Below are 72,089 nucleotides of genomic sequence, written 5' to 3'. Positions count from 1 at the left end.
TATAGACAGCCTTACCATCTAGAGGTTCACTCCAATCAACAAGCAATTTGGGTTTGTTTTGTAAGCCTCTGAAAGGCCAAAGACCACCCTGTATTAAAGGCAGTTCATTACTCTCATCCATAGCAAGTGGATGGGAGTGTAATGAGTCAAATTCCAGCCTGAGAGACTGTTTGACAATAAATCCACTGGAGGCATGACTGATTTTGTTGGATTTGGAGGTAGAAGGAACAAAGGGAAGGAGTCGAGCCATTGGAATGATTTTTCAGAGGTTCTTAACACCATCAACCCAGAGAAACAACCCTACTGATTTAGCAGAAGATACTCTGCAGCAGAAGAAACCCCAACTCCCCTTTTCTTTGCATCTCATGTGTAGGACCTCATGTACACTTGTTTCTATGTGACTTGGCAGTGCAGCAACAGCTTTTAGGGAAGACACTAATAGAAGATTCATCAGCAACCATATTGACATCTCAAGAGGTGTATGCTCACAGGAAATATTTTTCCTATTCTCTTTCAGCCTGATATTTAAACCCACAAGGTATAGATACACCTTGGATAATGTCATTTTCCCTGTACTCTCTTAGATTTATGTGTTGTTAAGACAATTTCAGCACTGGGCAGATGTTTACCAAAATTCAGATAATGATGTTATAATTATGAGTCAGACAAACAGAAACAGAAAGCACTGGTTGTTTTTGTTATCTTATTTCTATTTAGTGTTTGAAATACATTTTAAATAAGCATTTGGTTTTTTTAGCAGAGGACAAAAGGTGTGAGAAAAATAATGCTTCTTACAAAAGCATTCTCTATAGATCATTTCCCACTAAATCATCTTTCCATTCACAGACCTTGTTCATTTTTCCATGTTGCTTTTGAAAAAGTGATTAAATAGCTTTAACAACAGAATTACAAGTGACCTGAGGAAGTGAGAAGCTGTTAGACAAATACAATGTTTTTTTTTCAGAGGAAAGTTGGTTACAATCAATTGGCTACAAAGGTGATGTGAACATTCAAGTTCTGCAATTTCAAAATGTGTTGATATAACAGAGGTTTAGGGAAGTTAAGTACATTGCTCAGGATAGATCCTAGTCCAGGAGAATTCTTACTACATACACCAGGCAATGATTTCCTCCAATGTTTGCAATAGTGTTCATTTCTTTGCTCTAGTATTCCCATTCTGCATGCAAGTTCTCTTGATTTTATCATTACTGCAATTAATTGTCCTAAATTTAAAACAGTACTGGAAACACAATTTAACTTAAACAAATCAGACTTAATTTGCAAGAGATTCACTGCAGCATAACCCTCTGCTGAAACATTTACAAGCTGCCTGTAGAGAACTAAAAGCCAAGAGGGATCTCAGAAAGAAGCCCACAGGAAAAAAAAACCAGATTTACCAAACTACATGTGCTACACCATGATTGTGCTTTTCTGTCTCCAGGGTCTTCAGTCTTACCAAGATTTATAGTATTTGATTTCAATTCTATTCAAAAGAAAAAAAAAAGTGGATTAATCTGCTATAAAGTGGTAGGCGTGCAAAATCTAGTTGCTACTAGCAGCCTGAGGCAAAACCCTGTCTAAGTCTAAAAAAACTTTATCCTTTGTATCAGTGAGCTTTATCACTAAGATTTGTTTGCTCCTAGGGTTTTACCTCCAGTGCCCTAACACCTGCATGCTCCACCTGTGTCTCTGAGATGACATGATTGTCCCCATGACTTAACTGCGTGACTTACTGTGGCAAAACCTAATCCAAAGCAGAGATACAGATTTATAAAAAACTCATTCAGTGGGCGTGGTCCCCACAGTGTAACTTTCAGAAGTAGAAATCTGAGCTGCTACCAGATGAAATGAAACACCTCACTCTTTCTAGAAATATCAGAAAAAAACTTTTTCCTGACTCCTCTTTGCCAAATCATACAAGTGAAAAGTATGTCAAAGGCTAACACATTATTATCTTCACAGGACAAGGTGCTGTTTTGTCTCCAGGAGCTTGATCCATTAAAGTAAAATCCTTGGAAAATGTATATTCTTATTTCTAGATGGCTCTAGAGAATTTGTAGCAAAAGAAGTCTGTGATAATGGTCTCCTGCTGGAGAGGGAAGCTACCCATCAACTGAGAACGTTTCAGGAATTCACTGGGTTCACTAAATAGACACAACACTGCCAGGCACAATATCGTATCTAATATTTCTGAAACCCCTAAAGGCATGAAAATATGAACATATTCTCTTACAGAAAGAACACGCTGTTCTGGTCACACTGGACAGTACTTAAATCCAGCAGCATACACACACTTTTACAAATAAAATGTGGTCTTGCTCCTCAAAATTTTGGGGATTTCTTTTTTTTTATTATTCGTACTTTTTTTTTAACAGCAACTCAAAACTTTAAGTGTTCTGAGAACAAGGAGGACATGGACAGGTTATTTTTCAGTAGAGTTAATAATCTATTTATAAATTTAATTTTTTTTTGTTTGTTTATGGTTCCTGGACCAGGAAGAAACAGTGAAAGTCCAAGTGATGCTACTAATGGTTTGGCAGGCTTCACATATAAGAGGGTATCTGCTTGTACTGAGTATCAGCCTGCTTACTTGCAGGCACAAATTGAGCATTCAGTTAAGGACTTGATTTGGCATCCTAAAAGCTGTATCTGGCCTTCTGAAATTCTAAGGGTCAATTCTCAAGGAAAAAAACAAAACAAAACAAACCCAAAACAAATCATAAGGCATTTTAAAAAGGCTACCAAATATAAACTATATAGTACAATAAAAGAAATCTGTAAATTGTAAATGAAAATATATAACGTACACATCTGGAGTTAGAAAGAATGGAAAAGCAGAGAAGGGCTAGACTGGGAAAACAGAGAATGTGTCCAAGGTGGGTAGATGTGATCTAGGTTACTCTTTACCTTACAGATGAATCAGAACATTTCTGAATAGAGAAAGATGACAAACAATAGCCTTAATGAGAGGGAGCACATGAAAGTCAAAACACACATGGGTCTTAGAGACTCATTTACTGATTTATTCCAGCATTTTGAATTCACTAAAGCTTGAAAACAGAGATGCTGGAAGCCATTAAAGAATAATGCTTTGAAAAGCAATGTATGAAGCAACTTGAGATGTTCACTGATGACAGCATGTGAGCAAAGGAGACCTCCACCCAAATAATATGTTCCATTTTTACATCATTATGCTCGATGGAATGAGGAGGTGGCTAAGAGTTGAACACTAATGATCCCAGTAATCTGTAGGCAGAAAGATCCATAATTCTTATGAACTCTGGGAAATTACAAAGAAAGTGGCTATTAGATTATGGCGTCCTAGAGACCACAGGGAATTTGGGGCTAAACAGTGGGGAAAAGGGAAGAAGCAAAGAAAGAAGTGAAAGTCTGAATGAATAAGATAACCGAATTTGGTGCCTAAAGGCATCTGATTTCTCAGTATCTCAGGAAAGCAATAAGGTTGCGAGCAAATCCTATTGAAAGCTTGATTATTGCTTTTGCCACTGAGCTCATGTCCCAGTAGGGCATTCTGCTTGAATCAGAGTCTAGTGTGAGACATTTTAATTGTGATTGCTGGGCCAGCAGGAAACGGTGAGCCTAATGGGCTGGTAATATTTAAGTCAAGTCACTGAAGAGAAAGAACGTGCAGAGCAGTGTGGAACACTGAAGAGGAAAAGAAGTGACAAGGTAATGAGTTACTTGGGGTCAAAGAGGAAGGAAGTTGCTGGTAGAAACATGCCTTGGGGGAAAGGAGAGTCGACTTCTTGGTTTTGGGTTGTTGAGTTTTTAAAAATATATTTCCCTCAATCTGTTGATGATGGTGTGACTTGAGCTATCTCAGTTTAAGTTTAGAGTTTTGGGGTTTTTTTGCTTCATTTTAGTTTCCTTATGGAGGCATATATCTAGCAGAATACACGATCAAATTTAACTGAAGTAGAGAACAGCGCAAAAATTACTAATTCATAGAATCACTGAGGTCTGAAGGGACCTCTGGAGATTGCCTAATACAACATCTCTGCTCAAAGCAGGGGCAACTAGAGTAGGTTGGTCCAGTCCAGTTTTGTGTAACTCCAAGGATGCAGGTTCCTCAACCTCTCTGGGCATCATTAGCCAGCTCCCACAGCAACTCATGGTTGCGTCCCACCAGGCCCCGTAGACTTGCGTATGTCTAGTTTGTTAAATGTTTCCCAAGATGATCCTCCTTCAGAGAGGGCAAGTCCCCCTTGCTCCAGACTTTCCTACTGGTCTCAGAGATCTGGGATTTCTTGAGGCAAATCTTACTACTAAAGACTGAAGCAAAGAGGTCACTCAGTACCTCAGTTTTCTACATGTCTTTTGTCATCAAGTCCCCTGTCCCATTCAGGACTGGGCCCACATCTTCCCTAGTCTTCCTTTTGTACCTGAGATACTAGTAGAAGCTCTAGTTGCCCTTTACATCCTTTACTAGATTCAATAGGTGGTATTTGGCATTTCTAACCCCATCTCTGCATGTTTGGACAGTGTATCTATATACAGGTCACCTCTACTTGTTTCCACCTCTTATATTCTTCCCTTTTATGTTTGAGTCAGAAGATCCTTGTTCATCCATACCTGCCTCCTGGCACTTTTACTTGACTTCCTACACATTTAGATGAGCCAATCTCAAGCTTGCAGAGCTGATTCTTGAATATCAACCAGCTCTCTTGGACTCTTTCTCATCAATGCACTTCAGAAACCTCCTAGATTGCTTTTGCCTTGTTGTGTTGTCCTTCCAATATCTATCAGAGTGACTAAAGTCCCTCATGAGGACCAGGGCTTACAAATATGATAATTCTCCCAACTGTCTGAAGAATGCCTCATCTACTGCTTCCTCCTGATCAGGCAAGTCTGTAGCAGACACTCACCACAATGTCACCTGTGTTTTTCTGCCCACTCCAGTCCTGATCCACAAGCTGTCAGCTGGCTTTGTCCATGCCTAGGCATAGCTCCATGTGTTCTTGCTGCTCTCCCACGTATAAATAAAAGATAATTCCCATCCTTGCTGTCTGGACCTGGCTTATAAAAGCACTTGCATCCAGCCATGGCAGCATTCCAGTTGTGAGAGTTATCCCACCACATCTCTATGATCCCAGAGGAGATCACTGACCTATAACTGCATGCAGACCTGTAATTCTTCCTGTTCATTCACCTGGCTGTGTGTGTTAACGTAGAGGCATTTCAGACAGGCACCCAGTTGTGCTGATTTCCAAGATAATGTACAAGTTCATCCCCCCTCACGCTGTCCTGTAGGCACCTCTTTATTTGTGTGCATACACAATTATGTGGTGAACCTCCTTTGAGTCTGGTTGGTTGGTTTAAACAGGTTTGTCTTGTCCACATCACCCTGCACCCTTTCCTTAACAGCCTGGATGACCACCTCCTCATTTGACTGTGGGTCATCCCGTCTCTCCCCTGTCATTCCCAGCTTAAAGCTCTCCTCACCAGGTTGGCCAGCCTGTTAGCAAGGCTGCTTTTGCCCCACTTAGGTGGATCCTGCCTCTTCCTATCAGTCTTTGGTTCTCAAAGAGGGTCCCATTGCAGCTTTTCTTTTCAAGCTCCAATTCCCATCCCTTCTCCAAAAGAGAAAATAAGACAGAATTATTGCAGAAGTTCAGCCTATTACATTTGCAGAGAAGACTATGAGGGGAGCACGGTGACTATGTTGTGTCAACAGTCCAACCTGGTTACATCAAAATACCTCGCAGGGTTTCTCCAGTACAGACCATTCTGCCTTAAATATATCTTTTCCACTGGCTATGGCAAAGACATAGCTCCAAAAAGCAACATGCCAACTAAATTTAAAAAAAAAAATTCTTCGTATTTTTCAGGTTTGCTTATCAGAGTTGCTCACAAACTGTTACAAGACCTAGATTCGTACAGAGGCAGCATAAGAGGAGATAGCATGATATACTACAACTACAACAAAGAAAACTTTTTCTGCATTAACTATCCCAACTGATGAGAAGGAAACACAGTACTTGTCAGAAGCTATGCAGAAATTGCCATCACTGTACTGAAGAAATTTATTGTACATTTTAGGAAAAACTTCACATTTTTCCAGGGGCAAGCTTAATAGAATGCATAAGCTGAGATGCACATTTATAGTCCTCCTTTTCCTCTCTCATTATAGTGCACACTCCCTTGCCTGTGAACAAAGATCTCTGTAAGGTAAGAGTCACAACAGGTGGTAAACACTCCAACATTTAAGGGCTTGTTTAGATGGTAAATGGAACAAATCCAATTAAATCAGTTGTAAATCACACCCTTAGCATTTCAGCAGCAGTTAGCATGAGACACAGATTTCAGAGCCATTTCAGTGTAGCTTAATGTGATTTCTTTTATCAGCTTAAATTACATCAAAACCAGGGTCTACAAATAGACCTTAATCAAAATATTATGAATTAGAATGCAGTTATTTCCTTTGGTTCTAGTTACCACGTAGACTAATCCTAAGACTTTATAAACATCTGCATATGCACACAGAACACTCACTGGTTCAGTGGGAAGACAGATTACAAATTACTCAGTGCTGCCAATTAGTGAACAAGCAGGAAAAAAAAACCCCTGCAAATAGCAGCAGAATGCTTCACAAAGTGTATGCCGTTTCTTTTATTTGATAAATGTCATAAGTGATACTGTATAGTGTCTTACCAAGAGAACCACTGAACATCATATAATACTAGATATTGGAAAATATATAAGAATATATAACATATAGGAAAGAAATTCTCATTACAGCATTTTGTTAAATATTTTGCAAAGATTCTCAGAAGAGATCTGTGTCAACTTGAGGTAGATATCGGCAACGGCAAATGAGGGAGTTTTTATGCTGATCTATTGACATGATTGTTCAGAATACTGCAAATAAGTTTCTGCAGGACCCCCTAAAGCAAATCACTGCTACTATATACACAGCTCCCTGTTAAGTTTTCTACTGGCATTTCTGTGGTCATGTTAAACCAGTGCAAATGTGCAAAAGCAAGTAAGTCTTTAGCCTTGCGTATTCTGCAGAAAGTTTTCGAGTAACTTCCTGTGAGGATTCAATGGAAAATTTTGACCCACTAAGCCCATTCAGTCAGGGAAGAAAAACTGTGCCACTTGACCAATAACAAACAGGCAGCAGTTCAATATCGAACACCTCCACAAACCACAGAGTAATTTACAACACGTCATTGAGCTGCAAAGACTTTTGAGGAAACTGCAGCCAGCTGGGAGATGTTGCATAAAGAAAAGTGCAGGCAAGATTCAAATAAGCAATTGATTCAACTTTAATACGTACATAGCTAATGCAGCATTCCAGATTACTACTACTCTCCTGTCGGCAAGTGGGACTGTTTTCCATGGAACACGTACAGCCCACACTCTGGTACGGAGCAGCTTTCTGCATCAGGGAATCCTATGCAATGCTCTGCAGCAGGGTATGGCCAACAAATGAAATGCAACTTTGCAAAATGAGCATCACCACCCTCCACTCAGAATCCAGTCCTCAAGGTACAAAATACTGCAGTCACAGTCAGGATGACTTCAGGTAGATCTCATATCCACTATGTCCCAAGGGTTAAATGTGAACGTCTCGGTGAGTTTTTGCCACCCCATAATACCTTATGTTGTTGGACTCTGGCTCAGCAGCAAAAGACATGGAAAGGGATGTAATTGCTCTCTGAAAATACACTAAGGAGGAAATATATGAGGGGAGGAAAGAAGAATATAAAGACAATGTTGGCACCGCAATAGGGAGAAGTCAGCCAGAAGTATGTTTTGATATTAGAAAAAAAGTCATAAGCTTCAGGGCAAGAAGTGACTCTGAGGCAGATTTTGCATAAAAATAACAAGGGAAAAAAACCTTTCCTCATTTTTAACATGGAATTTCATCAGTAGATACCAAACATGATACAATGCAGTCACTTGTGACAGGAGGGGACAGGCCTGGGAAGGTCCCTCTACTCCTGCCAAAACTTATATACATAGACAGAGACACATAGATACAGGTTTGTTATATACAGCAAGGTGAGCCTCAGAAGAGTAAGATCACAAAGTGAATTTATTTTCTCAAGGCAAAAAACCCAAACCAAGAGTAAGTAGCTAACATAAGCAACTGTGTTAGAACATTGGCCATTGCTTTTTCAAAACATTGGCACGCTGTTGTCATGCAGCTATTATGAAGAAATCACACTGTGAAGCAAGAAGCCTTCCTGCAAACCAGAATGGGAAGCACAGAATCAGCTGCAGTTTTTTTTTTCACTACAGGGGTTTCTCCAAAGAAAAAAAAAAATCTGATCATTGGTTTTGCACACGCTAAGAAAAATTCAGTTTGCAAACAATGAACATCCTTTGTGTTCAGCGTTGGCAAAGCAATTGATTCTAGTTTGAGATTGGACCTGTGCCACTGCAAAAGCAGTTCATCTTTTCTGTTCTGAAAAGTACTGTAATGAAGAGCTTCAACAGAGGGGATTTTTATCATTAGACTCAGGCTATGTTTTCTTTCAATTTCTCTCACTTCACAAAACAAAATGTATGGAATCCATCATTCCAGCATATTGAGAAATAAAGTAACTCTGAGATACTGCAGAAAATGTTAGGACTTAATATATACAAACAAATAACTTCCAATATTCTGTTATCTTCCTTCTTAACAGGGTTTTCCCTGCTTTCTTCACCAACATTCAGGAACACATTATGAGGATATGGCTTCTCATTGCATGAATAAAAATGTTCATGCAAAAATTTGACTCTCTTAAAAGAAATAATCTGGTTTTCAGTCAGAAGACACAATGGATATTTCTTCCAACGGGTGTCAGTATGCATGCTGTACACTTGGTGGAATAGAGAAAAACTCACATAATTATCAGACAAGAAATCTCATAAATGGGTCACATAAATGGAAAAAATGTTCTGCATACCAGAGAGCTTTTTTTTTGAACCCTTACATGTTCAAGTCCTCATGGTCTCTCTCAAAGGAGAGACCTTTGTACGTCCAAGAAAGCAGGATGAGTCCACTTGGAAAAACTCCAGCCTTCAAATGGCATCTTTATGATAAAATATGAATAATTCCCTATAAAAATTGAGATTTCGCTACTAGTTTCTCAGCCGAAAAGGTTCTTTTTTTCCTAACTGTGTCAGCGTGTCTAATAAAAGACTTCACTTCTCCCTGTGAGCCTTGCATCTCTCATATCCTCAGACCATCTTGACTAGAACAACCCCACTGCATTAAAAAAGACTCACAGCCTTAAAACTTGACAGACATTTCTTTTTAACACCTTTTTATACAAAAGCAGTAACAGCAGGTAGTAAACCAACACTGCTGCACAGCATGGTGTAGGAAGGAAGTGCTATAAACCCTATCACAATTATTTCAGTGAAAGACAAGGCCATCATTAGTGCTGTATTGATCAATCTACCCCTCCCATGTCCACTGTTTGGAAATTAATTCACATTACTATTGCTGCTCCAGATAGTATTATTATAACAGAGCTGCATTATACAATAAGAGGCTTTTGTATAATTGACATCTGAAGCACCAGGGAGCTTGAATGTTTGCTACTGGTTAGAATGTGGTCTCCAGAGGGACACTTTCCTTCTTACAAAAGGGGCTGTCACATAGTCATTGCAGTGTGCAAATCAAATCCTGAGTGACTGCTGTTTTTTCATTACTTGTCTGTGACCTGCAACTAAATCTTTGCAACACTGTACTACTGATTATCCACCTCTGGAACCCACAACAACACACTGCAATGATGAACCAATGCCTTCAAACAGAGCAAAGAAAATGACCTACCTGGGTTAAAACAACAGGAACCTGTTTATTTTTGGACTTGTTAAATAGGAAATTGAAAATATAATCCCACTGTTTGGGCCCTAGGTGCTGTGGAAAATCTCTGGCTTCCACGCATAGCTGGGCACAGGAAGCACAGGTAGATTTAAAGCACCCATTCCCCCCACCCCTTGACCAAATTAAGCTTTTACCAGAGGTGGTCATTAAAGAACCACATGTTGCACATTAAAGACCACATCAAAATAGAAGACAGCAATTTGCATAGGGTTTCTGCTACAAGAGCCACAGAGCGTGGTGTGAAAGCCCAGGCACGCCTGGGACCTCAGCCTGGCAGGAGGATAAACACGGGAGCTGATGCAGGCAAGTACACCTATAACCCTGCCGAGCATCATTCCCTGATGGCGGCTACGCAATGAAGGAAGCATGTGAGCAAAATCAGGCCCTAACTCCCAGATAACACATTAGAAAGACCAGTTTTTAATGTTTGTCCAGGGCCGGCTCCCACTAGTGGCAATGATTTATAAAGGGGGCATTGAGCTGACAGCACTGTCCTCTACATTTGCCATGAAATGGGGAAATTTTGCTGCATACCCTCAAATCAACACTATTCACCAAGTTCATACCCTGTGTGAGGAAGCCTGAGGAGGAAATCCACCCATGCATCATTTGGATGGCTTCACAAGCCCAAAGGCCTCCAGATCACTCATTTAGATAGTGACTCCCTGCTCATGATGGGCGTCTTGGGTGACTCCCTACCCTGCCTGTAACAGCTGTGTGGGGCACAGCCAAAGAGCGACACGTGGCTTCATTCCCTGTTGCTATCATGGCTTCAAGGAAACACTACAAGCTGGCACAGGTCACAACCACTTATTTTTAATCCAGGATTTGAAACAGCTCTGAGGACACCAAAACTGGGCAGAAGGGGAGAAGGAAAGAGAAGGTAATGGGGAAGGCTGAGCAGACAACTGCAGCTGTCTTAGAGGTAGCAAACCCTTGAATCCAATGAAGGGTAGCTTTGCTCAGGACACATAAGGGTGTGTGAGGTTCTTCACCCTCACCAGCCACTTCCAGCAAGGCACACTGATGAGTTCACGTCGCAGGAAGAAGATTGCACTCCTGCGTTCACAGCCTGCTCCCCTCTCTAAAGAGACTACTTTCACCCTTCCCTCAACTAGGCAGAAATCAAACAATTCTGCAGCACAGACCAGCACCTCTTCCTCACACCAAACCGGATTCAAAGCCTGATGCCACACTAGCAGTTCGATGCTTCTTGGCTTTGATTTACCAGACTGAAGTGGTGGAGAGGCAAGAGGAGGAATTTCTTGACCTCGTATTGAATGTGCATCCTTACAGTCAAATGAAACCCTGATACTTTGTGAGCAGCAAGTCGGGGAAAGGCAGGACGTGGCTGCTTGCCATCCTGTTAGGGATGGATGTCTGTTGAAATAGGCAGGGAAGCAAAAGGTGCTGGAATAGCAGTCAAATCCAGGAGAAACAGGATAAGTTTGTTGCCGCATGCAAGCAGGGCACATGGATCTAATTCTAGAGGAGGTAACTAATGGAGTTCACTTAGGAGTAAGCCAGACACCAAAAGGCCTGGCTGCAGCAAGGCAGGCGCTGGGCTCAGTTTTGCCAGTCAGTGCCAATCCCCTTGGCTTCCTTTGACAACAGTGAGAGATGCAGGTGAACACCAAACCAAGTAGATCATCCAGCAGCCCCCAAACACCAAGGCAACAGTGCCAACATCTATTTTCAATATTCAGGAAAATCAACTAAATATGTCTTTGCACTTAATAATAAAACAAAACAACAGAAATCATGGCCCTGAAACCTCAGTGGTGCTTTCCTGCAATTATTTCAAACATCTCATTCTCCTGTATTTGTACTCAGCAGAGGGGAGGTGAACTTCTCTGCTGTCTGTGATGTCGGCTTAAGAGTTCTGCTTAGGACACCATCATAATTCTTGTTTTTCTTTTTTGCTAATGGTTGCATACCTTTGATTAAAACTTGCATGGTGCATTAAAGGCTAAAACAGATGATGAATGCCATGTAGTACTTTGTGTTAGATCAGTTGATTAGAATTTTTGATGATCCAGCAACTAGAAGAAGAAACTGCATGAGCAGTGGAAATACTCAGCTGTTACTGTTGTAGGAGGCAGTGGCTTTTGTTTGACACAGGATACAAACCAGTAACTAAATGGACAATGTACTCTTTTGGTCAATGATTGGCTTTATACCACAAAAGAGCTCTGTAAAGAAAAGCTGGTGAATTAACCAGTCCAAATATTTGTAAGACTTCTTGCTTGTTTGCAAGTGGGCAGCCCTCCCCCACCAACAGTTTTGGAGCCGGATGCTAGTTAGTTTATTTTTCATCACTGCAAATATAACAGTCAAGCATTTTAAACAAATAAGCAAACAACAAAACAGTGTAGTAAAATTTTAAGACATCTGACCCAAGCACATATCACATCAGCATCCAGACAGATATCTTCAGTAATCTCTGCCAGCACCCAGCTAAGCAAAACACTATTGCTGCTCTGAGTGAAAGGATTTAGTTAAACAGGACAGACAAGTTGCAGAGGAGGAAGCTGCCTAATTAAACGTATTGCTAGCAGAAAGCCGGCAGTATGAGCAGACCAAACTTGCAGCAGAGGAAGGTTCACTTTTTAAGGTCATCCAAATTTTGGTAGAAGAGCGCACATAACAAGTGCATTGAATAGAAACTGAAGGAAAGAGCTGGAGATGACTATGGAGAGGTGGAAGACAGAAAAGAAAGGGGCTGGAGGGGAAGCAGACTGCTTTTGTGGTGCTGTCTCCGACCAAGGAGAGTGGATTTGGTGTTCTTTTTGGTGGTCTTATTCACTTAAAAAAAAAAAAAAATCAGTATTTTTTGATATGTAGCTTTTAAAGATCTCTTTTTCCATAAAACAGTTTTCAAAGAAAAGCAGTTGATGCTGCTATTTTGCAAGGCTGGGCACAAGTTATTAGCTCACTATTTGAAAAACTGCTGCTAAGTATGATCACTTACATTTCTAGTCCACCTGAATTTCAGTAACTATCTCAACCTGTCCAACACAGTACACTGATACTGCAATGGTTTCTTTTGCAGTTAATGCTCTGCATGTACACTTCTAAGCTTGATAATGGCATTCAGATCAATGGATGGCTAAGGTTACAAGAGTTGAAGAGAATTTAAATCCAGGACCTCTCTACCTCCACTACTGCTTTAGAGTGGAGTCAAATGCAGGAACACATCATTTTGAAGAAGTATCAATACCTCTAGGTTGACAGGCCAGCTATTCTAGTGTTCAAGGTAGAGTTACTTTTCAAATCAGTTATACATATGTAAGTCTGGAAAAAACCACCAAATCTCCTCTTAAGACTCAAGAAGGAAGAGCTAAGTAGAAATTACACTTTGAGAAGCCCAGAAATAGTAGAGGAAAGCCACAAAGACTATAACATTTCTATCAGTATCGCATGAAAAGCCACTTCCACAAATGCAGGAAAAATGTAGCTTGCTCTTGTTCCAGGCTTCCCCAGGATGTGCGTTCCAGAGATCTGAACCCTCCTGGACAAATGCCCTGCTCTCCACGTAGACAGCTACAAGTCCTTTCTCAAGCGAGCTCTTGTTTGAATCTCATACAGAGTATGCTGACAAGACAGCAGTGCCTCTCTCCTCTGTGTACTTCATCCATCACTAATCTTAGATCTCGGCTTGGATGGTTTTCTCTGAGGTAAGAAACTTTCCTTGGGTATCCCATGAAGACTTGGGTACCCAAGGCAGGAGGAAGCCATCACAAGGCTTACTCATCTTAAACAGTCATTCAATATGTTGTAGACTGTCCTGTCATGTCTAAGCCAGTGTAAGACGGGAGGTCTCCAGGCAGAGCACATCATTACTGCTATCCAGACATGATTTTCCTGAAGTAGGTTACTGTAATCAGAGAAAAAACACCGCTGCATTTATAGCTTCAAGGCATACCTAGTGCTGCCTCCAAACATGTATTCTTTTCCAGTTCTTACTACCCACAACTCTGTTGCAATAGATTATGTGCTTAAGATGCATAAGTGAAAAGGAAGTAGTCTTAGACTGAAAAAAAAAAAGTACGGCAAAGTACATCACAGACATCACTGACAGCTTCAAACAAAACTAGTACGACAAGCCAAAGAAGTAACTAAATAATCTCTTCTGTTATGGAGATAATGGGTTTTGATTCCCAAAAACTGTATCAAATTTTGTATGTATTCGCACTGTGTTCTGATAAGGTGCTCTTTCCCCTTAAAATCTGAAAGGGAACATACTCCAAAGGCACACTAGCTAGATTACATGGACACAATGTAAGTTTCACAATCTTGAAAGCGTCTTACTTTGATCTCAGAAGTTGATTGTTGGAGCCCTACAGAGCAAAAAGATAGCACAGGAGGGTCTTTTCACTGATATACACATAAGGAAAAACTTAGGAGATTTTTGTGAAATTGCTTTGGTTTAGAATTTTTCTCAAGTGTTTCATTTCAACTATAAATAGAAAATAGAATCTCATGACAAAGATGTAGTTGACATAGTGTGCAATTTATCATCTATGAGCACATTTCAGAGTACTTGTCTCAAAGCTGACATGCTGTGTGGACTGTGGAATATGACTATTTTAATATTTTCCATGACAAATGCAAGCAGAAGTAGCTGAATGTAAACAGTCCACAAAGAAAATCCTCCACTGGCTCTCCTGATCTGGACTTTGTGATAACAGATAACCTTGTGGAGACAAAACTGTTCCAGCAGAAATGGAAAAAGCGTTGCTTCTCTAGATCATTTCCTACCATGCTTTTGCCATGACTTGTAAAGGCCTGTTCCTAGAAGCACACTGTTAAATATATTTGACTTCTTCCCTGCCTATAAAAGTACCACAGACATGCAAATGATCATTAAGATATATGTAGATAGACACTGAAGCCAACAAACTAACAAAAAAAATTGAAAGCATCTGATTCCAAGGTCATAAAATCATAGAATCGTTTGGGTTGGAAGGGACCATTAAAGGTCATCTAGTCACTGCCTTTCACAGTAGAATCATATAGAATAATAGAATCTTTAAGGTTGGAAAAGACCCCCAAGATCATCAAGTCCAATCATCAACCTAAACACCTCCATGCCTACTAAACCATGTCCTGAAATATCTTTCTTCTGGGAACCATTTCTAGCAAGAATGAAACTTAATGCTTTACGGTAGGTCACCTATGCTAAAACATTCATATTCTTCCATGTCTCAGCAGACCCATGGGTGTAAATCCAGGTTTACTCTATTACTGCCAGCACAACTGAAAGAAGCATCTTACCTCATCTGTTAAAATCCAACGTAACATGTCAAGGGCTGTCAGTGATTTAAGGCTGCGGCACCTGGGAGGTGAGGTGCCCAAGCTCGGAGAGCAGGTTGCTTATGTAAGTAGTGACTACTATAGAAAAGGGTTCCAGCTTCAGCCCACTTGAATTTTGGCTTCAGTGACTATATGGTACTGAACGTTCTTGGATTTTCACTGGGAATTATTTTTTTCCTTCTCTGTGCTCTAAGAGGCGGCCCATGTGTTGCAGGGGCAAACTCATAGCTTTACCATAGATTAATAGTGAAGCAGTTTAAAGGTTCTCCTGTCCCTCCAAGCCCCTTTGCAACTCCTTTTGCACAAGTATAAATCCAGAGTGATGAGTCTGGCTCCAGCAGAAGTCTCTGGATTTGCATTAGGATAACTGATAGCCCATAACTGGCCTATAATACACTAAAGCAACAGCAGACAACACTTCTTACAAAATAAGAGCCTGACCAATATTTCCCCAAGTTTTCTTTGTTTCCTGTAGCACCTCCTTCTCTTACACAAGTAGCACATATTATACTCTAGTGGACACACCACCAGAGGGCAATGAAACACATCGACAGTGTCAGCATCTTATAGATGGAGCTTTTTGGCCCCAAGTATGGGAGATGAGAAGCTCCTGTCATTAATTAGCCGTAAACACACTTAGCAGCTGCCATGAGGAGGCATAGATCCATTTTAAGACCAGATCCAATCTATGCTCCTGCCCAGCGTTACAAGAAGAGGGTCAGGTTGGAACTTGTCTTCTTGTACTAGTCAAACCTTGCAAAGTTAGTAGCTTCCACAGTCGTAACAGACAAAAATTTAATGGTGACCTTAGAGTCCAATGCAAGTACTTCCACTGGAGAAACCTTACCCAAAGCTGCCAGCACGTCATCAGCTTCACACTAATTCACAACTCTGCACGTCCATGCAGCTCAGGTGAGGGGGAGTTCCAAGTTCTGCCTGAGCCTTGCCAGGTGGTAAGTGGCTCATTCAGATGAACATGATGTCATTTGGGAGGAAATTATGATGTTAATTGGTACATAATAAACTGTCACTGAATAGTTTCCACTCTTCCGGGGTGGTTTGCACACTTCTGTGTCTATTATTTACAAATGCTTTGCTTGAAACCCAGTCAGAGGCTAAGTATTGGTTAAACATTTTTTTAGTGCTAGGAGATTATGGACATAAATGTATGTAATAAACCTCTGGTTTCAAATCACCTTCCAACATTTTATAATTTTGAAGAGTGATATGTGGTCATTGATTAACTATAGATCAAAACTGAATCTTGCATTTGTGGGTGACTAATTTTCTAATGACACCATTTAATCATCATTTTTGGGCAACAGAAACTACTACCTGGGATTTTAAGCACCAGATACAGGATTTGGATGTTCTAGATAAATTCAAATTGGCCTAATCCAGAAGCTAGTTATGTCCATTTATATGATGAGAACACTCTGAATCAGTGGCCTATTATGACAGTCCGTATATTTAGAAGGTGTTTCGGTTGAATGTGCACAGATATGGCCTGGTATAAGAACATGTGTCCTACAGATATACGTATGTAAAAGCTGGCTTATAGCTCTTCAGCTCCCCTGTCCTTAGCTCTTGATTACACTGGAACAAGCTCAGAATGATGCCTGCGGCATCCAAGTATTGACAAAGTCTTCCCTGTTTTCCTTGCCACTAATCTAGGGTCTGATCATCAAAGGTGTTGAAGTCCATGGAAGCCAAGTTGATTTCACAACTCTACAGAATCAGCATCTTAATCACATGAAAAATATTTAATTAATACAAAGCCAAGAAATGAAGGCAAACATTTACCATAAGTATTTAGAGCTTTAAAAAGCAAGCACTCTGGTTACCAACCAGAGTAACTTTTGTCTTCCAGGCATAAGTCAGAAGGTTAGTTTAACTTTCAACTCTACTATACTGGCATTAATGATTGGTATCTCAAAGACTGGTACCACAGTGGAGTCTACATGCTTACCAATGAAGGAGCACAACTCCAACAGGTACAAAAACAGAGTTGAAGAAAGTCTGAGAAAAATTAAGAGTTCAAAAAAGTCTGAGAGTGCTTTAGTCTTAGCAGAGGAGCTAGGATAAGGCTTCTGTAAAAAGAAAGGAAGTAGTTGGGGCATGTAAAAGATGAAGAGATTTAAGAACAGGGTGGGAGGGGAAGGAGAGAACAACTGAGACTGGGATTTGGAACAAGCTTCTGTAAATGTTGCTTTAACTATTAATTGAAGAGTAAACAGCCTATTAAATTCTTATGGAATATGTGCATGAAAAGCAGTAGCACAAGTCAGATCTGCCCCATGTGGATTTTGTTTATGAAGCAGCCTCCTTGGAAATGTTCCTCAGACTTTTGACAAATGAACTTTCTGTAGGTTGTACGTTTGAACACGGAATGCCTATTGTTTCCATCTGCCTTTGGCTTGTACAGTTCCTTGGGGGCTTAATACAGAGATAGACATTTAGTGGAAAGATGGGTTTAGTCTGTGGCAAAAGCACATTCTAGGAGAATGCACTAGGAGGAAAAAAATCAACAAAACCAACCCACAACCAACCACTGGTTTCTACAGAAATTAAACCATTGCAGAAGAAAAATGCTTTTTAAAGAAGTGCATACATTTTTCATGGAGTGGGCCTAAAGCACTTATTTATATTTCATCTCTGTATGACACAGTTCTGCTCATCTAATTCCATTTAGAACATTACAATTTTTGTTTCAAATGTCTGTGCTGAAACGTATTCTTTTAAGTGCCCTGGAGCTGCTGGTATTGTGAATGTTATCTAAATGACTCATTCGAATTCTTAAGGACAACTCAGCTTAGAAATACAGTATTCTGTTTTTCACTTATTTTTATTTTAAAGTTTTTAGTTTGGGGTATAAAGAAGAAAGATGTAGAACAACAGATAGCATTTGAATTAAGTAACACAATTGCTGCTGTTTTCTACTTTGTGGGATGAAGCCAGACACGTGCAAGTGGTTCGGTTTCTCCTGATAGGCACAGGGTGAATTTTGATTGCTTACGGCATTCCTGCAAAGGCCATTTCATGAAAAATACAAAGCACTCTCTCTTTGATTGGGAAGCAAAAAACAAGTATCAAACACTGCTGCTTATATGATGTCTGTTTCTATTGTGCTGCTACACATTCTATAAATAGCAGAACTTCAATTTAGCATTTCACGCACACGTTGTCTTGCACACCTGCATATACCTGTATGCTGAAATTCTAGCTCCTGTGAAGTGGAAGTTTTCTTAAAATGGATATTATACCATACTATTATGCACACAAACACTCACAAATACTTACCTACATATAGAGCAGGCCAGGTTCTGTGTTATGTGTATCATAGGACCCCTGAGGCTGCTAAGTCTGTATTTTGAAGATAGTCTTCATTATTTTGCTGAAATAGACAGACTTAAGGGCTAAATTGTATGCTTTCTTGAAAAAGGATTCAAACTCAGGAATACTTCATTGACTTCACTGATGTTGAAAAGTCACTGTAGAAATTATAGTCCTGTAGTTACAGCACACAGCAAGACAGGAGTTCATTGGCTGTCTAGCTACTTTAACTACAAGAAGAACACTCTAAGTGAGTTTTCTTTTCTTTCACACTGGTTGTTCCTGTACAGAGCCAGAAAGCTAATCGAAGGGGATATCCTTTCAGACAGTACAGACACCTAGTTGAGATTAATCTATAGAACTGCATGTTTTTACATATGGAAATGCACAATCTGAACTGCATTTGTTGTCTGGTGTCTGCAATTAAACTAAAGCAAGCTGGACTTCTGCTCAACAGAGATTAAACTTTTCTCAAGCTGCCAGGACAAGCCCTCTGAAGGAGTCAGGCCATTTTTCAGAACAGAAGAGCATACTTTCCTAAATAACTACCCCAGACTTAACCAATCAAACAGCATATAGATATCATTCCCTAAAAATTAAGGCCCAAAAGGATACTAGATGTACCTACTGTGTATTCACAGACTATTAACTTTAACCAAAACATCCTAGTTGATGCCCGAAGACTTTAGAGAGGGAAAAGCACTTTTGTGCTTAGAAAACTCTCTGCCACAGACACAGGGTTGGCAAGACCTGAGGAAGCCCTGCGATGGCAAGGAATTAATCATGTGAGACGTACACAAATGATCCTAGCAGACAAACCACACCTCATGCTATATGGGGTGAAAGATCCACAGAGTCTGCCAATCTGACCCAGGGAAAACTCCTTCCCAAACCAACTAAGGCAATCCGTAATCACTCTCTCTGTCTTCTACAGAGAGATCTCCTGCTGTGGCCAATCTCTAATGCTGCAGAGGAAAGCAGTTAATAACAATGAAAAGCAGCAGCATACAGAAATCTTTGTTCATTGTGCAAGGGAGGAGATGAAAAGAAATCTGCCCTGATCACCTTGAGACAGCCCACTGAAAATCTGAGCCATGACATTCAGGTCTTTTAATTGTCTTAACGTGGAGTTGCAGGCTATAAGCTTTTGAGTGCAATGCTTTCCTCTAAAGAAAAGGGACGAGCACAGCCGTCCAGCCCAGGCTTATCAAAAGGCTTAAAGTGATCACAGCTTCCTCTCTGTCTCTTCCCCAGAGGGACACTCATGCTCGACAGGCTTCACAGTCAGAAAGCAGCTTCTTATTTCAAGACTGAATTAGTTGAACTTCAGCTTCTGTTAGCCAGGTGGAAAAGCCTCTGCTATCAGGTATCTTCTTCAAAGTGGCCTCTCAGCCTGCTCTCGGTGAATATTCTGAATTCCTTAAGCCCCTCATCCTGATGCTTGTTTTCCAGTCTTTAACTCATTTTATAGCCCAGCTTGGGCAGAACAGGACGCATCATCCTAGGAGGAAGCTTACAAACAGTACTAACATTTCTCTTTTTCATGGATCATGTCAGCCCTTTTTTTTTGAGACAGCACAGCAGCAAAAATTCAAGTTAAAGAAATTATCTGTGATGCCACCCAAGTTCTCCCTCAAGCCACTGCTTTCCAAAATGTGATTTACTTTAGTCTCCGTTCCAATATATACTAGCTGGAGCTTGACTGTATTAAAAAACATCCTTTTGCTGGAACAGAAATATTACACTAGATGATCACTCTCTACCTTGCCTTATCATTTACTTCTTAGCTATTTTTTTTTTTTTTTGCATCAGACTTGACCATCACTGGCTGGATTGCTGATCAGGATTTGCCTGCCCCACCATCCCGGTATATGAAGAATAAATTTACAGTAAAAGTACCTGAAAGAGCCTGAATGAATTATGGGGAGGAAGATGCTTGCCTACAGAGACTGTCACAACTGAAAGGAGAGAAAGATTATTGAATGAGTGTTTTAGGCAGTGGGTAAGCTATAAAGCTGGAGAAATTTTCTTCGCTCATACAGAGAAAAAAAAAATAGAGGAGATATTTTGCTCAGGGATGTCAACTGCATTGCTGATTGAGGCAGAAAATCTGTGAAGGAGCCCCTTGTTAGAACTGTTGGCAGTGCATCATCCAGCGCTGTACATGCTTTCTCTGCACCAGGCAGGGATTGTGTATTTCATATATCATTCATAACTTGCTGTAACCCTTCCAAAAGTCACATTACATTGTCATACACTCCCATTAACACAAAGACCTTTGCTACATGAAGAAACTGCTGCTCTGGAAGATGAGCATAGGAAGCTCCTATACAGGTGGCCTTTTCACATTGAGATGTTGCACTGACACACTCAGCCAGGGAAGCAGTGTTTCTACTGAAGACGGATTGCATCTGCCCAGCTTTCAGCACGAGGATTTGTACCTGGGTCTTTGGCATCTTTCTAACATCCTTCTTTCCACCAGCCTATTGCATGTCAGTTCTACTACTTACAACATTCCCAGCCAAATCAAACACAGGAGTTGCTTCCAATAAATAATGAGATTTCTGCAACCTAAGGAAAGCTCAGCAATGTATCTTAAACTGTTGGCTACAACCCTTTTCCCTGAAGACAGGAAGGCCAAGACATATCTTATTTCCTTCATAGGAAGATCACTTTTCCCCTCAGCAGAAACACTACAAAGCAAGCCATGTCAGAAGTAAATGCTGTACTGATGAAGACCTCACTTTTTAGATGAGTTATCAAAGGTCTGACCAATGGAACCAGAATATCCATCAGTAATTTTTGCTCCAGAATTTACACATCAGTTTCAGTGTACTTGCCAAACACCAACTCAGGTAGCTCTATTCTGCCACCTGGGAAAAAAAAAAATCTTGCTGCTGATTGTTTCACTACTGCACACTTATTATGTATGATATTACACAGTTGGACACTCTCTCCTAGAAACAATCATCACGCATGCGTGAACCCACTTTCCATTGCTCTTATACCAGTTCTTTAAATTCTGTGTGTGTTCTGTGGGATGAGACAAAGGTGCTGCATAATAGGAAATTAATTATGCTGTTATTTAGACGCAATCTTGCTGATTCTTCCTCTAACTTCTATATCTGGTATCACTTGAAAATCAGTACAACAAAGTAATAGAGCTCTGCACCAGCCCATACGAAGTAGTAATCAAACTGAATTGGACTCATGCCTAACATAAGCAGCTAAATATACAAACAGTGTCCACATTCAGAACAGACAAGAATAAGAGTCACTTAGGTTAGGAGAAACTGGAAAAGGGCATTTTAAGGGTCGTTTTTAGCTTTTTGCCAACTAAATGAAACATTTCACAGGACACGCTATACTAGTCCAGCACTATGGAGCTGAATCTACTGCAGGTATAAGCTAGTTGCTTTGCTTCCTGAAATCTAACCATTACAATGATAGCATTAGCTTACCAATCTCATCTCACTTTCTGAAAAAAATACTCTGTTTATCATAGAATCGTCAGGGTTGGATTGTTTTTTTTTTTCTCTTTCAGAACTGCTGCCTTTCCAAAATTAAAAAGTCTCTGACTATGGAAACAGTGTTGGAGCCCAAGGAAGCCAATGATCAGGTAACGCTGAGGCATGTTGGCTCAACTACTCTCCTATTCTTCACCTATGTGGTAGGTAAAATAGTACTTTCAGTGGTCAGGCATGTCAGCATATCTGTGCTTTAAATTGCCTTTCTAGAGTAGGAAAATTAAATAGAAGTCAGACTATGATTTCTAAATTTCCACACTTTCTATATTTTTGCCCATTGCATCTACCTAAATCTGCTTGATAATAATCTTTCAAGGTCAATGGGAAAAACAAAAGAGCAAAACTTAATTTGATCATCGTTTTCCTTTAATCTTTGCAGTTTCCACATATCTGATCTTATCAAGCTACAAAAGTATTGCCCTGCTCCAAACAGAGGCAGAAGTGCTGCATGAACATTTAATACACTTTTTAGAATACAAACAAGGAAAGGCTGATGGGCAAAAGGTCAATTCAGCAACATAAGCTGTGGAGTTTGTTAAATACACCACCCCAAAACCCGCAATTTAACAAGGTATCTGTTAGTTGTTAGGCAAAATGATACAAACATCCATCACTACTTCAGTATTTACACAAAGAATAAGTTAACTATAAATATCTAATGATAAATGTCTGTTATAATATCTAAGAAAGGTTGCATCACTGTACAAACTGCCAGTATTTAGTTATGACCCACAGGCAAACATTAAAAATTTTAAATAGTAGTACCAAATATCACTGTTTTAATAGCTGATATATTAACTTTGCGGGTGGTTCTTGCAATCCTAAACTCACCTATTGTCTACACAGCTGACGACATACTATGTTCAAAGAATAGCTTTAATAGCAAATTGTAAACAGGCTGACAGATGTCAATGAAACATAAAGAGCAAAAAAGACAAGTAAAACAAAGAGAAGTTATAGCACTCTGAGCTTTGGTGGCCTGGCTACTAGAAACTCTTGGATCTTTACCCTAGTCTTAGAAAATGGATTGACTTACCTCACAAAAACTTTTCATCACTGTAAAGATTTGTAAAGTTCAGGGTTATAGGTGTTGTCTGGGCCAACCAGATCATAGCCAGCACTGATGGGAGAGTGATATTAAACACCAATGCCAGTGGCGTAAGATGGTATAATGCAAAGACAGTTGAGCTCTTTCTAAAAAGGTTCAAATAATTTGAATGAGCAAACACATCCTCCTCTACTGCTTTACTCAAGACACTATTTGCTTTTATTTTGTTGACAAATTTGCCTGGAAAATTATACCAGGATTTGTACCCCTATGAACTCATTTATACCCGCATTTATTCTTTCAGAACAAAAATCTTCTCTCGAAGTATTAATCACAATAAACAAAACAAAAAGGAAAAAATATTTCTAAAGATCTCGTGTTATATAGAGCAACAATGGTTTTCATGTGCTTTTTCCTTGGGACTCTCAGTTTTAGAAAGACTCCAGTGTAAGACAGAGTAAAATTTCCACAAGCATCTCAGAAACACTAACTGCATTCAACACCCAGCCAGCTTCTTCTGTTTGATATATTGCTTACCGCACAATTGCTGTGGTAATTTGCTCCAGGTACTTTCTGTCAGAAATATTTGCCATTGCCAACAGCTAAAAGGAGTAGCTACGATTCCAGAAGCAGCGGTGTCATTCAGTTCTCCCAAATCTCTTATGTGGCACTGTCCATGCTCTGGATGGCCACAGGTTACAAGGAAAGATGTTAGGAGAAAAACTAAAAACAGAAAAAAAAAAATCTTGTAGGCAGAATTTCAGAAGAAAAAAGTTACATCACTGAAGAGAAAACCTCGACCTTCATCATGGACAGATTTTTTAAAATCTCTTTTCAAACATAATTATTCTGTATACTGTTTGACAACATACTAAGAATGTCTTAAAGCCACAGACCTAATCAGAAACTTCAAGAGCTGAGAGTTGGATGGCATGCTGCACTTACTGTTTTGATGAGTTTACACTCCATGAAGAGGAAGGAAACATCCCCCTGCACAGCATATGGCATCACTACAGGAGATAGCAACAAGAAACGACCTTCAAGGGACCATCTGCCAGTTCTGCTCCAGTCACATCTCCTCCTTGCCCACATCGTGACCCTTATACCAAGGAGACCAGCAAAGGATGCACATGGGAAACATCCTAAACAGTTAAAGCTGATGCTAGGCTTGCATCATTCACTTCACCTTTGTTAAGAGTTTTTCCCATCAAATGCCAAGAGCATTTAACCTTTAACACTGTTGTCCAGGAGCATCTGAACATACCACTGAAACCGTGGCCCAGAGGTGGTTATCCATTCCTCACTGCTTCCACATCTTCAAATATTGTTTCAGAGAATAACAAAGGGAGGAAACTGCTAAGACAAAATGTGATCTTTATGGCAGATGGCACCACAGGATAAATAGCTGTCGGTCTGCTGTAAATAATTCATCATTGTCAAGCATGGTGCCCCAGTCATCTCAATAGAAGTATAGAAGACTAAGAAAAATGTAACATTTGTCACAGAAGAACCACATACATCACGGGCCTTTCTTTTTAGCCAAGATAGGCACAAAAATACAATTTACAGAGTCAAGCAAGACTTTAAGGATGAGCAAGAAAAATCTCCCTTGCACACACACCCCTGTGCAAAGCTAACTGCTCCTCAAAGCAGAAAGGAGTAAGCTGAGTGGAAATGATTTTCCATTCACTTATGAGAAGGTGAACAGAGAATGAGAGGAATGGGCCGAAGCTGCCTTCTGTTTCTCTCCTAAGCCCCCAGCATGGTAGCCAGCTCACATCATGTTCCCCGCACATTTAGGCTACTAGCAATTTATTATGCACGTCCTAGAAAAAAAAAGTGAAGTAGGGAGGCAACTGGGACTCAGAAGACATTGCTCAGGCTCACAACTCCTAGTGCAAAGCCTGCGACAGTGCAGCTCATGCCTCACTTCTCTACCTGCTGTGTTCAACCTCCTGGTTTGGGGTCAGATGGGAACAGGTGGGGAAACAGGCAGACGGCAAGCGGAAGATGTGTTCCAGAATACTGCCTTTACAATGTAGATGCATTTCCCTTACACAGCTCTGAACAGTCCAGTGCTACAATAACTATTATTTACAAATCATAAGGAAGACCAGCCAAACAAGGAACAGCAGGAGCTGATGCACAGGGGAAAATCCAGGTAAAGAACTGTATACACAGAGTTACTTCTTCCTCACACTTGTCTCCCCAGTAACTGTATAGAGACTACCTGATCTGGAAGGGTGGCTTGAATCACCTATTAAATCTCCTGCCAGAAGAGGTCCCTTAATCCATCTTAGGTGCTGTAGTTTGGCAGCACTGAATACATCCTTAGGGGTCTCCTTCCTCTGCACCTCCTACAAAATACACAAGGCTGTTGCAGCTCCCAGCTTGAGAGTACGGCTATTTAGCTCAAGATAAGTTTTTGTTTTTTTTTTTTATCTCCTGAGTTTCTGCTGCTGTTGCTTGTGCACACCAAGCCACAATGAGAAAGGCTTCCCTAACAGCCATAATGGATGTGGCACAGGATTAGCCCAAAGGATCTCTGACACCTGCCCTGGGCAGACACGTTACCCCTGAACAACAGGCGTGGATGGGCTGATAATGTTGTTCCAACTCGTAGGAACAGCAGGTAGATCTGAGATATGGGATAAATATTGCATTCATTAAAATAAAAAATGCTTGTACAATTTTGTGAGAGGAGATGTGCATAAATAGTCATTCTTCCACCTTTTTTTTTCCCCTCTTGTCACTTCTTTCTCATTTCTGCTCATTTTACCCAGATTACAGCTGTAGCTATATAAATGACAGGCTGCAGCCTAGTATCATGTGACAGATCATCCTACATCAGCTCTGAAAAATGGAAATGCTGTCAACTGTCTGGTTCTCCTCACATTCACTGTCAGCCTCAGTGCACTTGGGCTGCATGTCACAGTCATCTGCACAAGATGAATACAGTACTGTGAACATCAGCTTGGGAACCAAGTCAATCAAACATGTGACCACAACCACACAGAAGTATTTGTGCTGGGAAACTGCCAGAAAGAAAGGGTTTCCAGTGCCCTACTATGTACTGCCACTGGTAGTTTTTAATTAAAATATCTGCGCAAGCTGGTTTAAAAAACGAAGAGGGATTTTTGTGGTGAGGCTTTTTACACAGAAGCTTGTAAAGAAAATCTCAGTAGCCCCTAGGGTTGAAGACAACCTCAACGTGGACTAAAGCTGTCAAGGACCAGTACTGCTGTTCCTAATCTCACCGATGAGCTCCCACAGTGAAGCAAGGGGATTGACTCTGCTATGCTACCCACATGAGCCTCTAACAGAGGTAGGTCAGAGGAGAAAATGTTGTCTCCTTTTCCTCACCGTTCAGTACAGCTCACCTGGAAATGAGATGAAATTAAGGAGACCAGAGAGGCTGCTTTCCATTTGCAAAAGCAGAAATAGCAATGGGCCATGCCATGGTTCAGTGCTACTCTGTTCACAGGACAACAACGGCTATGCACTGCCTCCTTTTCTATCACCCCCTCCCTCAAAGTTCTTGTGTTGTGTATCCCAGCTGAGTCCATTGAAGTTTGTGCACTCCTTATCAGACACCTTGAAACAAAGAGGCCTTTCCCATACAACAAAAAGCTGCACAGTAAAAAATGGTGTCGGGTCTGAAATAGGAAAATTAACATTTCTCCTGTTCCACTGTATTTCATCAGACTATCCACAGTTTTTCCTCCTTCTCATCTTGCCTCCCTCTGTCCCTAAAATTTTCCTGTCAAAAATATGTGCAGGTCTTTATGTGTATCTCTTATGAGATGCCTGTATTCTGTTGCCTGCTACAGGTTGGTCTCAGAGCTGCAATCGTTACACAAAGAGGCAGGAAAATGTTAACCCATTGTGTCTATGCTGAAATTGGTTTCAACATCAACAAACCAAAGCAGTGTTCTGGGAAAACAACAGAAATGCCTTTAGCAATGCAGTGATAAAAAACAGCATTCACCCAGCTGAAGTGGCATTTATGGGCAAATTTTTGAGCACTGTCCGAAAATTAAAAATGTGCAGTACATTAAAATGAGTATCATAAAAGCATCAGGAAAAATGCCAAAACAGCAATGACCTTGTAGCAGTTGGAGAACAGTCCTATTCAAAGAGAACAGGACTTCAGCTCAAACAAAAGATGACTGTTTCAGCTGTGTTGGGAGGTTATCCAACCAGAAGATCCATGTGAATTGTCAGTGGAAGTCTGGACTCTCTCAGGCAGCTAACAAATGTTGAATCTCTTTCTGGGGTGGCAGAACCTCTGCTACACTACATGTAGCATGTCATGCTACCTACAGCAGAGAGGCAGGGCAAAAGGAACTTTATCTTCAGTTACAGAAGCACTTCTGGCTTTATCTCCCAAATGGAAGGCAATGAGCTAAACTGTGAAGGAAAAGCTGCACAACACAGCATTAACAGTAAAGTGACTTCACCATTTCTGGGACTGCTTCTCTCAGCCTTGACTGGATCACCATCTCACTGAGTACCTTAATGAGAGTACCATCTCATTCAGTACCTTATCTGAAAATGAAAATTTACCTGAGTCATTTTCAGAGAAATAAAACAACTGCACAGCTACACCCCTAATGCATGGTCGTACTTGGAATGGGAGCAGATGAATGATGGCTAAAGACCATCCCCTTCCACAGGGATCCCTCTGTGACTTTTCTGCCCTTCCTGACAAAAGGAAAATGCTCCTTGCCTTCTAGATGTTCCATGCACCTGCAACTGAGCTACGCAATGTATGTGGAATAAAACACTCATTATTAAAAGCAGCAAAAATGAAGACAGTTTACTTAAATTACTACAAATTTCCCCAAATTCCAGAAGACAACCACTGTACTTCCTGCAGACTTCTCTACCATTCTCCCAATCAGCAGGGACAGCCACACAGAGGAGTTATGTTCATCTGCAACTGTGGATATGAATCAAATTAAGAGCCTACTTCTGAAATATATACCAAACTGCAGAAGCTACTACTGCTCTGTGATTTGCCTAAACAAACAGATGCATTTATTTAAATAGCTCCCTGCACTGTTAGGGACCTCAAAACAGCTCAGCATCAGTGCATGAAAACTAGAAAGTGAAATTAGCTCAGAGCTGGGGGGATCATAAACTGTAGAAAGTTTCTTCAGTTTTGTATCACATCCTTTGTCCCTGCCACACACACAAGAAAATAAGCAGCGAAACCAGGCTAAGACCATACTTGATTCTGCTATTATCCAGACCTTCACACTTAGTTCATTTGGGAGATAAAACAATTCTATCTTAGTTCAAGAAAAATAGAACAAAACTGAGGTTTTCCTTCCTACAAACAGTATTTTTACCAGTAAGACAGGAAGCCTGCAAGAAATTTTACTTTGTATTTAAGAAAAAAATTATGGCTATTGAAACTTCAGAACAATCTATGTTAAAATAACTAAGTCTTCAGGACCTAGAAGATTGGACTTTTATTTGCAATAAGGTACAGTTACTTGACATATTATGATGTGGATAGATATTTTTAAAGTTGGATCTCATTTTAAAATGCAAGCTCTCTGCTGCCAGCATCTGAGTAATGTGCTGGCTCGTTAACAGATCTCTTTGTACGAGAAAAGGTAGAAGATTATCCCTAAACTCATGTCTTCTAGCCAGACAGACACATTATTCTTGCTATGCTCAAAGTTCTGAATGGTCATTTACAGTAAAGGCAACAGCTTTCACTGGAAAACAAGTAACTTGCCAAGAAATTATGAATTAAAAAAAAAAAAAAAAGGAAAAGCAGATCTATTGCAAATCTCCAAAAGATGAAACTTTGTCAAGCAATAAGCTTGAGAAACACTGTAACTTGATCATCCATCCCATACCTCAAGAGTCCTGCTATTCCTTTGGATTCTACCAAGAGGAATACAGAAATGTGACATAAGTGTAAGCTTCAGAAGACAACATCACTTTTTTTTTCTTTGGGGTTAGCAGGGGGAATTCAAAAGGGAAGGGAGGGAAGGAAAGCAAACTATAAAACGTGATAAAGGTATAGTGCCAAGTAATGCAGTATTAAGATGAGCTGGCATTACTAGAACAGATATAATTCCTGGCCCTATTTGATGGAGCTTATTCACTGTGTTCATCACTTCTTATGCAAGCTGTCAGGAAAATTGTAGCACTTACCATACAGAGTCTTAACAAAAAACACACCTTTGAAAACTGTGTTAAACAAACTGCGATAATTCATGACAGAGTTGCTAAATTCACAGGAAATGGGTTTGTTTTCTGACCACCAAGCCAAAATCCTTAAGATTTTTCATGACAGGCACTTCTCATATAACCATTGCTTACGTTTTGCTTGTCAAGGAGCTTTCTCAAATCTCAGTCTTGTCGGGTAATTGCCAAGAAAGTAGACAACTTCAAATTCTTCCAAATCTCAAGTGTGAACTTGTGGGTCAAATAGAATCTAGAGGGTCATCCATGTGCCACATCACCACTCTAGTCAATAAGGAGTAGTACCTAATAGTCTAAAAACATTTGGGATATTTGTTCATGTTCTTTTAAATTAACATTACATGTAAACCACTCTACATAATTGAGCTCTGGGATACCATTGTGTTATTAGGGCAAGATCTGAGCCAGTCTCAACTGTCATTACTGCACCAGAATAGCATAAACACAATACCCAGTATGGAGTCCGATCACATTTGTTTGACAGTTGTGTGCAGAGAGCATGCCTTTCTCAAAATTTACATCTCTGCATGGGAATTAGAATTCTGTCAACATCAGTGGAGTCAGACCAACATATAGTCACAGTGAGGAAGAAGAGAAGAGAATCAGCCTGCATCCCTTACTAGCTGGATAAAATAAGTAGAGCTGGACAAACAGGGAATTAATTCAGAATTAAGTCATTAAATGAGTTAGTTCTATTATTATTCACCAAGTTGCGTTATTCATTGTACGCAGATAATTGCCAGGTCATTTGCAAAATACTTTTGGCTCATGATGATTTCACAAATTTTAACCATTATTCCTTTATTCAAAAAAAGCTTCAGTCACTCAATGAGGAAACAGGGGAAAAAAACCCCCTCAAACATATGAACTGGATAATCCATTATATATCACAAGCATTGTCTAGCTGAAATGAACCTGTCATGAATAATCCATAGACCAAAATAGATGCACCTAATGCTTAAAACCAACACAGTCAGAGATAACAGGCTTAGTTTGCAACAATAGAAAGTAGGCTGTTTATTGTATAATTTATTTGCAACAAATAATTCAGGGTGCTGATCTCTTTCCTAGAACACATTTAAAATAACGTCTATTTTGGTAGTAGCAAAACCATAAAAAAATAATTAGATATATTTTATAACAACTCAAAGAACTTGAAGGTTTAATTCAGAGTTAACAAGTAGAAAGATTAACAAAATTCTATTCATAGATTCTATATTGTTCCTTCTTCTGGATGACAGAGAAGCAATACTCATCACAGTGTGAATAAATGCATAAATTTCCTGAGAACATATTATCATTGCTGATGAAAAAATATCCCATTACTCTCCATCAGCCTCAAGACACCATCAGGAGCTTTATTACATGCACAAGACCATCCTAAGTACTACCTTCAGTAAGGTAGTTTCAGTAGTTAACATGTTATGAAGAGACAGTGTCAGGGAAAAGACAATAGTGAAAAATCTGAATTACTGCATCCAATAATGCTTCAGCACTATGAATAAAATAGGGATTTACTCTTTTAAGGATGTATTTTTGCCACTTCCAGTTGTAATATCCTCAAATGACAAAGATTAATCAGAATTAGGTGTCACCAGTCCTTGAATGGGAGACTCCTCGAGAGAAATAAGACCTTAAAGGATACAGGGCGAATGATTCAGACATTTTCTCCACAGAATTCTTATAACTCTGACATTTTTCCACTTGAACTTCCAAATCTGGGTGTTCCCTTAATGATCCAGCTCCCTAGAAAAAAAGCCACAGTTTGTTTATTTTCATCTGGTTTACCATTAAGTACCTCCCTAAAAAGCTTTCTTTTTTTTTTTTTTTTTTAGAATTGTAATTAACAGGGTTGCTGGAGATAGCAACTCCTCCCACCTTAAAACCTACAATATAGCCTGGACTTTAGTTTCCATTAAAACACTTTTCCTCAATAAAAGAAGTATAAAAATATGGTGGAAGTACGTTCCAAATCAGACCATTCTAATCTGCTTCTCTCCGTTTTTTTCAGTACCTCAATTTACAAAATTTATTAAAATTAGTGTCTTAAACTCAGGGGCAGTTGGGGATGACCATTAAAGGGAGCTGTACTAAACTAAAAACAAGCAGCTGAAAATGTTAGGAGTGGACTTAATCCTGCAACATCCTATTCAAGTAAGCAGTTGATAATGTATCTTAACTTAATGTAAAAATTTCACAAGGAACAGCTTGCAAGACTGTGCATATTTTGCAGTACTCTGGAATGTTTTCTGATGAAAACCAGGTGTGCAGATTGCCTTTTGAGTGTTTTCAGGGTAGCTAATAAACAGGAATAGTTTTCAAGGACAGAAATGGCAAGTAACTGCCTGGTGCCCAACAATCATCCTCAAAACACTTGAGGGACCCAAGCAGGGCTGTTTACCCACTCTTATGAGTGAATTCTTACACAGAAGAAAGAGTGTATAACTCTGCATAACTTCCCTCAGGATGTTGAGGACAGACTGAGAAGCAAATCTGAGGTCACTGTAATTATAAATATATAAAATATAAAAATTATAAATAACATTGCAATTACCTTACCCTCCTTTTTCCACAAGGGTCCCTTGTGCCATTATGAGTTCCAGAAGAGTACTCAGCAGATGCTTAACTTCCAAAATAAAGGTTTATGTCAAGGGTTTGCTCACATGCAAACCTGAAAAGTTTGAGAAAACGGACATGCTAAAGCATTTCCCTGCTTCGGGGCTTGGATGAATAGACAAATCTTCAGACTTTTTTCCAAATCTCTTATTACTCTGCTCTGACACTGAAATACTCAGTGGTCTAAATCATGTTATGTATATTACATTTTATGTAACACCTACACGTAATTACCTGCTCATAAGTACTACTACTACTTTAGGCCTAGATTCTTCTGTTAGCCTGTTTTCATTTTCTGAAAAATTCTGGAAAAGGTGCTTGTCTTCTACATTTATGGTATTTTTTTACTTAATGTTCAGTTTTTCATATTTACCTCCATGCTATGTCCCCTTGGGTTATATGAGTCATATCCATAGCAATTAATGGCTGTAAATAATGCAGTGTCATGTAACAATATGAAGATACAACAGCCACACATTCAAAAACTGTACTTGGAAATTAGCTTTTAGTAAAACATTACAATATTCTCAAACATCTACCTAAGTCAGATTCATAATGTTAAAAGGAATATAAGATATTGCTCTAAACCTCCTTCAAGATTGTCTGGACCCAAGCATAATCACCTCTTAGACATCTTTTTGGTTTTGGACCCATCTAGAGTGCTTTTTAGACACAGGGAGAAATAAAATGCAAAGGGAAAGAGGAAGACAATAATTAATATGATTTATTAATACAAAATATGCATTAATCATTAGCAAAACATTCTACATTAATTACTTACAGGAAGGCTCATCATTCAAACCATTTTTGGTGCCAGTGTTAATTGCCTCATCTTGGGGCTGATCTTCCTTCCCACTGAAGTCAACAAGACAACTTCCACTAACTTTCACAGGAACCCCACTCATTTTGCCAGATATATACCCCTTCATGGCAGCTGAAGAGCTACCCTGTCATCTTTCCTCCATTTCCAAATAAATTCCCTCCTAGGCCTCCTCCTTCTTTGTTTTTTTTCATTATGACATCTACATCTACACTCATCTTTTTAGCCACTGTTTTAGCCTACAGCAATTGCTTCATCACTGAAGCTGCTGAAAACATCATAAGGTTTTCTCTGTAAATCATGTCACTATTTCTCTTATGTTTGACTTTCCCATGTACAGTCACTAAAAATGTAAGGTCTAATCTGAACATACGCATTTAATGTTCACTTGCTACTAATACCACTATTCTGAATACTGCAGCAGAGTGAAAATATCACACGCTTCCATCTGGAATCCTACTTAGTGGAAGGATAGTACATCACAGGCAGTATATAAAACACATCACCTCTCTATCATCACAGCAGATGACATCTGCTCTGTCATATCTTTATGTAAGAGAACATCTTGCTTTGCTTTACCCATAAGATTGTTGATTTCAGAAGCTGAAAAGCTTCTGGTGGAATAAGGGTCAATTGACCTTTACCTCCTCCAAAAGACACCAGCTTGTACAGGAAAGCTCTTGTGGGAAATTGCAAATCCAGAAGCATCTTGGTCCAGGCCAAATCTAGAAGTTCACAAAATCCTGGGTTTCACTACAATACAGAGCTTGTACAGGAGCTACTTATTCAGACAGACTTGGAAAACAACTGGACAACAGGAAGCTAGATGGACGTGACTCAGACATACAAGCATATTTCTTTAAAGGTGTTATGCTACATGCATCAGCAAGCAAAGCAATCACACAGTTCAATTCTGCATCACAGAGAAAGTTTTCCCTCCCTACACACACAGTAACCATTTATCATTAGAAGAGTCCCCACAACATTGTTGTCACCGAAACAGCATTACTGGAAAAATATCACTAATTCTTTTTTTTCATCTTTCAGAAGAAATGCTTCCCCATTATTTTATTTAAAGTGTTCACATCACTTTGAGGCAATTTTCAAAATCACTGACACTTTTATTTCACCAGAAGCAGTCTTTTCTTAGCCTTCACTAAATGAGAATGTAACCCCTACTGTTTTCCATGAATTGGCATTTTCAAAAGTTATTTTGAAAATTATTCAAAATTTGGTTTTAGTCTAGTTTTCAGTGAAACACAGCATAGAAAAGTTTATTGGAGATCTGTCCACTTCAAATGATGTGTTTTGGGTTGTTTCAAACACACATTAAAAAAAAATATTTCCTATACTTTCTTGATTGTCTCACTAAACCTATGATAATTTCTATCAAGAGCTCCTGAATGTGCTAATGGACTTCAATTCCCTTGACTTCAATGGGAGCAAGACACTTCAGGATCTCGCAGGAGGTAACTGGCACCACATGACTGGATTTTCAAAGGACACAGTTTCTCAAACTACCTTTGTCCTGAAAGAATTCAATTTAGACAGCCTCGAAGCCTGTCTCATTTGTACAATACATGTTTACAATAAAGCTATTTCTCCCATTGTCCCACTGCACAACTTTCAAAAACAGCTATTAAATTACTGCCTCCTTAGTCTACAATCTCTTTAATTTGCAAAACTGCTCATCTCGTTACTGGAATGTCACCAGAGCACTTGACCATCTTCTGTTAGGGCATCTCTAAGTCTATCTAAAGTTATAAGAGCAAACAAACAAAAAAGGTAGGTTTCTGACAAGAAATAAGCTGGTTAAAGGTTGCAAAATATAAAAGAGGTTTGAAGAATCCAAGCCAAGTTAGAAGGTTCTGGATTTGAAACGACAACAATATTAAAAATCACAGAAATTGAATTGACTAAATCAATTTTCTTGTAAAAGTGTCACAATTACAGATGGTAACAATCTGGAAATAGCTGCAAAGAGAAAATAATTACAAAGAGATGAAAATGTATTAATGCTCAGTTGTACTGGATGTGTGGGAAAGTATATTCTGATATATTCCGGCTGTCCTTAATTCATCATCCAACTGTACTAAGCACCCACTTTTGCAAACAAAAACATTGCCTCAGTTGTTGAAATCCTTTATTTAGTAATCTGTGTAGGCTGAAATGTTGAAAACGGTTTCTAAATTCCTGGCTTCTGAATCTGTCTTCAAAGTTGTCTTTGTCTATATTATCATACAGCTGCAGGCCTTAATCAAAGGTCATTAGATTTACCAATTTCTATCAAACATCCTAACATCCTTCCTTCCAAGGAAATATCTACTATTTTAGAGCTTGAAAATTCAAGGAAATGATACTTAATCCCCAATTTTTCCAAAATAAAGTGTCACACCAAGGATGCAAGGCAGGAAGAGATAAACATTTGAGTATTCTACAAAGCGAGTGTTAGTATGGGTTAAGAAGTTGGAAAATAGCAGAGAAGATTTAACCAAAAATCCAAACAAAGTCAGCAGACTTTAGGCATCCATGACACTCATGTCCTTTTTTAGGCACCCATAATCAAGAGCATTCCATGAACCACTGCTCAGCTGCTGGATAAGCTGATCACGCACCTCGCTATGAGAAGTTACCTAGGCTGTCAGTATTCTCTGCCTCACATGCTCACCATTGTCCAGGATGGTCTAGAAATTAAACCCAAGCTGTTTGAGAACTCCAATTCAGCAGGTGTGCTAAAAATTCACTTTACGCATTCACAGGATCAGGCACCTTGCAGAGTGGAGCACCACACCTCAAAAAGTGTATGCCCTTGCTGGGAAGCAGACAGCAGTACTTCATGCAGGTAATTGTATAAGCAACCTCCAGATAATTCCGTGTAATTTTCTTGGAAAAGATACATTATATTCACTCTCTTGAGTTAGATCCACAATTCCATTCACTTTAAACACAGCTTTGGAAGAAGTGTGACAAATTAAGTATTTTCACTCATTTATTAATCACAAATGGCTAGTCTGACAGATACGCGTTCGTAAGTGCTGGGAGGGCATTTGCAATACCCTCTTTTGTAATCCCATCAAGGTACTATGCTCAAATGATGGCTCTGATGTTTAGGACATTTGAGAGCTTCCAGTATCAATAGAATAGGAAGATATAATCCAACACATGTTGACAGGATTATAGGATGCACCACTCAGCAACAACGAACAACTGCAGCTTCCCATGAGATGACCCAGCTACTTAATGTCCTTGTTGAGATGATGCCTTTTAATCTCCAACAAGCCCTGAACAAGGATAGACAAAGGTTTCCAGAAATGGAAACATACTAACGATAATGTCATTGAGGCTATTTGATATCTGTTTCTACAAATGACTGCAAAGTGACCACAGCGTAACGCACAGAGTAACAGATGCACAAGCATGCTACTGCCTGGACCGACAAAAGCAAGCAGTACCACTATGTAGATCTGTGTCTCTACATGTGAAAACAAAACATACACATACTTCTTCATTTTTTTATTTTTCTGCTCAGATGATAAGCTGATCTGCTTTAGACTGTGGCCCAAATAGATTAAATGCTTTATGCACCTCACCAAAAATAGCCTGCTCCATTGAGCTCAGACCTAAAGCTAGAAACCACAGGAGACACGTTCCTCACCATTCTCAGTGCCGTTTGCAATACCTGACACCATCCCAAACAGAAAAGATAGAACAAAACTTAACACAAGAGCCAGGCTTGTGGAACACATGCAGCAGAGCCCTTCAAGTGTCATGGTCAAAGAAAAGCAATTCCACCCTCAAGAAGTGGAATGATTTGAGTTTTGTGAAGAGATGCATTAAGGGATGAAGTTTTGAGCACACTCGCAATGCACTGCACGTTTTCCAGCTGTCCAGGCATTACAGGACTAAGAGAGATGTTTACACATGAGGAGGCTCAGCTTTCTTTCCAAGCTCTGTACATTCAGAAGATCTGCTAAAGACTGGATGCCTTTATGTCACTGTGAAGCAGTAGTAATGAATGAAGCACTTTGCAATCCCAGCTAAGATCAAAACGTTACTGGTGAAGAAGAAGAAAGGTCCTTCTGTATTAAGTAAACCAAATTTTCTGCACTGCCAAATAGTCCTGTGGGGAGTTCGAGTGGAGAATGAGAGGGACATAGTAGAGAACACAATACTCCCTCTTCTGCAGAAGCAGAAGAAGAGTGCTTTCTTCCTTTCTGTGCCTGAGAAAGTGGTGTTACCCTCAGCTCTCACATTGTCTCAGCTGGTGTTATAAAAGGTTCCATCTGCTTCAGCCACGGACTTGGTTCTCTCCTGATGCTTACTCTATGCAGGCACTCACACTATTACTGAAGATTAGTGTTCATTACTGAAACTCTATTCAAAGGCAAAAAACAATGAGTATTTTATTTGCAAAAGGATCCCAATGGATACATGTCCCCACCCTCACCATTACTTAAATTTTTCCTCTGTATTATTTTGAGAAGATGAGATCATACAGATAGACTCTTAACCTGGCAGTATAACTGAACTGAGATCTAGCTTTCTAAATATTGCAAAATGGGCTACAAATAGAGTATTTACGACTATGCAATAGCACCAGTAGCACGATGTCTGTTAATTTTCTCTAGGGGTTATGATCAGGTGTGTGGACTACAGTATAGAATATTCAAGACTTCGGTTACATTCAGTTTATTTATAACTGAGCTTGTTTTGCTTGCATTAGAGAAAATAATTTTATTGTCGGAGGAAAATTTTAGTTACTGTAGTTGTTACTTAGGCAGAACTGTGCAGGGGTTAATGGAGCTGCCCACAAAACCTAAACAGCTTTAGCCACTTCAAATACAAAGCATGAAGAGTTGTTATATCCCAAATTGTAGCTGCAAAAGGCTCCTTAGCATCGTTTGCCTAAACTATGAAGCATCTTAGCTATGTAAACAGTACTTCTTCAGAAGATTAATACATGGATAACCAGTTCCTGTCATGATGAGCTCATAAATTGAGTTTAAAATGATATGGTTTGACTTTGTTGATCAAACTGCAATAAACAGACACATATAAATAAATAAATGAAAACATTTTTTTTTTTAAGTTCAGTCCGTGAAACATTACTGACTTCCAGATTTAAAAAAACAAAGGTGAAACTTTCTGGTTAATTTTTCCATATGCTCTTCCTCATTCACCAAGTTCCCAAGAGATATGGGAAACATGGAAGAAAAGGGTTTTGAACTGAAGTAAACAAAAAACTAAATAACAGCACATGAGATTGTACTACCTCAGTTAAGCAGCATGATGGATGTCTAAAGTAATGGAACAACAAGATCACTTCCTTTTAAAAATCCTAGTGGTACCAAATGGGCAAAGCTTTTTTCAGCACCTATGGAAAAATGTACAGTGAAACCAAGTTCAATGAAAAAAATGATTTCTTACATACACAGGCTAATTCACCAAAGACAAGCTATCCCCGGTGTCAGCTGTTCAGAATGGAGCCTTGCATTCCCCAGAAGTTCTCTCTCTAGCACAAGGTCTACTAACCAGCAGAAACACCCACCCTTCTTGTATGACCCTACTTGTCTTATTTGGCTTCCTTAAACCCTAGCATGAACACACTGGCTGTTAAGTCAGGGTAACCTGCATTCTGTGGAGCATCTCTTTCACGGTTTAGGTGAAAGAGGTTGCTATTTTTTTCCTAAAATCAGAACACAAAGAAAGGTTACACAACACACACCACTCCACAGAACAAAGCTCAAATGTGATGTTGCTGCACATACGTACCGTATATAAATAATACTGTACATATATACTGTATGTAAATGAAGATTGTCACTAGTTAGCTTTTGTCCTTCCTTCTTCAGAGCAAGCAGAGAGCTTTCTTGACATCTAGTCTTTCTTACTGAGAGCTTCTGCATGAAAGAATGGTGAGGTGGCCTGTTCAGAAAATCCTTTTTTTCTTTTCGTAACCCATTTCCCCAGGCCCACTATTGACAAAAGGTTTGTACCAGACGTAGTCATACTTTTAGTACACTTGGAGAGTCAAATACAACTAACAACAACACAGAATCCTTGAGCGCAACTCAAAATATGCTTGCTTACTTCCTGGTGAATTTTACGGAGTTATAACTATCGCTATGCGGAAGGTGGCTAGTTGGCACAGGATCAAGCAATAAACCAACATTTTCAAACACAGAGTAAGGTATTAACTTTTGTAAGAGTGTGAACTGCAACCTCCTAGCAGTAACTGCCTTTAAAAAGAGACGCATTTGAAAAAGCAGACAATCGTAAAAGTACAGCTGAGCTTAGAACTGGGCTTCTTTTTAAACAAATAGAGAAATATCATTTGCATGTTTAAAAAAAAAAGTAGCTCTGTTCTCTGTTTGCTATGTGGACAAAGTCAATTTAACCAGGCAAGACCTAGGCAGGATCCTCTCTCCATAAACAATATAAATAACATACTTCTAAAAGCCATTAGAATATCTTTAGACATTGAAATCTCTGGATTCCAGCTGCTACAAAGTTAATTTTTACTGTCATGCAAGAAGTCATACTCATGCCAACAAGTGCTGGCTACTAAATTATCTTCTGTTTGAGAAGAAAAGTTCTGCTTGAACTTTCATCATCCTCAGGACCCTTTATTCTTTTTAAAAACTACTGCCAAGCAATGTTTGTGCTGAAAAAATTTTTCTCTGCTCATGGCTCCTTAATTACTTACATATTACCTTCAGATAATCTTAAAACATTAGTAATCTTCTTTAAAGCAAAACCCTTTGGGTATAGGAACACAGAGAGATTCAGAGCAAGTTTTTCTTCCTAATCATTTGTACCTGTCTTCCTAAGTACAGTATGTCAACCAAGCCCACATCCCAGATTTAAATTTATAATGTTCAGCTCACCAGAGGGATTTACCTTTGTAGGCAGGAAAGAGGCCTGCTCAGATGCATCTTAATGTCTGAATCATTTTCAGAAAAACTGATTATGCAAATTAAGATGAATAGCATTAAGAAACATATCTTAAGAGTTCCGAGTAGTAGCAGGAAAAGGTTGGTTTTCTGTGCTTCCCTTTATCCATAGAAGAGCAATACCAGATACTGTGGGCTTGTCAGCACTGGCCACTCAACACAACGAGAGGGCAGCCCCTGCTACTGATGCAAGAGCAATTCTACAGTTTCTTCCTCTCTTCTTCCACTTTTCTTCCCCCTATCCATACCCTCTCCTCTAAAACACCCTAAGAAACGGTAGCATTTGTTGGATTTGGATTATACTCATGGTCTTACACTTTAATCTTCTGGATGCTAAACACCACTTACAGGGAAATGTGTAATGTCCTCAAGAAGCTGTTTACCAAGCACAGCCTCATTGAACCAACATAATTAATGAATATTAATCCAGACAATAACTAAGCAGACAGACATGAATGCAGCGTCAGCACCTAGCAAGATGAAAATGGGATGCCATTGTGTGTGCAAAGAAGGCAAACATTTTCATATTAAAGGAATTTAAGGAAATGGAAACAGGAAAGGCTGGGGAGTTCAGTTAGAGGTAGATTTGCACGCTGTCAGGTTTCTATTTCTGGACCAAGTTTTTACCTTCTTGGTTATAAAATGAAAAATTATGAGAGAACCTCATTGGTGTTCTAGTAAGTCTTAAAAGGTAGTAAAAGGCAGCTTTCCCGGTTTCTTGGTCAGGCAGCAAGAAGTGATTAAACTCCACGTTGCCCAAATTAGCAGTAGGTAACTGTATAATTTCAGTTACAGCACTGAAAGGAAGACTGGGAGAACAATCCATTTTCTTATGTCTCTGTGTTGGCTATGCCAAATCACAGGAGGAAACTACAAACTGGGTTGTCTGCCATACAGTGAATCCAGTTCTTGCAAACTTATCCCTTAAGTTTCAGGGTATCGGATGCTTATTTAGAAGCCTAGCTCTTTGGATCTACTGCTTAGACATGACACTTGGTTTTATTTGAAGAGCTACAGCTGACTCTTCTCTGGGAAGGGAAGAAGCAATCCACAGAAAATACACACTGGATCATAGTAACCTGCTACCCTGGTCTGGACATATCTCTGTACTCTATGTGGAATTGTACTGAGCAGATAAAAATTCAGATTTTTATTTCATTATACCGCTTTTTCTATAGAAAAATAAATTATATTTTTTTCATAAATGCTGTCTGCTTTTTTAGCTAAACTGACTTTATTTAGTGTGCATATTTTCTGTAAAGTCGTATATGTTATGCTTTCACATAGGGAGCTATATAGCTGGCTTTCCTCCACATTTGCAACATTCATAACATCAGTCTCCTCTCCTGATCTCCACTGTCCAGTAATACATTTATGTTGCTGCCTTTATGTCAATGAGGGCATCAACAATGTATCTCTGCCACTTACTTTCATGAGTCATGCAGTTTCGTAAGCCCTGTAGGAACTAATTATCCTTAGAACTTCTGTCAAATTTGGTTAAAATTGGTGAAAGCACTGAGAAGTTAAAAGCAAAAGGAGACGCATGCAACACATGCACAGAGCGTGATCTTTTAAGCCAAGTTTCCTTCAGGAAACCAAGCTAAAAAAGGAGTATGGTGGTAGTTTTTTCAAAGCTAGTTCAAATAAGGAGATACATCATATATCCTGTTCAGCATGCCTTTTTTAAACTATTAGAATGCAGTTGCATTCATAAACAGCTATAAATACGTCCCATAGAAACAGCATATAGTTGCTCTTTCTCCCTGCTCCCAGCCAAACTTCATCTCTCCAAATGTAAGACAAGAGCCTATTTTGGAAATTGAACTTCAGCAATGTGTGTATTCCTGCAATTTAGAAAAGGACAAGCTTTTTGAGAAACAAAAGCAACATAAAATGCCCTTCTATCATTAGGTGTACAGTTGGTCTTCACAGTTAAAATCAGCAATAATTTTAAGCTTGCAGAGATTAGGATGCAGAAGCTTGGCAAAAAAAAAAGTGCTTTTATTTTCACTATGTAAAAAAAAAAATTCAACATCTCATACTTGTCTGAGGCTGTTGCTTGTAAATTTACCTCAGTAAAATGAGAACAGCTTGTTTTTATGGTGTTTTTATCTTGGAAAAATTCGTCCTTTGTCACATAAGAAATACATTTTTTCTATAATGGCAGAGAAGGCTTCAGGGAACAGGACACAACAAGCACAGTACAGATTCATAAGGGTGCACAATCCACATTTTCCAGAGATGATGGATTTGAGAGGACTTTTGTCTCTCAGCTTCAAGTTTGCAACTGCAAAGCAAGAGGCAGGCGTGGCAGCACGACTGTACGTTTTCTGATCAAACAGCAACAGTAGCCCAGGATCCACCTCAGCGGCACAATTCAGGAGGATGAGGTCGGCAGTGTACAGCAATGGCTTTCAGTTGTATGTTCACACAGAAGCTCAGAGCACATGATGATTCCAAGTACTTTTTAAATCATTTAGCTCTTTTCCAGTGTTCCCTGATCTCCAATTACAAGTTTGCAAGGCTGACATTTGATTTAATTTATTAAGTTTAGCCACATACTCTCAGTATAAAAATCATGTTTGAGGTAGGGACAATCAAGCTGTATACATGGCTCCTGCAAGGACGTAGATGTGTCTGCAAGACCACAGGCCAGTACTATCATTGTAAGCAAAATAACCCACAGGCAATGCCTTCCCAAGATCCTTATGCAGGGAGTGGAACCAGCCATAGCTAACTGCAAGAAACCCAGTTTAAAGAACATGAGTGTAACAACCCCGCTCACAAACTCCCTGACTTCCTGCACTTTCACAACTGGCAAGAGAAGTGGAAAATCCTTCTGAAAACTGAAGAGAGTACAGCTCTTCCCACAAGTTTTAATTCCTATGACTAACAAGACTTGGTCAGAGCTTCTGACCAAGACCACTCTTCCATATAGCAGAAAAACTGGTTTGAAGAAAATCTGTGAAAACCCCTCAGCAAAGTGCTGAGGTATGGCAAATCACTTCTACACAAACATGTTCAAAAGGAAAAAAAAAAAATTGAAGGGGTATCTCATTTCTAGCATACTTTATGCTGGATTAGGTATTGTCTGTCCTCCTGCAGCTGGCACAAACCCAGCATAAATTCCACACTGTGTTCTGCTTAATTTGACACGTGATCCAGATCATATTTGTACTGCTTGGCGACTTGGTATTAATGAATGAGAATCAGACTTAGGAAGATTCTTCCATTCTAAGGTCAATCAGGGTAATTATGATCACTTGGCTTTTTATTTCTGCATTATAGAGATAATTCCTGCTAAAACAATGAAGGTCCACAAATTTTAAAATGCTTATGAGCCATAGTTCAGCCCTCTCTCAGCTCTCTCCAGGTAATCTTCAGAGTTTTCTGAATTTCACAAATGACAAAAACCATAGCATCAGAACAGTGAGCTTTGTAAGCTACTTTTTCTCTACTCTTTAGTTCCTCTTTCCACCTAACGGGGATATCCATTCAAACACAAGTGAGGGAAAATAACAGCTCTATAAAAATAATGACTGTAACCAAGTTCAGAGTGCTTATTCATTAATATGCCACTGACACCTTGCAGCAGTGCTGTGTGGAGAAACCTTATGCTGATTTTCCTCTAACCAGGTCTTCCGTCACTGCTACCCTCTCTGCTGGGAGTTGTGCATATGTGCTTAGACTGGCAGGTTACTCTTCCCCAGTCAGGGTCATTCCCAGAAATCCCTGCATCTCAAATGAAAGGTAACTTACGCCAGCTGTCTGCTCTCCGGATCTATCCTTGGCCCAGCCCCGCATGGAGCGGTGCCTTCCCCTGCAAGAATTTTCTCCAGCAACAAATCCCAGACTTGCAGAACCACAAGACAAAAGCAATTATCCTTTTGAGACCTGCATTAGGTCAGGAGTTTCATTTATACATACGTATCTATTCCTATGCAAGAGATCAAACAAAGGTTGAATCAAAAAAGTTTGATCAAACAAAAAGATTTAGAAATTAAGCATTTATTCTTTAGCTTAGCAGAGAACACCACCACGTTGTCGAAAGTCCTCACCTGGGCAATATTAGCACTGACTTCTCCTTGATAGGCTTGATCTCTCATTAATGCATCATATATTTATTGCCCTGTATATGAATTTGACAGAACTGTATTTTTATAGTCTTAGAATCATAGAATCATAGAATGGTTAGGGTTGGAAGGGACCTTCAAAGGTCATCTAGTCCAACCCCCCTGCAAGGAGCAGGGACATCCCCCACTAGATCAGGATGCTCAGAGCCTCATCCAGCCTGGCCTTGAACGTTTCCAGGGATGGGGCTTCCACCACCTCTCTGGGCAACCTGTTCCAGTGTTCTATAACTCGCATCGTAAAAAATTTTTTCCTAATTTCTAATCTAAATCTACCCCCCTCTATTTTAAAACCATTACCCCTCATCCTATTGCAACAGGCCCTTAGATCTCAACTTGTAAGGTGGACTTGGATATAAGTTATTAATTAACAACAATGTTACAAGTTGAGAGGTAGTCCATCTTACAAGTGATCTGCAAGAGACAGCAATCAATCAACTTTTTCACTATAGCGACTAGATGATTTATATAACAAAGAGGAGTACCTCAAGTGTGATGATTTTATGATTGTATGCTGAGCTATTAATCAAAACAGTTTCTCAAAGATCTAGACTTGGTCTATTTGTGTTTAGAGATGATTCAGATACGGTAAGTCAGAAATAAGTAATGTTTATAGCTTGTCTTCATAGCAGATAAATAATTGAAATATTCATTTATTATGTGCCATCTCCATATCTGTAAAGACGAATTTTAAAAGCAGCCTACACCAAAGCCAAAAGAGCCACAGATGCAGACACTATGCTTTCTAAACCATAAGAGAAAGTTGAATTGCTGGACCTATAGTGAATTTCTCAGCCTTCCTGTGGATCCCAGAACAGTAGCATTCATAGTCTCTACCCCAGAGCGCTTGGCCATGACAGAAGTTGGGAGGAAGCCTTGGGACTGCTTCAGTCCTTGGGACCAGACTGCTTGCCAAAGGGAAGTGCTACAACCACCAGGATGCTATTCTGACATTCGGAAAAGCAACTAAACTTATTTGAGGAAGACTACATAGGTGCTTGTTTACATAGCACATATTATTATTTCTGTTTAACTCCTGTCTTCAGTTTCACTGCCTGTATTGTGGTTAAAGTGCCATTATGTAAAAGGACAATGCAGGCAAGATAATTGCCCTCAGGTGGCTGGTCTATTTCAGAAATAATGTACCTAAAATGTACGTTGGACTGCAGTCCTGGGAGTCAGCAGCAACCAAACTTCTACTGAAGGCTAATACATTACACAAAAACTCATTAAGTCATTACATAAACCTGTCAGAGATTTCCAGCCATTACTTACCATGAAACAAAGGTAAGTAATACCTTTCATTCACCTGGCTACTTGCATTGAAACAGGAGATAATGCCTATCCACACTGGCTGCACTGTCTGTATTCTTAAAGACCCAAGATATACATATGTACAAATGCACATACCAGAACAAGATGGCATAAACATGCTACCCCAAGTACACATCAAGAGTTAAGAAATTACTCTCTTAGAAGGCCAGAGGGGCATCTGAGAATTTCTAACCTGACAATCTCCATAAAACAGGACACTGATCTTCACTCACGTGCATTGTATCCATAACTTTTAAGTGCCCTGTGCATACACACCTATACATTACCAATACATTGCAGACCTCTGTGTACCTAATACAGCATAGCCTAAGTCCCAGAGATGTTTATGCCATATGATAGCCTACAGTGTGCAGTGTGGCACGGCTTCATGGTGCTCCTTGCTGGGAAGCCATCATCGGCCACAAGAATGATGCAACAGAAAAAAGCAGCAATATGGGCACATCAGCACAGCTATGACATCTTCTGAGGGAGAACTGTGGTAATAAGGGCCTAGGGTTCTCCCCTAAGAACAGCTCATTTCTGGGTCCCCTTTTCCTCTCCATACTATTTTCAGATTTGCATCATATTATCATAGTGTTTAGGAACCACAGGCAAAGAGAAAGACCCTACAGTTCCAAGCACTGCACAGTCCCAGAACTAAAACTGCCTCAAGCAGTTTGTCCATGCCAATCTCCCCATAATTTTCATAACAAATAGAAAACTCCTCCTCTACAGACTTGGCAGCCACAGTACTCTTGCCATAAACTGGCTGTGCTTCACCCTCAACTTTGTCCCTTGTCCCCTCTTTTCATTCTGACCAGGTAGTCCTACACTCTGAGTTGGCAGCTGTTTGACAGTTTTGGACACAGGAGCCAGACTGAAGGAGAACCACCCTTGAGAAAACTGTTCTCCAGTTCATGACTCTCAGTCTATCTCTGCTCTCTTAATAACAGCAGGTTTCCCATGCACAAATAAAACCTTTTCTGCCAGTATTCCTGATTGACCTCAGTTGATGGAGAGTTCCCCTGATGCCAAAAGAGACTATCTCCCCAGCTTTCCCAGGGAACCATGTTTGCCTTCAAAAATACAAACCTTATTCAAGATTTCAAATCCTGGAGAAAGAAAGAGCTCTCAGGATACTTAATGCAGGAGTCAAACAGAATAGTAGCCCCAAGGAGTACAGGCCTCAGCAAACGGACTAAAATCAAGCCTTCAAAGCTGCAACATAGCAGAAATTCCCAGAAGGTTCTTCTGCTGGTAAAAGGATGCTGCACACTTATAATTAACGTAAAACTTAATTAGAATCTCCAGAAAAAGAAGAAATCCATTTGGAGGCGATTATAAAAAGGAGGCAGTTATAACAATTATTTATCACTCTACTTCTGGAAGAGAAATCAGGGGCCTCATTCTTGGAGGCATTCAACAAATGTAATGAGCAGTCAGGTTCTGCTTGCCAGCAGAAACACTCTGAAGGGCTTGCATCCGCTCTTATCACCTCCATCCAGTCAGCATTACTGATGTGTAACCAGCTGAGTCATTCCACACCACAGCTGCTATATCAGGATCTCTACCTATTGCCCCTCTCGTATGCATTAGCGCGACTCTTCCACTGCACTGTCACCACGTAACTGGGAGACCAGACTTCTTACCACAGAGCACGTATCACCCGCATTGCCTCATGTCCACAGGACAACGCCATGAGCCTGGTGATAGACGTCCTGATGTTGTGCAAACATCAGTTGGTACATCATGGAGCACTGGAGGTTATCAGTGCGCCAAAACTCTGCTTCGTGTGCACTGGAAAAACATCTTATCGATAATGCTCTTGGGAGCCATCTACTGGCAATTAGGAATTAGCTATTTGCATGTCTACAGAGAAATCTTGAGTCACTTGGAACTCCACCATTCTTAGGACACCTCCTAAACTCCTGCATTCACAACTGGAGTCTTTTAAGGCATCATCTGTAAACTAGTTATTTAACCATAGCTAAGCATTATAGCCCTATTTAATAGTTATTTCTAGCACTTCATATGCTTAGCGTGCTACCTAAGCATTATCTTCCTTCCAAACATGTTTCCACTCTAAAAGATGGAAAGCACTGTCAAAGTCATGTATTATTTTCATGTTAAATGCAAAGACCTAGGAAGCACATGTGGGAAAAGTGGGAGAAAAATCCAGGCTACACAGAAAATTGGAAGTGTCGTGATTTGAAGACTCAACTCCATGACTGGAAATACTAGGTAAAGAAGCCAAATTAATTCCCAGGAGCTAGGTGAGAACAGAGTAGCTGGAGGTGACACTGGAACATTGCCACTGGGACAAGAACATGCAAGATGGATGTGGACAGCCACTCAGAGGAGGACTGGTCTTCCCCTACCACAGCATGGCTGTGTGAACCCAGCCCCTCAGGCTACTGCAGATACATTGCAGGTGGTAAAATGGAAAAGAGCAGATGCTGATTACACTGCATCCCATGCTTGGATGGTTTAAATTGCTTCCCTACTAAGAGCAGGTCCAAAGGCAAGGAAAGACTTCCAGCGGTATTACTGAAAAAGCTGAGGGGTAATTAGCGGGAAAAAAAGAAAAAAAAATCCCAAAACAAAACAAACCCCCCCCCCCCCAAAAAACATGTTCAGAAAAAAAGGGGTTACCTTTCCAGGAAAGAAGGATTTTTGAGGATTTTCTGGCACAGGGACACACACACAGTGCATATCAGTTCCCCAGCCTGAGGACACGACCCTGTAATATCTACCATCATAGAGGACAGACCCTCCAGCATGCATCACTCATTCACAGTGCAGGGAATAGTGTGGCTAGTACCGGCAGGTCTCCACCCTCAATGCCTGGGATTTCCCATGGAAGGAGCAGAATACATGCTCCAAATGGGAGCCCTGGCACCTACCAACTCATACACGGTGTGGATAACCAGTGGATTAAGAAAAAAGTCTGGAGCAGTCTCCCAGGACACAAAGTACAGCCAGACTCAAACTAATTCAGAAATAACAATGTCTACCAGGAAGGTCTCAAAACCAGTGCCTGGGGACTCACAACAAAGTATCAGGAAACCACTACAGAGGAAGTGATTCATATTTATCCTACCACATTTTGCATGGCAGAAGGTTTCCAGGGCATTCAAAGAGCCTAGCAGACACAGGAGAGGTGGGTATCAAAGGAGAAAAAACCTCACGTTTATCATAGGTCTGGAGGATATTGTGCTGTAAATGCATAAACCAAAGAATGGAGATAAGAGCCATGAAGTAAATGTCATTGCACCTCATGTGCAGTATTTTATGAGTCAGAAAGACATGAAGTTTGTTTATATATACACAGGTTAAAAGGTTTCACTTTTCACACCATCTACTAGTTATGAAGGAGAAGACGGCGCCTTAAATCTCTATGTCCTGTTGTGTGTTTCTTACTTGGTTTTAGATTTAAAGCTATATTATTTTAAAATTAAAAGTAGACTCCAAAAGGTCCTGTTCATATATCATCTCTACACCAATGATCAGGTTTCAGTCAGCCATCATTAAAGCACCAACTCTGTATTAAGAGCTAAAATGCTGCCAATTTTCTTGGTCAAGGTCCAGTTAGTTTCTTGGTGTAAGGTGGTACTGTTTCTCAGCCCAGTAGTAGTAATGCTCCACATGGGGTTTTTTCCCCTCTTCTCTCCATGTCCTGTTCCATGCCAACATGTCTTAGTGAGGCTGTCTGGCATACTTCTCCATTCTTTTTAATGGTTTAAAGAAAACATTTTTCATCAAATGAAATCGCTTTGAACAGAACCTATTATGAAGGAGGGAAAAATATTTTTTTCCTACTTCTGAGTGGCATTTTGTTGGGCACTAAATTAATGATTTGAGGTGTCTAACATTGCTAAATTTAGAAAGGCAAGTAATAGCAGTCCTGCGTGGGCCAAAGGATGATCTAAGGATGAGGGAAGCAATATATCTTATTAACAATTGAAAGAGTTGGGAACGTTCCCACAGTGAGAACATGCTTAGCAAATTTCTGTGCAAGCGGGACATTTGGATGCATGGAATATTTCAGCTACAGCAGTAATCCCACAGCGTTCTGTGCTGAAAGCAGAGGTCAGCCTTAAGGGAATTGTATTAGACATACAGTCAGACAAGGCAGGCACCTCAGGGAATAGCTCCTTGCACAAATATAAACACACCAGTTGCATGAAAGTTATTGTTTCTAAGATGCCACAGCTACCTGTCCTTCTCTCTACCCATCTTTTATAAAACTAGAATTTGATGTCACACTATTTTAAAACATCAACAACTTTTCTTCCTGTGCAAACATCATTTCACATTCAAGTAAACACGGAGCAGATGGGACAACCATTCTCAAAACAAACCACTGTGTGCTCAGCCAGGCTGTTAAGGCACAGGTCTGCATTCAGGACAGTGTTGCCTAGGCCTATCACATAGGGAACTGCCAGCAGTTCCCTTACTCCACACCAGATATTCTCAAAGGATGTGGAAGTCTCCTTCCTCATCCTCCGGTTAATTATGCTGGCCCATGGGTCCTTCTCTGATTTGTTCTCCTTGCCTGTGTGGCTTGGGGAAGGCAGAAAAAAAAAAAGCCCCAACTGTGTTTTATTGCTATGTTAGAAGTCAGGGAAAGGAGAAAGCCACACACTCATCAAGTAGTCAAGCACATGTTGACCCCTATGTAACAAGAGGTAGTTTAGAAACTATTTTCTGCTGCAACTTCATTTAAATCGGTTTGCTGTTGCAGCTGAGAACCAGAAAGAAGAGTCATTACTTACAATTCGACATAACCCCAAGCCACAGACATCAGATGCAAACTTCTCTGAAGCTCTCTCTGGATCCAAGGCTAGGTCCTCAGCCAGTAACAGCACAGTAGTTGGTGGAGCAATTAAAGTGTTTTGAGTACAGCAGAACAGGTTTCAGAAGATGAAGAAGTGCGGACCGGGGGCCAGATAGAGTTTGTGGCATGCCCCTCCAGGAGCTGTTATTTATCCCTCTGCCTTTTACCAGGTGGATTACTGTTAACTGAAAGAGAATTAAAATATCAACATGCTGGCAGGGTGCTTGTCTGTCTCTCAGAGCAGCCACATGATATTACTCACCCCTCATTCTCACTTCCCCCACAGTTATCTTCCTCTTTGTACATCTGTTTATTACTCCAGGTAGCAAGGCCACATTCCAACTTTGACTCTGATCGTTCATCTGGCTCCATGCTTGTGAAAACTCAACATCCACACTGAATCCCACTGATTTCCTAAATAGCTCTGGGAGGGGGATCCATATGAAGTGTGTTATGTGCCTAATCTGGGTGATCAAATATCTTTTAGGCTCATTAGAGAGAGAGAGAGACGGCGGGGTAGGAGGGAGACAGTTCCTCCAGCAGGTGATTTGAAGCTGGAGCCTGACTCACTGCCTTTCACCACAACCCATAGAGAGAGACCGCTCTCCAAGTGTGATCACCCATCTTGGATGACTCAAATCGACTATTTTGAGTCCCTCCCCTACCCTTGCAGGCAGTGAGCGATTCATCCGCAGAGGTCTGAACAGATCAGCTCAGGACTGGAGATGGAAATTTCTGTGTGCAGGGCCCAGCTGTTTTGGTAGAGTGACTACGGCTTTTGAAAAGCCACAAATGCAACCCTGCTGCAGCTTTTTGAAGAGTCCAGCAAAAGCTGTAAGTCTCCACCCTGAAGACGCGTGCAAGGCCAACTGAGTTCCTGAAAGAGAGAGAGGGGAAAAATAAAAAAACAAAACCAAAAACAACACTAGGGCCAAGTCCAGAATGGAGCACGTTCTGGGGTTTTTTCCATTCTCAGCTGAGTGGCAACATATTTGAAAAAGCAGCTTGAACCAGTCGCTATTCTGGGATCCAGGGAGCACCACACACACATACCTCACTTTAGTTCCCCTCCCAACACAAGCTCTTGTATTATGAAATCTAACCACAATTACTCTTTTATAAATAGTGCAGTGTCAAGATCCTGCTGAGTCCCAAGTCTGAAATTTTGAAAAAAGAACCCTTACAACTGGTCATACTTGTTTTTAAGCACAACCACAGAGCACGAGTACAAAGAATTGATTTATAGCAACCAAAGAGTTGATATAGCTAGAATAATTCCAGACTGATGAAGGACCTCAGCTGCAAATTACTACCGTTTTGTCCCCTCTGCCTTAAAAAATGCTGGTTTCCAGAAATGTAGCTCTTGTAGAGACAGCTTTTTGGGGGTAGTGTATCTTATTCTTTTATATACATATTCTCAGCATGATTTAATATACATACATCAACTCAGCTTAGATTTCAAATCCAAACCCAAGTCACCATTTTTTCCTGGTGGTACTGGACAGTGAACATGAGGAATTTAACAACAACTAATTGACTGCATGCTTCCCTTGTTTTCAAGTTATAATATATTTGTAGTATATACATAAGAAGGACATGGACCAGCTGGAGCGAGTCCAGAGGAGGGCCACGAAGATGATAAGAGGGCTGGAGCACCTCTCCTATGAGGACAGGCTGATAGAGTTGGGGCTGTTCAGCCTGGAGAAGAGGAGGCTCTGGAGAGACCTTATAGTGGTCTTCCAGTACCTCAAGGGGGCCTACAGGAAAGATGGGGGGAGAGTCTTCAGTAGGGCCTGTTGTGACAGGACTAGGGGTAATAGTTTTAAAATAGAGGGAGGTAGATTTAGATTAGACATTAGGAAGAATTTTTTTACTCTGAGGGTGGTTGAACACTGGAACAGGCTGCCCAGAGAGGTGGTGGATGCCCAATCCCTGGAAACGTTCAAGGCCAGGTTGGATGAGGCTCTGAGCAACCTGGTCTAGTGGGGGATGTCCCTGCTCCTTGCAGGGGGGTTGGACTAGATGACCTTTGAAGGTCCCTTCCAACCCTAACCATTCTATGATTCCATGATTATTACAAAACCAAAGACTAGATGACCTTTGAAGGTCCCTTCCAACCGTAACCATTCTATGATTCTATGATTATTACAAAACCAAAGACTAATAATACAATAGCAGAAGTTGGAGCCTGGACACTTGCAGCTTACTCCTGGCTGTGTACAGTTATGCTTGTCTTACCTCAGGTGAGCTAGCCTATTGCCCTCCAGCTGAGCTACTTCTAAAATAGATGCCCTAAGTATCTGTTTCAGAAGGTGTTGTGAATTAAGGTCTGCAAGTGCTTTGAGATCCTGAGAAGAATGGCAATATACCAAGTGTAAAGTATTTAATAACTAGGAGCCAGAAATAGAAGCGTAAACTAATTACAAGAGCTGCACAGAGAGGACAAGAGGGGAAAACAAACAAACAAACAAAAAAAAACAAAAAAAGAATTTAGGCTTAGCAAGCTAAGTACTGCTTGGTGATCTGTACCTCTGAATATCTAAGCCAGCAGTTTCAGTTCCAGGCTGAGCACCAGTTTGCCTGAAAACTGCAATGAGCTACAGCTGTTCATTGGGCCAGGAAATCCAAAGGATGATTCTAGATGGAGATCTTGGGTTCTTATTAGGCACTCAGTGGTGACAGCATCTCTGGTTGCTGGAAACATATGGAAACCTGCAGACACGTGACTGCACTGAACAAAAGAAAGATGGTTTCACTTCTGAACTCCCCGAGTTTCCAGACAAAAGGCTATGCAAATGTTCCAGCCAGATATCCTGGACCAAATGCATTCAATTCATTGCAACAGACAGTAACATTTTAAGTTACTTTCAAAGAATGTACCTAATTATGTCATCACAAACTATAAAGGCTGTAAGAACACATGCTAGAGCCAATATCTTGACATCATGCACACATGCTTAATGTCTTACTAAATCTTAGAAGTGCGAGAATAACATCTTTGTTTAACAACAAAGAAGCAATGCTGAGTTTACTGTCTTAATCACCTTATGTACAAGATTATTTTTTTCTAGAAATCCCTACTCATACGAATAAGCGTGTTTACTGCAATGTCACTAAAGCAGTGCTATCTTCCACTTGCTGTTTATTTTTCCTTTTTCTAGAAGAAGGTTCTCAATGTACTTCACAGACATTAGACCAGGTACAGTCTCTGTTTTTCTTTTTTAATTATTAATGTAAAGATAGGACTATGATTAACTGAAACAGTGTAATATTTCCAAAATAACAACAGTAGTAACAAATACTAAATATTTTCATCTGCTTCTGTGAGGAGTTAAATAAGCAAATCCATTGGCAAGAACAATCTGAATGTTAGGAAATGTTTGTGGAAATCAAATTTGGGATTAGAAATTGTAAGTATCTGCACCCAAATCCTGATTCCAAGCACTAGTTTAATCCAATCAAAATAACCAACACAGCTCAATTTTTGTATCCTGTGTAGTCACAACAAGCTGCTTGAGAACAAGCTACAGATCAAGACAATAATTTCAAATTATTAATAAATTGATGAAAATCCTACACTCTTCAGAGATCATTTAAACACAGGGAAATGAGGGTGAAAGCAACAAATATACTATTTTTAAAAACTGCTTTTGAAGATAATAGTGACATCAAAATATCAATAAAAGTTGGTAAAATACTTGAAAAATATGACCACTGGAAACATAATCAATATAAACAATGTTCCAATATGCATATCAGCCTCCTACCCCAACACCTCCATGTCCTACCACATCTCCAAATCTTAGTTGGAAGCACTCAGTCATTTCCATGTTTTTAATACACCTAGCTTGTAGACAAACTCCAAATATTCAGTCTTGGGCTAAATGCTAATGTCTGCTGGGTATATGCTTCAAACAGCAGAGAAAATTTAAATATCACAGCAAATAATTTAGGGCAGTATTTAAACTCACCATCCCTGCAAAGCTCTTTGTATTTATCAGCGTTGAGGTTAACGGATGAGTGGTTTTCACTTGCCAGTGTAAAAGAGAGGGTCTAAACTCAATGGACAGATGAAGAGATTATACATGACATTTTATACTGTCTCCACCACCACATCAGATAAGTCGCTGATCTCTGAAAATCTGTTACAAGCAAGGTAAGTGTAAGCACCTGAAAGTGCTCTATTTTATAAGTAGAAGGAAGCAGAGGTAAATCCTCCACTTAGGTATGTCCTCAGGAACTAAAAAGTCATGAATAAAGAAGTGAGGTGAAGAAATTCTCTGTTCCTGGAGAAGAGTGGTCCAGGGCCACATCTAGAAAATGATCAGAAGATGTGACAAAGAATGTTCAGAGGAGTATTTATGGCAAAAATGGGCTAGATCCGAGAACCCAACGTATCCCTTAGTGTATACGGCCCCAAAAGAAAGCACAAACTCTTAGCCTCAAACCTTTCTCTAAGTACACCAAGCTATCACATAAAACGTGCTAGAAAAGGGCATGCCACCACTGCAAACTTTGGTAAGGCAGATAAAGTAAAAAGGTCTTGGCAGACCAGTGAGGCACAGACATGCACAATGAGACATGCCCCAAGGGCAGCAGAAAAACCAAGATTGTCTCATCTTGAAACCCCCAGCTGTCCAGCCTCCAGGCACTCACCTCTACAACCTTTAAGCACACCAACAAATGGAAAATGACAGCTATACTCTTCCCTTTCATTCCCTTCCTTTAATATTGGGACCACAAGGCAATAGAGTTTGGCCAAAGCCACAGTTGCTGTGGCTAAAGACTGCAATTCTGCTGGATCTCATGATGGCACAGTTACTGTCTCTATGGCTATATGCTTCTCAAGCTTCATCTCTGCATCCTAGAATGCTACATTTGTTCCCACTCTACACTGTCTGTTATACATTAAACTCACCTAATAGGCAGGTTTTTATCCTTTTTCTCTGTACCTGCTTGACATGGAGCACTAACCTCAGCACAGCCAACGAACAATGTCTTGGCCAAGAAGCTCAGAAGTCTCCACAGCAATTATGCTGCCAGCTTTCTGAACTACTTCAAGCAATCAGTTCTGATGACTTTTTGGTGAAACACATCCTTCCTATTCCTTTTTCACCCTCTAGATTAGAGATCACGGTAACACAGAGATATTGGAAAGCACATTATGCCTCCAGCAGGCTCTCAAGGAAGTCTTACAGCAGCAAGTTCCCGGCTTCCCTGGTCATGCTCAGATGAATCTGCATACTAATGTAAGAAGAATCAATTACTAATTGCTATTTGTCATCATAAACTTCACAGGACAGTTCACAAAAAGAAGGGTTTTTGGAGGCCTTTAATTTTGAATTTGAAGCCTTGAACAAAAAAAAAAAATCTATTCTGAACTGGCATAATGTAGCAGAAGAATTAATATATCACAAACTAAAGAAGTACACAGGCATTGTTTTAAGTTGCATAAAATTAAATGTTTGTCTGATTATAATTACAACTTCTAATCCTTCAGGGGCTTAATTTAGTTTTGATATGTCTGTCTTAGTCCCTCCTTAATTTAACCAAGATACTTTGAATTGGAATACACCACAACAACCACGTGTTGGCTGAACTCTGAACTCAGAGTTCCATTTCTGTCACTGATGGTATCCTGCACAAATGTGCGAAGGAGCCTCATTCTTCTTCACTTAGCAATAACGCTCAAAGATCTCATAGCTGTGCATGTATTTTGAAAAGTACAGCAGAGAACACAGAACACCTGATACCAGTTCATGCACCTTGAAATACCATACATACCAGCACACTCTACTATCTGAGCTACAGGATGTGTTACCCAGAGAACTCTGATACTGTACGCAAGGCTCATCAAAATTGGCTAGCAATTTTAGCACCATAAACTAGAAAAGAACATATCTGCTTAAGTATTCAACCAAGCAGGAAAGTTTATTACTTATTATATAATTAATGAATGATTGTAAAAACATAAAGCTACCAATGGACTTAGTATCATGTTCTATAACAAAAGAGCTGCTGGCCTTTTGGCTCTGGCTATGTCCACACTGCAGAGGGAAGACCAGACAGGGATCCCTGCAGGTAGATGAGTTCTGACACTGGAGCTGTGACAGCCAGGTCACACTGAACCACACCTGCACCAGACAGGCCAGTTCATGCAGAAGAAGGGTCTAAGGAGCTGCTGCCCTGACTCCCACCTGCCTGCATCACCTCACTGGAGGTGTTCTCTTGGACATCTGTAAACACAGACATGCCACATCAGTGTGGCCTGGATCCAGAAAACCAAGCCCTTGACAGAGCTCTTACAGACACTTCTGGCCAAGAGGAAGAAAGAGGTTTTCAGAAAGCTACAGCCTGTGAAATCCAAAATGAACATGAAAGTGGAGATGGCACCGGATATTAGCAACAGAGACAAAAGACGCACTGATGCACTGGAGTCCAACTGTCCAATTAGGAAGTTATTTGTACCCTTTTATTGGCTAACATCACTCCACCAACTACATGGACAATTAGAGAACGTGCACAAAATGTGCTTTAGCTAGAATTCTCCTAGCCGTGTTTCCATATAAAACAAAATGGAGTCAATACTGGATTTCCTACTTCAGAAGCAGTTCAACTGAACAGAAAAAACTGCCTACTTTGGAGTTACCTTTCAGTTGCTAATCCCAGCACATTCTGCAAGTAGGATACTCCCCTTACTTCCAGCAATGCAGTTAACTGGGAGGCCTGGGCCCATTAATGAATCTGCAAAAAAGAAAAATGTTTCAATTATTGACCATTTTTACTAGAATGAGCATCTCCCCTAGAACAAAAGCTGAAAGGCAAAATATCTTTTCATGTGACTAACAGAACAAAGTCATTAGCTATCCCAGAGAGTGCACTTGTGTGGTGTCCCACAGGGTTTAAAAATCCTGACCCGTAAAAGGAGGGAAGGATGCATTCCCTTCTCATACCAAGGAGCAGATAAAGATGACAGGAATAAGTAGGTATGCTTACAAAGAGTCACATTAAAGGAAATATGCTTAGATCTCAGTGGGTGTCCCTTTTGGCACTGACAATATACTTTAAGGTGTAGTAGCATGCACTGTAGCAAAATTTAAATATAGAAGTCTTGAAAAGTTCCTCCAGCCTTTACTGTGAGCAGGGATAGATAAAGGAATTAAAATAAAGAGAAGATTTTACTTTAATGCTTTTTATCCAAGTGTCATGTAACTGTGTGACTGTCATGGACATCTAACCACAGATCTCAGAAGGTAAAATACAAATAAAGGAGCGTTAACATTTGCAGTTGTGGTGTCATAGAACAAGCAGCAGTCTAAGTCATCTCCCTGCTCTTGCAGGCAGGTAGAACTGTTGCATATATTTTACACACTGCAATATCCTTGCTTCCTCATTCACAAGAACAGAAGAGTAAGAAAAAATATTCCCAGACTCATTCTTCTATCTTACACAGAAAAACCTTTGACTGAAGTCAGAGTTTTAGCAGGAATCACAGCATTTCACTTGCTTAGCACTTTCCAGAGCACTTTCTAACCTCAAAGCATCCCTCATTAAATGAAGGATGAAGAAATGCAGCAACTTATACTAAGCACTATAAAGCTGCAACTTGCACAGATAGTACCTCTGCAATTCACGCTGTTTAAATCACTGGTTATGTAGGATCTGGCAAGTCAATGAGCCTTGCTCAGACTACAGGATCTTATTAATTCTACCTTCTATGAGGTTTTCTTCCACCTCGTTTGAGGACATTTGGCCCACGTTCACAGTTTAGGAGCTAGTAGAACCATCTCTCAAAGAACCAGATGTTTACTTTAACTGATCAAAAGCATAAACCCTGTCTGGCAATACAATAAAGTGCAAGTATTTGTGATATGTTAGTACTTCCACATCGAACCCTAGCTCACAAGATCATCAGAAACAAACAAAACATGAAGAAATAGAACTGGAACCCCATCTGCATGTATAAAATTCTGAAGAACGCTGTTTATTTCTTTTAAGGCATAACAGGCAAAGCCCTACTACCAACTCCACTTCTAGACTACTCAGGGGTCTCCAGCAGTGCTTTTTCCTCGTGTGCTCAGTTTCCCACCCATAAACTGGGAAAAGGATGATGGAAAGTTTTCAGTTGCACCAAGGAGATAAGAACTAGGCACCACTGACTACAGCCTATTTGCTTTCAAAATCTGCGCATTCTCTTGTTAAGCTCTTTAGGTCACAACTACCAACTTTTATTTTACATGCGGCAATGCTATTCCAAGCAACAGTTCTGTATGACACACTTTTACTAACAGGGCCAGACAGAAAAGTGCCTGAGGTAACAACACTAGATGTTATTCAGGCATGGAGAACGAGTGCCTTTCCAGTGTTTCCCTCAAGAATAAGCCTCTGGAGTGCTCATGCACCTGGCTTTGCCAGGGAGGTGTGGTACTATGGGTGTTTCTCATGCCTGAAAGCTGAGTCATAAATTCAGCCCACAGAAGCAAACCTAATGAAAGGTGAGATTTTTCTTTTCCTTGCCACCCTTTGACATGTTTCTGTGAAGATGCCCGGTTACTGGAACAACAAGTACAGCCAGTGAGCATCCGCTGTTGCTGTCCAACTAACAAGAGCGGCTCACGCCAACATACACTTTACTCACATGCACATCTCCCTAGTAATGCTGGATAACGCTTTGCAATAAACAAACATACCAAAACCACTTCTTAGTCTTCATGGTGACTAAGAGTAGAGGAAGCCATTGGAGACAGATAAACACTGACACACAAAATCTTACCTGTGACACATCTATTCTAACATCCTGTCTCCAGCCTGAGCCATGTACCAAGTGCCTCAATAAAAGAAACAAGAAAACCTCTTAAAGGTATGATTTGGGATATGTCACCCCTTAGAATGTTTTTTTTTTTCCATGATCCCTAAAAGTTAACCCTAAAGCGTGAGATTTTTACATCCACCTAAAACGTTTGTTAGCATTAACAACTATAATTCTGGATATTCTGGTTATTTATACAAAAGCATTCAATCCCCTGTTTAATCCTGCTAAATCCTCTGGCCTCAGCAATGCCTTATGGCAAACGCTTTCACAGTCAAATCACATCCATAGTCAGGGGCTTCAGAGCTTGCAGGCTGGCTGCCACGGAGCTGGTAACATTGCAGCTCTGGGGGCCTGAGGAGGCCCAGCGCTAGCTAGGACTCCTTGCCTGCAGGTCACAATGAAGTACCAGAAGCAATGATATTTCACCAGCCCTGCTAGGGAGCAAGGTGCAAAAACCAAGGCTTTTAGCCCCCAAATTAACTCAGAGTTAGTTTTACTACCTGCCCTGCACATAAGTATATTTCTGTCCCCATTCTTGGTGCTACAGTAGAACCCAAAGCTCTATGACATCTTGCAACTGGCATAGATGATCCAGGACTTCTGGATTCCCAAACCCTTTTTAGTTTGCAAGGCTGGCAAGCAGCCTGTACTTGAGAAATAGAGCTGCTGCTGAACCAGGAGACTTACAGCATGGGCTCTAAGGCTTTATTTCAAAGTGAAATCAGAACAGACCAAAAGCAAAGTACTTAATTTTCAAGTTACCATGGAAAATGTCTTTTTTTTTTAATATATTTTGCCTTTTTTTTCTTTGAGCAAGTGTATTAACTACATTTCACAATAAAAAGTTTTGCACCTGTGCCACATGTAGTTTTTGAATTCATGCAGTCACTCCTGTAGTTAGTACAGGACCAGTGAAAGGTGCACACAGTTTGCACTAAGAAATATAACTACAACCAAGTTTTTATACATGGATTTTGGAAGGCTTTCTATCAAAATACAGGTCAACATGGGAAGCTAGGGACAACAGATGCTATGTGATGTAACACACAAAAAGGAAAAGGTTTATTCTCATTGTGATTTGTTATCACTACTGTCTCAGAGACAACTAAAAGCAGCAAGTTGACTTTGATGTGCTAGTTAAAAGCTTGTTGTGGAGACTGATGCACTGCATAGAGACATCTTTGCTGAAAAAGGTCAGAATTGCTTTGCATTTGAATTGCCCCTCTCTCCAGACATGGCACTACGGAACTCTATAACCACATGCCAGTCCCATTTATAAAAACATTCACTACCTGGACAGCTTGTGAAGGGGTCTATATTCTTTCAGCATGCTGCCTACACTAACGTTACAAAAAAAAAAAAAAAAAAAAAAAATCAAGTATAGATCGACATGATTGATGATAGCTTAGGAACCATCAGGCCATTGCACACTTCCATAGACTCACTCTGAATCTGCAGAGGCTGACTATTAAAAATAGACTATGAAGAAATTTGTGCTGTAGATTATTCTTTAATATATTAAAAAAAAAAATTAAAAATCTCCTTGTCTTCATCAAGGAGAATGAAAAATTCTGTACAAAGAGAGAAACAAAAGTAATACTTTTGGCAAATAATTTGTGACATGACATATTTAGAAAGTATTCAGTATAATATCTGAATTGAACTTGCTAGATTGAGTTAAGACACCACATACTACACGAGCGTAAGTATTTCTGTCAGCTTTGGTGCTCTGCGAGGTCTCAGATGAAAATTTGACAAATCTGGATGAAAAGAAAGAATAAAGTTTTTAAAAAGAAACAAAAATCACTCAAGATTATTTTTGAAAGTTTTACGACATTTAGGCCAGTTTCAAGATTGTAATAGAATAGGGAGAGAAAGCTCACGCGCTTTGAATACTTGGATTTGGCAGCACTAGACAATTCCACTGGCTTTCACTTCATTATGGAATTCAGATCAAAACTGACTTTCTTGTTTTAAAAACCCTTCGTAGGCTTACTCTTGCCAACCTGTGAACTGCGGCCCCTATATTCAACAAGTACTGGCTTTTTTTCTGTCCTTTCACACATTCTCGCCTCTAGAACTGCAAAACCTCTTTCTTTCCCTCAACTCCCTACACCTGCTTTGTGATTCACCAATCCACCCACACAAACAGAACTCAACAACAGCAACAAAAAGCTAACGCCTGCTCCCACAAAATCTCTTTCCTCCCCCTTATTTTTCCCTTGATTTCTCTCCCTTTCTACTGTTGTTTGCTATTTGCCGTGGTTCTTCTGCTGATGTCCTGACAGCAAAAGGCTACTCAGACAGGGAAGCATGAAGTGCTCCACTCCCATTCCTCTTTCCATTTCCTACTCAATGTATTTACCTCTACATCTACACTGGATTGCATATGCTATCCTATTTATTCCTAGAGTGATGGTGGATACAATGTGAGGGATGGTTTACAAAATAAAATATATCATCCAGCTTTGATAATAGGATAGAAAAAAAGAAAGATATGATGCCAAGACTAGAGATGCTAAAGTGGGGAAAATATAGTTACAAAATAGATTTCAGTGCTTCCAGGAAACAGCATTGTAATACCTTCTCCCACTGACAAAACATCACCTACAGCAACATATTTGTACGGGAACAGTACACTCTTGGTGGCTCTACTTTGAAAACAGCACTAGACTTTAAATCCCTCCTGAGCACACTTAAGTTTAGCAGATCAACAAAGCCCTGGAAGAACACAACAAGGACTAGATCCGCATCTACAGATATCTAACATGAAAATAACTTTTAAATATACATATATATATATTTGAGTTGACAGATTTTGACTCAAAGGAAGATCTGCATCAACATCACTTCTGTAGCCATATGGAGGATGGAAAAAACAACCCACCATACAGGTGAAAAGCTGTAACTTTTCCTTGGGTTGCTTACAGTGGGAAGCCAATCGACTGTAATTCCAGGTACATACTCTAGGTGCACGTTCATCATATGGGATAATTGCAGCAGGTGGAGAAGACCATCTCTCTTCAAAAGAAGCAGTGCATGGTAAACAATGGAAAGAATCCTACTTAGATCCAGTACTTAGAACGAGAATCTGGAGGAATTCAGCAGAAAACTTGCATTTCATGGAATTATTCTTCCGGTAATGAGGAGAAAGAGTAGTGCCAAAACACAGGCTGCAGTAAAGGAGACTGTCTTCTTTCTCTTGCTCTATGATGTTTGCTTTGCTCATTTGCTCTGCCTGCTTGTAAATCCATCAGCCAAAAATTAGATCTTTCAACAGCCCATTCTCCCCTCTGCCTTCAGCTTATTGTAGTGTGCTCTTCTGACCTTTTGCTGTAAAAATCTTTTCCAGTTTGTGCCACAGCTCAGGAGTTTTGTCCTTTAGGCCATGCTCCCTAGAATAATATCCTCAGCAACAAGGAGTCAGAGATGAAACTTTTGATCACCTGTGCTATTATATGACTTTCATATGCAGACTAGTTCAGTGTAAGTAAAATAAAGTAGAATTATTCAATAAATATAACTATTTGGGTTATTTTGTTCCATGGAAGCACATATTCAGCAAGATTATCACAAGTCTGAACAAGAGACAAGTCTGTGGCTCAGCACAGCTCTGCCCTCAGTTTGGTCCATCCAAGACACCTCTTCTTCATCCCAAAGTTGTGACACTACTCTATGCATATACAGCTGCTAAAGAGAAAGAAGAAACTAGACATTAGAAAACAGGAGTCTTGCCAACAAACAAGGAAGACCAGCACTTAATTAAGGCAGTAAAGTAGCAGTCAGCCTCAGACCAAGAAAGAACAGGTGGCATTTTGTCCTGTGGCGAAAGTGGAGCTAAGAGGGAAACTTAAATAGCACCTGGTAAATGAGGCACTGGCACAGGAATGCATTCAGATCCATATTTAACAACGGAACTCCATATGAGGCACTTGCTACTAGTCAAGTCACAACAAACTTCAGCGAGCCTCAAGGCAGTATCTCAGTACTGTTCCAACCTAGGATACAATAATTAACTGAGGATGCTTAGAGGACATTGGGTCCTGCATTATTTCAGGTGTGATGCTGTCATACATGATCATGTCATTTTGGGAGTCTAGGAACAGCAAAGAGATTGTTCCTTACGAAGTGAAGCTTCATGAACAAGCACAATATGAGGATGGTGAAGAAGTCCTCCTTCCATTACCAGTCTTCCCCTCCCTGCTTTATTTTACTTCCTTTCCATCATCTGCTTGGAGATCATACCACAGAACAAACCCTACTGGCACTCCAGTATAATCATGCCCATGCTTCCAGAGAGGCTATGGCAATGTAGCTTTTGTCTACTGTCTGCTCCTATCAGTGTACATATGTGTATATTTCATAGAATCATAGAATCGTTACGGTTGGAAGGGACCTTCAAAGGTCATCTAGTCCAACCTCCCCTGCAAGGAGCAGGGACATCTTCAACTGGATCAGATTGTTAAGAGCCTCATCCAACCTGGCCTTGACTGTTTCCAGGGATGGGGCATCCACCATCATTCTGGGCAACTTGTTCCAGTGTTCCACCACCCTCAGTGTAAAAAATGTTTTCCTAATGTCTAATCTAAATCTACCCCCCTCTATTTTAAAAGTGTTACCTAGTCCTGTCACAACAGGCCCTACTGAAGACTCTCTCCCCATCTTTCTTGTAGGCCCCCTTGAGGTACTGGAAGACCGCTATCAGGTCTCCCCGGAGCCTCCTCTTCTGCAGGCTGAACAGCCCCAACTCTCTCAGCCTGTCCTCATAAGAGAGGTGCTCCAGCCCTCTGATCATATTTGTGGCCCTCCTCTGGACCTTCTCCAACTGGTCCATGTCCTCCTTATGTTGGGGGCTCCAGAACTGGACACAGTACTCCAGGTGGGGTCTCATGAGAACAGAGTAGAGGGGGAGAATCACCTCCCTCGACCTGCTGGCCACACTTCTTTTAATGCAGCCCAGGATGCAATTGGCTTTCTGGGCTGCAAGGGCACAGTGCTGGCTCATGTTGAGATTCACATCTACTAGCATTCCCAAGTCCTTCTCCTCAGGGCTCCTCTCAATCCATTCTCTGCTCAGTCTGTATTTGTGCTTGGGATTGCCACGACCCACATGCAGGACCTTGCACTTGGCCTGGTTGAACTTCATGAGGTTTGCACAGGCAAGGAAGGGCAAAGTAAAGTCATGACTTCTGACCACCACCTCAGCCCCCAATCTTCAAAGCCTGACCTGATACAAAATCCAGACTAGGGTTTGAATTATTGAGAGGAGATAGGTTTCTTCCTCCTATTTGTCATGCCCATGGACCCACAAGCATTCTGCTTCTGCAGTGGGATAGCTGGCTTGTGCAGTTGTTCCTGTGCTGATCAGAGACTCAAGATATCCCAGTGCCTGCCGGGAAGCAGATCCTACTTCTCTAGCCTACAGAGATGTCCAGAGTCTCTGATTTTGCACATTTAAATTGAATTGGGTGCAAAGATCAATGAAAACAGCCCACAAGTAACTTGCAGGCTTCCTTAAGCACTGGAGACCAAGTAATAGGGAAAAATAAAATCCCATTTATCCTTTGCCTCTCTCCAAGAAAAAACAAATCATCATTAACTACCAAACACCATGCAAGTATTTGGCCCAAAAAAAAAGTTAGGAAACAAAACCAAAAATAGGTCAAGATCACTATATTATATGTTGGCCCATGTTAGATAAGTCCCATGAAGCAAACCCCTTGCTATTTTTTTTCTCTATTGGAATTATTTATTTTATTGCCATTCTTAAAAAAAAATAAAAGCTAATACCAATACAAATGACCCAGATACTCTCCCTTAAACCACCAATAAATCATTAACTAAGCTCAGAGTTAATAGCTTAAGAATACAAAGTATAATATATCAGAACAGCAGTGATAGAAAGAAAAAGATTTAAAGAGCATGGAACTACAACTAGTTTCGAGAGAGCTCAATGTGAAATCAACCAGAAAATGATCATTCCACAACGAGAAATACAGAGTACTAAAACCAAAACAAAGTCTCTAGCTTTGTGAAAAAAAATACACAAATAAAAAAAACGCACTCCCGTAAACCATTTTAGGGGAAAGTATTTAATGCAGCTATAAAACAGAGAATTTGTTTTCTTTATATTAAGTGTAGCTTTGATTGAGTCTGTAGAATTAAACACTAATGTTATTGTAAGTAAAACACAAGGAACTGGAATTTGTGTTTGGCGTATAATCAAGAAATAAGTAAGTCACAAAGTCGAAGGATGTGATATGCCTTTATATGGCTTAGTTAGGGTTCCTTTTGATACACTGTAAAATAAAAGCATTCCTTATGCAAAGAAACAAAAATCTTTTATCTTCAAATATGCACAGAGAGCTCACACTCTAATACTCTGTATATATACACCCTCTTTGCAAGTACAAACAGATTAACAAGTATAATACATTTGAGGTTTTACTGGACATGTTCTATAGGTATAGCTGATTGACAGCATGTTCTCAACTACTTTGTAACAGACTGAAGGGACATACTATTAAATTTTATTTTTCACAGCATTTTAGGTGGCCTACTACAATCGATCATGCCTATAAAATAAACTGGCAATCAGAAAGCTCAGTCTTGCCAGCTCTGACTATTTCAACCATAAGTGTTACAATATTTGATGCTTTGGTTAAAGTTCCAGCTCCTGAAAGTCAGCAGTTATGTGAGACCCACCACTTCTCTTTAAAACTAACAGCGTTGTAAAAAAAAAAAAAAAAAAGAAACCAACAAAAAAAAAAAACCCAACACAACAAAAAAAAACACCTAAACCCCAAGCCACTTATAATCATGACCCAACTGACACCTTGAAACTCAAAAAAGAGAAGAGACTTTTAAAGAGAACATGAAACCCCCTTGTGACTTAATAATTTGCTTTGTTTTTCTGCATCTCACAGCGTACACCTTTTGGAGAATTAACTTAAGATGTTTTAAATATCTAGGACTGGTGACACCAGAACCCAGACAAGACACTAAATACCAGCTGAGTCACTCTACCTAGAGAGCTCGTCCTGCAAGATTTCCATCTCTCCTCTCTCTCTGTCAAAGCCAACAGATTCCAAGGTACTTGGTAAGCCAAGCCACCAATTTACACAGGTATCATTGTAATACATTAGCACAGTGGCAGCATCCAAATTCTTGTTTCCAGAGCCTCTGGGATAGCATTAGATTAAGCCTCAAATATATAGTTGCCCTAGACATCATAATTTCATGCTATCAGTTCTGCTATTTGTTCCACTGCAGTGGCAAACTGAGACATTATAGAACTGCAGAATCTCAATATATTCAAAATCCTCCTCCTGGACTTCGCTGCTGTATCTCCCATCAGCAATCAATAGATTCCTTACATGAGTCCTCTCTATGTGCCAGAAAACCAGTTGTACTAAATCTCAGACTTAAAAAAAAACAAACCCAAAAGCCAACAAAGTAGTAAAGCATATTTACAGGTGTCTAACAGGTTAAACACATATTAGAGCAGTAGCAAGCAGAGGAAAGGTTATCTAAATGATGAAACAGCCAGCCAGGGCATCAAAGCTACTACAATGCACCCACATTACTACTAAACAGCTAAATGTCTGATCCTGGAGTCACTGTGAGTTGGGTGCTTGATAACACAAACCTAAAATGACTGGGATTAAAATAAGGACAGCATTCACTATCAGCTGCATTAACATGACAGTGAAGACAGCAAAGAGGGAAAACTCAAGAATCATTAGGTAACAGAGATGAAAGGAGAGCTGGAAGAGTAAACAAGTATCTTTGGTTTGTGTGGAGGACTTGTACTTCATCTTTCTAATGGAGTAATCTTTGAACTCGATATAAATAATGGACAAGCTGTGATGGCTCAGGAGTGCCACAGCCAACCCAGCATACGACTGTACTGTAGCTGTTCCATGTACCGTTCAGATATCTGCATTCCTTTTCCTTGCTAGCTATCCAACTGCATTTTATTTTTCTGCAGGGAGAATCCCGGCTGCACCTGTTGCTACAAATTATAATTTAAAATGTAAAATGCAAAGGACAAGTATGGATTGGCATAAAGCCTACTGTTAAGATTTAATATCCAGTATACATGGAATCATAGGATGGTTAGGGTTGGAAGGGACCTTCAAAGGTCATCTAGCCCAACCCCCCTGCAAGGAGCAGGGACATCCCCCACTAGATCAGGTTGCTCAGAGCGTCATCCAACCTGGCCTTGAACGTTTCCATTAGTGCAAACTAACATGCAGTAGTAACTCTACTGCATATTTGGTTGCACTGTTTGTAGAGCTTTATGAATCTAAGTGGACTTGGGGTGAGCCCATGAAATCAAATTGGTACCCCACAGGTCTGCACAGAAGATTACACTTCTGTGTAACACACTGTGGTTTCTCTTTTTGGTTTAAGGATATACAGGTGATCATATTATCACTGCAAGTAATGGTGTAGAGTACACTGTAGGCAAATGGTATTCCTGCCTAGTTCATCAGCATGACAAATCATGTAACCAGAAAAGGACAAGTCTGCAAGAAGTGCGGTGCATTACTATTTGCACCTCAAATTTGTCTACACGATATTGCTTTATCTGGCCAGAATTCAAAGTTGAACTCTCCTTGTTAAAAAGACTCAGTGGGAAATTAAAATACAGCCAGGGGTAAGACATTTCTGGGTTAACAATACAAAAGTAATGAGAACAGTAGTAGCTACATCATTAATTGGGAAGATGCTTTTCCCAAGCCTCAGTCACAACTTACACACAGAGAAGTTATCCAAGACATCCTCAAAAGATCACCTGAAGAAGAGGAATGGCTTAGGGGACAAAAAAGAGGAACAAAAAGAGTCTTCATTTGCATCAGGACAGATGACTAACACTACAGACACCCCTGATTCCTGGCTATATTAAGCTTTTTGACTTTTTCAACCAATTTCAGCCCATTTTTGGAAAGGACCCTGACAAATAGATGATAGTTCCATTTGGAAAGTGTTATGAGAGTAATTCAATCCACAAAAATAAAAATAAAATTTTGAGGGAGGATAAGGTAACACAGGCCTGTAAAATCACAAGCCCTATAGAAGGGACAGGAATCACTGATGTTTTCTTTCTCTCTCATTCTTTTATTCTCTCTCTCTTTAGAAAAATAGAGGTGGAAAAAAAAATAAAGTTAATAAAAGCTAAGTTCAACACATGAAGATGTTGTTCTCCACACCACGGAAAGGAAACACATACAACTCCTTGTCAAAGTTTTCTGCAGATACTAAAAGCTGGTGGGGAAACTTGGTAAGTTTCTGGAAGATAAATCCAGTGAGGGTCAGTAAGACCATAGGAAACACTTCCAGCTAAGGAAGAGCCAGGCAGAGATGGGGGACTACTACGGGGAAGTATCACACACACGTCCATGTACTCTTCTTACTCTTCCTTACACAATCCACCTGCAGCCACAATTGCAGAGAGTCTACTGAGGTAGGTGGACCTTTGCTTGAAGCCAGTGTGACCACTACCATGTCCAAACCTAATCAGGAACACATTGGAGACTCCTGAGGAAAGCTTCTAGTAGGTCTCAAGTACAGTTAAACCTATCACAGTAACTCAGTTGTGAATGGTGGTGGGATGAGGGAGGGAGACTGATCAACCTGTGATACAGAGAACGTGAAGCTACATCCAAAGAGTGAAAGCAGAGAAATCTGCATCGATATGTGCACGCTATGGGACTGCGGAGCAGGGAGCAAGGCACTTTTCTCTCCATGGTGAGAGACTGGAACAGAGGCTATTATCATGCAAAGAGCCAAACCTGTCACTGGGATACACCCAAAGAGCCTCATACTGGGAGCTGTGACACTTGGAAAGAGTAATCAGTGACAACATAGGTACAGCTTTCTCCTGTGCCTTCACTTAAGGACCTGCTTTACAAAAAACCGCTAACAGCACTAATAGAGAACCAAGGACCTGCTGAGTACGTTTCAACTGCTCTCCAGTGCCTTGATCCTGAGCATTACCTGAAGAAAAAAGCAGAAAGTACACAGGTAATATGAATACAGATACTGTTCACTACCTTCTGCAGATAACCAAGAGGCATGAAAAAAAAAGAATTAAATTCCCTTTGGTTGAGAGGTCTGGCACATATGACCTGAATTCAATCTCAACAGCAATTAGCTTCATGTCACACAAGGGCTGAGGCTGGAAGGGAACTCTGAAGGTCATTTGTCCTCTCCTGCTTAAGCAGAGTCAACCTTCAGCAGGTTGCTCAGGACCACATCCAGATGGCTTATGAATATCTCTAAGAAGAGAGAGACTCCACAACCTCCCTGGGCAATCTGTGCCAGTGCTCAGTCACCCTCACAGGAAAGCGTTTCTTGATGTTCAGAGGGAACCTCCTGTGTTTCACTTTGTGCCATTGCCTCTTGTGCTGTCAGTGGGCACTCCATCCTCTTTACACCCTCCTTTCAGGTATTTATATACATTAATGTGATCCCCCTGAGCCTTTTCTTCTCCAGGCTGAAGAGATGTCTCAACAATCTTTCTTTCTTCCAAGAAAAGCAAGGAAGCAAGGCTGCATGTAGGCCAACAGACATTTCTGCTGCTGACCTACACACCTATTTGGAAGTGAACTGGAACCAAATAATTTAATATTTCAAACAAACACACACGATCCTGACCCAGACCGGTGACTTTACTGGCTTACCTGCAGGACTCTGCAATTCAGACTGCCAATGGCTATTTAATACTGGAGATATTGGGTGTTATGTTTAAACATGTTTAAAGAACAGATTCATTTGTTGGATTGCTTATGTGCAAATGTGAATATTGCTATTTCAACACTAGTTCTACTTGCTAAAATTAGCAGAATATAATTACAGGTCTTTTATTAAATGCTATCCTTAAATATCTGTTAGTACATAGTGCGGAAGAAACATCACAGGATGAGTACATATGAAAACAGACCTTGATCACAGCAGGCCTGGAACAAAAATGCTCATCTAGTCACCTATGGCAAGACAGACTTTTCCATGTGAAAACATTTCAGCTAAAAGCTGAATCTAAGACTTTGTCGGTGGAAGAGAAAATCTAAGCACACAGTCTTTATGGTTGCAAAGATAATTTTCCAAATACGAAATACTACAGTCCTGGCTTTATAAATCTATTGCTAATACCACTGTCTGCCTTTACTCACAATTCAGCAGGCCTCTGCACTGCAGATCTCAATTCCTTGTGGGCTGCCTCCTAGCATTCTATCAGTGTCATCTTTATGATTTTAAAAATACCATACAACTCTTCTGAAATTGTTGCTTTAAATGAAGTAAATTCAAGCAGGAGTCTGGAAAGAGTCTATATTTAGAGTCTGATTACAGTTTAACCCTGGTAAATTTCAACCAATTTAGTTAGCAAGACATTTACAAATAAGTGCTCATTTCAGTTAGAAGCAAGGGGTTTTTTTTTCAGTTTACCCAACAGCACCCTTAAGCAAATTTGAACTAAAAAAAGTGATCATTCCCAAACTAAGTAACCACTGCCTGAATCCTAAATTTAAAGCTGATTAGAGTTCAACAAGTGCCATCATCTTATGGAGACATGACTCTCCTTCCACCCCTTAGACTACACATTAGATGGATCTGTTGTTGTTCTTCATCTTGGATTACATAAAAGCAGCCAAGTAACTACTTGAATTTACAAAGATACCTAATGTTAACAGATGTGGTTTTGTGTGTCCCACTGGGAAAATGCTGTCTCTTCAGGCAAAGACAAACAGCATCAAAGATGTCCAGAGAAGTCTAACAATGAATTTCTGTGGCAATTTACAGACAAGCTCTGCCGACTTTCCAAGATGAGCAGAAATCTTGGTGCAATGAATTGTGCAGAATTTGACTGTTATTTACACTTCTGATTTTATCACCATTGATGGAGCTCTGTTTGTTGTCTGAGACCATTACGAGTATAACCCATTGGACGTATGACTTTAACAGTTGGCTCCACCACACTTTAAACTACTTGCTATGTGAAAAGCATTAGTGTTTTTCAGGAATCCTCAGAGTTCTCACAGTTATCACCAAAATTCTGCGTAGCCAGAGCAACTCCTACCTTGGAGATAAAGGATTAGCTTATACCAGTGCAGCTGATTCCACTCTGGGCTGGTACATCATCTTAGCCACAAGCACGGAAACACAGGACAGACAAGCATTTCAACACTTCTGGCTAGGGGATCTTGCCCTCAACACACATACTGATGCTTGTACATGGTCTCCTGGCTGTCTATACTCCTGTCCATCTGTTGGAATGGCATTACGCCAGCTAACAAGGTAGCATGCCAGCCTCACTAGCACAAATGTGCCAAATAAAGATAGGTTGTTTTGAATGCACCACTTTCAGAAGACTGCAGGAGCGAGGTCGAAATTATTCCCACTAAAGGAAGAAAAAAAAAAAAAGAAAAAAGCCAAGAAATTTCTGCACATCCTCAGCTCTCCTGCAATTATTTTAGGTTTGATCTTCCCTTCACTTTCAATATTCAAACACCTTCCCAAACATGGAAATCTGAACAAAGTTGTTGCATATCAGAGATTGCCAGGCAAAGCAGGTGGTATTTTAACAGACTCACTGGTAAGACCATTACATGCCTGCAGGAGGTCCTATCTCTCTCCATATACATCTCGCTAATATCCTTAGGAGAGAGCTTTCCCATCTAAATCTGCACATTTCTTCACTGTTTTCCTTCTAATCGGCTCTACTTCTTCATGTTTTAAGAGCAGATCCTCTCACAGAGCAAACCCATAGTTTTTCAAAATACCTATTAGCCTCTTCAATAGATTCACAGTTCTTGCTGCTGAAACAAGTATATAGGAAATCCTTCACATCCAGTAGTACCCAGTTAATTTCAGTTTTACTGTGAGCTTGACAGTTAAAGAACCACCTTAAGAATCTGTGATACTGTTGTATTCATTAAGGCAGGAACTTCCCTATAAGCACTAATTTAAAAGTCTGGAGAAATGCAGACTCCCTCTTTTCAGAAGTTTCTGTGCACTCACAAACTACACAGCCTCAGTTCCCAAGACCAAGAAGTCTGAAGAGCCATGATATATACGGTTTGGGAAGCCAGCCAGCTTGCCTGCTCTAGACATTATTGAGTGCTCTGGAAATACTGGAAATTCTCTCCTATAAAGTTTTATGCCTAAGTTGCGCACTTATAAAAAGTCATATAAAAAGAGTCAGCTAAAACTACAGTTTGTAGAGGGAAAAAAAAGAAAGAAAAAGAATTTACATAACAAACATTGTTGAGAGGAAGTAGGAATATGGAAAAGACAATAATGGCC

The sequence above is a fragment of the Chlamydotis macqueenii genome, chromosome 2 (genome assembly GCF_036417535.1).
Source record: "Chlamydotis macqueenii isolate bChlMac1 chromosome 2, bChlMac1.mat, whole genome shotgun sequence".
Taxonomy (NCBI): domain Eukaryota; kingdom Metazoa; phylum Chordata; class Aves; order Otidiformes; family Otididae; genus Chlamydotis; species Chlamydotis macqueenii.
This window is presented reverse-complemented; position numbering follows the sequence as displayed.